The sequence below is a fragment of the Myotis myotis genome, unplaced genomic scaffold (genome assembly GCF_014108235.1).
Source record: "Myotis myotis isolate mMyoMyo1 unplaced genomic scaffold, mMyoMyo1.p scaffold_m19_p_1, whole genome shotgun sequence".
In the NCBI taxonomy this organism is placed as follows: domain Eukaryota; kingdom Metazoa; phylum Chordata; class Mammalia; order Chiroptera; family Vespertilionidae; genus Myotis; species Myotis myotis.
In genome coordinates, this window is record NW_023416313.1 from 204,352,975 (window position 1) to 204,413,922 (window position 60,948).

At 46.7% G+C, this 60,948-nt stretch overlaps 1 protein-coding gene across 2 annotated transcripts; it reads left to right on the forward strand.

Moving 5' to 3' along the window:
* The first annotated feature begins 15,226 nt into the window (after positions 1-15,226).
* BATF (basic leucine zipper ATF-like transcription factor) lies at positions 15,227-37,248 on the forward strand. 2 transcript variants are annotated; one of them, XM_036313552.1, is made up of 3 exons: positions 15,227-15,640; positions 17,704-17,808; positions 36,640-37,248. In XM_036313552.1, the coding sequence occupies exons 1-3, from the start codon at positions 15,578-15,580 to the stop codon at positions 36,901-36,903; spliced, it is 432 nt and encodes a 143-aa protein (XP_036169445.1). In that variant the 5' UTR covers positions 15,227-15,577; the 3' UTR covers positions 36,904-37,248. The 2 variants fall into 2 exon arrangements, with proteins under 2 accessions (XP_036169445.1, XP_036169453.1); XM_036313560.1 differs by having other exon boundaries at positions 15,345-15,640; positions 36,694-37,248.
* Positions 37,249-60,948: the final 23,700 nt, after the last annotated feature.

Below are 60,948 nucleotides of genomic sequence, written 5' to 3' on the forward strand. Positions count from 1 at the left end.
AACAGCCTAAGTGCCCATCAGCAGATGAGTGGATTAAAAAACTGTGGTACATCTATATAATGGAATACTATGCTGCTGTAAAAAAGAAGGAACTCTTACCATTTGCAACGACATGGATGGACCTGGAGAGCATTATGCTAAATGAAATAAGCCAGTTGGAGAAAGAGAAATGTCACATGATCTCACTCATTTGTGGAATATATTGAACAACATAAACCGATGAACTAAAAATAGATCCAGAGACATAGAAGCATCAAACCGACTATCCAACCTTAGAGGGAAGACAGGTAAACTGGTAAATATTATGTGACCAGGACACAGAGTCTTTATCAAAAACATGGTTACAGGCACATCTCAGGCTGACCGTGCTGTCCTGATGGTTGCTGCTGGTGCTGGCGAACTTGAAGCAGGCATCTCCAAGAATGGACAGACCCGTGAGCATGCCCTTCTGGCTTACACCCTGGGTGTGAAACAGCTGATTATTGGTGTTAACAAAATGGATTCCATTGAGTCACCCTACAGCCAGAAAAGATACGAGGAACTTGTTAAAGAAGTCAGCACCTACATTAAGAAAATCGGCTACAACCCTGACACAGTAGCATTTGTGCCAGTTTCCGGTTGGAATGGTGACAACATGCTGGAGCCAAGTGCTAATATGCCTTGGTTCAAGGGCTGGAAAGTTATCCGTAAAGATGGCTCGGTGAATGGAATCCCTCCCTTCCACACTGGCTGGGTTTGGCTGTTCAGTGTCCACTACTGTAAAAAATTATATCAGCTTCGCTCGTGTCCTTTTGATACGATGCTTGTCAGTGGATGGCGTACAGCATAGGAATCTTAAGAAAAACCTGAAGACTCTTCTAGCCACATCCGCTGGTCCTCTCACAAGGCTGCCCAGCTTGAAGGCAGTTTTTGTTGGTTGTCCCCTCTGGGGCTCCACCACAGCTGCTGCTCTTGTGGGTGTCGGGGGAGCCCCCAGGGTCACACTGAGGGCTGGATTTGGGGTGGCAGTGCTTGTTTCTAGGCTGCATCGGGGAGTTGTCCATGCTTCCCCAGTGGCTGGGCGAATGGTCGACCTCCCTCTAGGCTGACTGGGGGAATGGTCATCCCTTCTTGCACTCTGGCTGGGGGAATGGTCACCCCTTCTTGCACTCTGGCTGGGGGAATGGTCATCTTCTTTTGCACCTTAGCTGGGGAATGGCTGTCCTCACTTGCATGCTGCCTGGGGGAGTGGTGGTGCTCCCTTCCAGGCTGCCTGGGGGAGGGGGCATATTGGACTCTAGGCTGGGTGGTGGTGTCCCAGGGTCTCTTCCCTTCTGCCCCAATGTCTGAACCCCCTGGGTAAGGGAAAGACTAATGTTGGCATTATTTCTTAAGTAACTATTAATATCATTTTCCTGTGTGATTCCTATATCTCATGCTGCTCCTCTCCCATTAAGATTTTGCTTCCCAGCACTTATTGACAGTTGGATCAAACTCACAAAAATTCTTCCAATAAAACAAAAACAAAAGAACAAAAAACCCTACCACACACTATACAAAAGTTTAGTCAAAATGGGCCAGAGACCTAACTATCAGATCTAAAACTATAAGACTCCTGGAAGAAAACATAGTTGTAAATCTTTGTGATCATGGGTTAAGCACAAGGAAGCAAAGAAAAAAAGTACACAATTTGAACTTCATTAAAATTAAAACCTTTTGTGCTTAAAGTAATAATATCAATAAATTAAAACACATTATTTCCACACAAAAAAGTAAGTCACCAATCTCAGATTCAGCTTTAATTTCAGCAAGAGCACAGCAGAAGTCATCATTCTAATTGGAAGAAGAATTTAATTCATCTTCCTACAGATTTGTAATTAAAACCAGCCATTTCAAATTATTTCAAAATCTTGTCTCAGCTATTATAAAATGATTATGCCATGTTTAACAACCTACTTCCAAAACCTCAATAAAAATCCAGTCTAGCCTTAGCCGGTTTGGTTCAGTGGATAGAGTGTCAGCCTGTGGACTGCAGGGTCCCAGGTTCAAATCCAGTCAAGGGCACGTACCTCCGTTGCAGGCTCCATCCCTTGCCCTGTGCAGGAGACAACCAATCCATGTGTCTCTTTCACACTGATGTTTCTCTCTCTGCCTCTCCCTTCCCCTTCCACCCTCTCTAAAAATCAATGGAAAAATATCTTCGGGTGAGGATTAACAACAACAACAACAAAAATCCAGTCTAGAATATAGAATATCAATCAGGTGAAATCCTCTACACCCAAAATTTGAAACAGAATATAGCATATATTTCACACAAAAAGTGGAAGACAACCTACAGAAAATATTTGTAAACAATATAAAGATCTAGTATTCAGAATACATAAGGAACTCATACAACTCAACAATAAAAATATTAATTTTTTTAAATAAACAAAAGATTAGATATATAATTGGTCAGTAAGCATATGAAAAGATGCTCAAAGTCATTAGTCATAGGCAAATGCAAATCAGAACTTCAAGGAGACACCACTTCATGCCCAGTAGGATGACTATAATAAAAAAGATGAACAAGAAGTATTGGTGAAGATGTGGAGAAATTAAAAACTTTATAGATGGTTGGGGAATGTGAAATGGGGAAGCTGTTGTCGAAAACAATCTGGTAGTTTCTCAAAAGTTAAACATAGAGTGACATTTGACCCAGCAATACCATTCCTAGGTATATGCCCTAGAAAATTGAAAATGTATGTCCATACAAAAATTTGTACACAGATGTTTGTGACAATGTTATTCAAAATAGCCAAAATGTAGAAACAACCCAAATGTCCATCCGCTGATGAATGGACAAAATGTGGTATTTCTACACAATGGAATATTATTGGACCATAGAAAGGGATGAAATACCAATACACGCTACAACATGGATGAACCTTGAAAACATTATGTTAAGTGAAAAGTGAGTCACAAAAGGTCATATATTGCATAATTCAATTTACATGAAATGTCCATAGATGGCAAATCCACAGAGATCGAAGGTATATTTGCGATTGCCAGGGGCTGGGGGAGAAGGAAATGAAGAGTAACTGCTAACAGTGCAGTTTCCTTTAGGGGTGATAAGATGTTCTGAAATTAGATAGCAGTGATAGCTACAAACTCCACTAAATTTTGTACTTTAAAAGGGTAAATTTAAGTGCCGGCCAGCATGGCTCAGTGATTGAGTGTCAACCTATGAACCAGGAGATTACGGTTTGATTCCTGTTCAGGGCACATGCCTGGGTTGTGGGCTCAATCCCCAGTGTGGGGCATGCAGGAGGCAGCTGATCAATGATTCTCTGTCATCATTGATGTTTCTATCTTTCTCTCACTCTCCTTTCCTCTCTGAAATCAATAAAAAAATATATATACTTTTTAAAAGGGTAAATTTAATAGTATGTGAATTACATCTCAATTGAAAAATATGCTTAAAAGTATGAGCAAGTAGAGTACATCCCAGGAATGCAAGGTTGGTTTAACATTCAAAAATCAATTAATGTAATTCATCATAGTAATGGAAAAAAGGGTAGAAATCATGGAATTATATCAATAGATTCAGAAAAGGCATTTGATAAAATTCAACACACATTCAAGATGCTCTCAACAACTAGAAATGGAAGGGAATTTCCTCAACCTCATAAAAGAGAATCTATTAAAAACGCCTATAACTTATTACACTTAATGATAAAAGACTGAATGCTTACCTCTTAAGATTAAAAACCAGGAAAAAATGTTACTTTCAAACTTGTACAAAAAACAAATGCAATAAAGCAAACAAACAAAAAAAAAAAAAAAAAAAAAAAAGGCAAATGTGTTGGGAAAGAAAAAGAAAAACTGTCTTTATTCACGGATAACACAATCATCTAAGAAAATCTTAAGGAATCTACATAAAAGCTACTAGAACTAATAAATGACTTTAGTGAGATTGCAGGTATTCCATACTAAGTATTTACCCAAAAGAAATAAAAGCATATGTCCCCCCAAAGACTTATACATGAATATGCATATCCACTTTATTCATAAAAGTTAAAATATGAAGACACCTCAATTGTCCAACAGTGGGTCAATAAATAACTTTGGTAGAGGCATCTTTGTTTCAGCCAGGTAGCTACTAAACCTTTGTTCTGTGGAGCCAGGAGAGTATGGAGAAGAAGACAGTGGGATGAAAAATCAGCGATACTCACCTGGTCTGGAGATATTAGTTGAGGAATATTTAGTTGGGAGGTAGAGGCAGTTGTTTAGCAAGATAAGAGTGAAGGTCACAGACAGGGCTGTGAGATTTAGGAAGCAAAAGAGAAAGATCTCAGAAAGAGAAGGGATAGACTGACACAATAGTCTATCTGAGGAAGGCGACTTTTTTGGGGGGGAGGGGAATGTATAAAGGGGATTTTCAGAAAGTTGGTATGTGATGTGATTCCCTCTTCTCGGTGTGTCTTTTGGATGATACACTGTACTGGGAGAGGCCCAGTTCAGTTTGGGCTATAAATATATAACAGCAGAAATAGTTATAGGGACCATATGCTTGCTAGGTACCAGTGCTAAGCAATTTACATACATTCAAGACTACAAATTGTCCACTGTAAATTCAAACCCAAAGCTAAGGAGCAATTTCCCTTTTTCACCTTTTCCCTGACCAAGGTTCTCTCCTCTTCTGAGGATTGGGTGGGTGGGGAGGGGTGCTAAAAAAGTGATTTGGGTTCAGGCCTTACACACTTCCAAATGAGGTCATATGTCCAGCCAGAGATACTCAGCCTGGCCTGAGAGAAGAGGGGATTCACCAGGTTCAAAGTTACTTCCCATTGCCTGACAATACCCTCTTCAGTGAGCCATCCTATATAATAAAAGCTGAATATGGTAAGTGTCCAGTCATCCGTTCACCCAATCAAAGCTTAATATGCTAATGATATGCTAAGGCTGCTCAACCACTTGCTATAATGTGCACTGACCACCAGGGGGCAGACGCTCTGACCAGTAGGTTAGCTTGCTGCTGTGGTCCAGCCGATTTGGACTGACCTACCGTGGAGCCCTCTTGCGGTCCCTCACCGGCCCCAATCATGCACTGGTGGGATCCCTCGGCCTGGCCTGTGCCCTCTCGCAATCTGGGACCCCTGAGGGGATGTCAGAGAGCCAGTTTCATCCCGATCCCGCAGGCCAGGCCAAGAGACCCCACTGGTGCACGAATTCGTGCACTGGGCCTCTAGTCCAATATAATAAAAGAGAAAGATGTAAATTGACCATCCCTTTGCTATGTTCACTAGCCAATCAGGATTGCATATGCAAATTAACCTGACAAAGATCGTGGGTTAATTTGCATACACAGGTGCCGGGCGGAGAGCAGAAGTGGAAGAGCTGTCAGCCTGGGGGGATGTGGCTCCCCCCATCGCTCCCTCGGTGGCTCCCTTGAGGGGATGTGGCTCCCTTGGTCACCAGGCAGAGAGCAGAGCAGGAGAGCCGGAGACTTGGGGGGCCATGGCTCCCTTGGTTGCTCCCAGCATGGGGAGCACCAGGAATTCTGGGAATAGTAGTTCTGATGGCAGCCCAAGGACCGGAAGTGGAAGCCCAGAGCACAGAGAGCACCAGGAATGCTGGGAATTGTAGTTCTGGTGGCAGATGGATCTCCTAGACCAGTGAGGGCGAACCTTTTGAGCTCGGTGTGTCAGCATTTTGAAAAACCCTAATTTAACTCTGGTGCCATGTCACATATAGACATTTTTTGATATTTGCAACCATAGTAAAACAAAGATTTATATTTTTGATATTTATTTTATATATTTAAATGCCATTTAACAAAGAAAAATCAACCAAAAAATGAGTTCTTGTGTCACCTCTGACACGCATGTCATAGGTTCGCCATCACTGTCCTAGACACTAGAGCAGCAGTTTACAACCTGTGGGTCGCGACCCCTTTGGTGGTTGAATGACCCTTTCACAGGGGTCACCTAAGACTATCCTGCATATCAGATATTTACATTATGATTCATAACAGTAGCAACATGACAGTTATGAAGTAGCAACGAAAATAATTTTATGGTTGGGTCACAACATGAGGAACTGTATTTAAAGGGCCAGAAGGTTGAGAACCACTGCTCTAGAGCAAAGTGAGTCTGGAGCAAGTTACTGTTGCAGTGGGGGATGGAGGGAAAGCAAAGGTGAGAGACATAAGTAAAATCAGAGTGTCTAGGAAAAATTAAAGGGAAGATATCCTAAAACTTCCAGGAAATCTCTACCAATGAAGCAAAGAAAAAAAATGCCTCTATTATTCTGTGAGCAACAAACCAAACTGGGTTGGGGGTCTCAGACAATAAGCTCATATGATTGCAAAGACAGACAGAAACTCCCAGATTGGAAAGGGCTCCCCTGAGGGCTCCAAGATTGGAGAGGGCGCAGGTTGAGCTGAGGGACCCCCCCACCCCCGCCATGCACGAATCTTCATGCACTGGGCCCCTAGTTTACACTAATAAAAGAGAAACATGCAAATTGGTGACACTCCACTACAACCACAAGCCATGCTCACCAACCAATCAGGAACGAGTATGCAAATTAACCCAACTAAGATGGCGTGGCCATGGAGCTGGAGCAAGCAGGAGACTTGGGTTGCCCTTGGTGATGGAGGAAGCCAAGCTTCCCTCCCGCCCTAGCCAGCCCTGGCCTCCGCTCAAGGCTACAAAGTTTCAATTATAGAAGATAAATAAATCCCAGGTACCTGCTTTCCTCTGCTCAAGGAGGTGCTGAAAAAAAAAAGAAAAAGGAGGGGCTGGGAGCTAGGGTCGCCGGGGGCTGTAGCCAGCCTGAAAACAGCCCTCAGCCCCTCACCCAGGCTGGCCACACCCTCCCAGCTGGGACCCCCACCCCATGGGGGCATGGCTGGCCTGTAAACCACCACAGGCCCCTTGCCCAGGCAGCCCCATGCCCCAAGGGAACCCCCACCCTGATCCAGGACACCCTTCAGGGCAAACCAGCTGGCCCCCACCCATGCACCAAGCCTCTATCTATACTAATAAAAGGGTAATATTCTAATAAGACTGGGAGACCTTCCAGGAGACCTTCTGGACATTCTTCTGGACAAAGCCATGGAGGCGGGGCCGAGGTAGAGGCAGTTAGAGGCCAAGAGGGGAGGGTAGTTGTGGGTGATCAGGCTGGTGGGGAGCAGGGCTTTTGGGGGTAAGCAGGCCAGCAGGGGGGAAGTTGGGGGCAAGCAGGCCAGTGGGAAGGGGTGATGGGGGCAAGCAGGTCAGCCGGGGGGGGGGGCAGTTGGGGGTGAGCAGGCTGGCAGGGGGGCATTTGGGAGTAAGCAGACCAGTGGCAGGGGGCAGTTGGGGGCGAGCAGGCCAGCAGGCAGAGTGGTTAGGTGCAATCAGGCAGGCAGGCAGGCAGGCAAGTGAGCGGTTAGGATCCAGCAGTCCTGGATTGTGAGAGGGATGTCTGACTGCCGGTTTAGGCCCGATCCCTGTAAACCAGCAGAAGGACATCCTTCAAGGGGTCCCAGATTGGAGAGGGTGCAGGCCGGGCTGAGGAACACCCCTCCCCCATGCACGAATTTCATGCACCAGGCCACTAGTCTATAATAATAAAAGGGTAATATGCTGATTAGATTGGACGTCATTCCGGATAAAGCAGGTGCTGGAGGGAAGCCCCGGTCCAGAGGGAAGCCGGTGTCGGCAGCCAGAGGAAGGAAGGCCTACTCTTGCATGAATTTTGTGCATCAGCCTCTAGTGAATTAATAACTGTGTAAATCCCATAACTACTGATTCTAGCACAAGTCTATTGCTTTTAAAATACACCCTAATTTTTGTTACCTCATGTTGCTATATCTCAATTTTTTAATCTGGTGGGACACTAAAGAATGGAATGGCTTCTCTCTCGGCCTTTGAGAGGCCTCAGTCCCTTCCCACCTGTCTGAAAGGATTAGGTAAGAGGGGAACATGCCAGAAGCCCCCTCTGGGAGCTGCTGGGGTCTCCACTGTCAGCATGGTTCTAGCCACAGGCTGGAGTTGGTCAAAAATCTGGGGTCTCAAAGGCTTCATGGAGCAGATCACATCCATCCAGAGGTGTTCTGAGATGTGAGGGGTTTGTGAGAAAGCCACCTGGTTCTGACTGACCAGGGGAACAGTGGTCTTCGGGTCTTAACCAAGAAATAACTGTTTTGGGTTCTCCCCTGGGGTAATTTGATCCCCACACCAGAGGACAAGTGGTAAGGGCTGGAAACAGTTTTTAATTTTCACAACTGGGGGTTTTACTGCATCTAGTGGATAGAAAGCAGAGATACTCCTAAACATCGTACAAGGTACAGGACAGCTCTTCCCAGCAAAGAATCCTCCGTCCCAAGCAGCAAGAGGGCTGCAGCTGAGAACAGGGTCGGCCACAGCACACCCTCCTAAGAAACTGCCCTGGAGTCCATATCTGGACTGCAAGCTGGAGGGGGCCAGACACAGGCCGTGCTCACTGGCGGAATTTCCCTGTCATCACCTGGCCACCCCCTGTGGCGCCTTAGCTGGAGAGCTCTGTCCTTAGGTAAACGTTTTCCCAACTTGTTTGGGAAACTTCTAGAAAAAACCCCTTTAGCCATCTTGTAAGCCGTGAAGATGTACTATGCTATGCTTTTTCCACCAAAAAAAAAATTTAAGGTGGTTAGGGGATTTTTATTATTTTAGTTCAAATAACTAAAAAGTGGCAGTCAACCATTGAGATCTCAAAGGTGGTGCACCCACCAATCAGCCCCCAAGAAGGCGTGCAGATGGAGCTCTGGGCAAAGAGAGCCCGAGGGGGTTTCGTATCAATGAATTCATGGTCTAGACCAGGGGGAGGGGCGATAGCCTAGGCATTCTGACCTGGGGGGAGGGGCCGGGGGGGGGCAGCAGGGGGAGGGAGGGGGGCAGGCCTCCCCTGTCCTACCCCAGTCACAAGCGGCCTCAGTGTGAGGCCCTTGGGGAACCCAGGGACATTTGCCTGCACTCTCAAGAGAGTCTTTTCTTCTCTCCTTTCTTCTACCTGGTTTCATCTTTACTAACTAGAGAGGGGGCTGTTAGGGAATGGAAGGCAACCTGCTCTAGTGAAATTGCTTCTCAGAGCAAAAGACAGAGGGGTCAGCGAGAGCCCACAAGGAGAGGGGAGGGCTTCCGACCCTAAATCCCTCCCCGGGCCCCATTTTGCTTGGGATGCTTTGCAGATGGCTGGACTCGGGTCAATGCCAACAGGTCAAGTACCAGCTCAAAGCAGGTGGTGAGAATAGATTTGGAGCCAGTTAAGCCCAGGGCACTGGAATTGCGTGGGTGCCTTTGTGTTCCTGGGAAGGTGAGAGAGAATGAACAGAGATGAGAGAGCTGAGTGATGTCTATTCCTTCTGGACCAGCAATGACCTTGACTCTGAGGACACAACCTGTCCCCTCCCGGAAAGTGGGCCCCAACATTTCCCTTACATCCCTGCTTGGGGCGTTTGGGAAAAATACCTCTGCTCAGACCAACTAAATCAGTTTACCTGAGGATGGGCCCCAAGCGAGTGTCTCCTTCCTTCTTTTTGGCTTTGAGAGATCTTGCACTACTTCCAGGGACAGAAGCCTGACTTCTGAAATGATTCTCCTGAAGGAAAAGTACCTAATTCTGCAGTCAGCACCCTCCCTGGCCCCCACCTGGGGAACCACAGACACTCAGGTTTCTCCCAACTTTCAACCCATTTCCTTAATGATTTGGTCAGAGCATCTATGCTCTAGAAGACCGTCTTGGAAATGAGCTGAGTCAGCAGGCATTGCACTGAAGTATATATTTGTCCGGGTACTTGGAAGAGCAAACCAATAGGAGAACTGAAACTGAATAGGTATGAATGTAGCAAGTCTGTGGCTCTGAAAACACCATCTATTTTCAATTGTCTTAAGAAGCCCATTTACCTACAACGTATCCTGCTAATTTTAAACAAGGCTGATCCCGCAGGCACTGGTGTTATGTTACCGGTTATTAAAACGCTGAAATACAGATTGGCAAACAGCTGCGGCCCTAAATTCTTGGGGTTCCCCCTCCTCAACTTCTCCTTTCCCCTCCCTCAAGACCACCCCCTCTCCCACCTCCCACAATCCAGCAACTCCTTACAGCGGGGTCTGTTCCGACTGCTAGGTGCCCGTGCTACACAGGTTGTCAAGTATGTGATCTTCGATCATAAGTCACTTATGAAAGCAGCTTGTCCTAAGGCTCTCTACCATTCCCTTCCACCAAATTAACACCTGGGGAAACAGAGGCCCAGAGAGGGAAAGAGACCTTCCTACGGTGATAAAGACAGTTGGAGACCGAGCTGGGAGCAGAATGCTGCCTCGCGCCTCCCTCCTGATCTCAGACCACACCTCATCCAGCTCTGTGTCCCCTCAGAATCAGTTTGAGAAGTGTGGTGCTTTTAAGAAATGCCCACAAAGTGTTTAATATTCCTCCCGCCAAGAAGTAGGGCCTTATTTGCTTCTCCTTGCATGTGGGCTGGGTGACTTAGAGCTTGGCTTCTAATGAAAAGAATAAAGCAGAAGGGATGGGAGACTAGGTCATAAAAGGCACTGTGAAGGCTCTCTCTCTCTCTCTCTCTCTCTCTCTCTCTCTCTCTCTCTCCCTCTCTCTCTCCCTCTCCCTCTCTGTTTTCCTCTCCCCCTTCCTCTCTCCCAGACTGATTGATCTGGGGGAAGCCAGCTGCCAAGAGTGACCCTAAAAAAAAGTTACTTAATCTCTCTGTGCCTCAGTATCCTACATCCAAAAAGTTGGAGTGGAGAGGAATAGTACTTACCTCCTATTCCTGTTGTGAGAATTAGCGGGTTGATTCATGTATTTGGCACATAGTCAGGGCTATACACCAAGGGTGCTGGAGACTGTTGTGCAAATTGTTCACTGTTCAGGAGCCCCCATCAAATAGGTGCTCACCAGCCAGCCAATGCCCTTTGGCCTGGGATTGCCGACCAAGAGGTGGCACTGTTTTCTAATTTGTGCCAGGGCTATGTGTGAGCCAACAGCTGTCCTGGCACAACGTTCATCGTCAGCATAAGGAAGTGGAGTGTTCTGCAGATGCCACCTTAGCATTCCTCTTAGGCTCTGGGCCGATGTTAGCTGACTGGTGCTGGCTGCATTGCAACAGGTATCCCAAGCTACTAGTCTACTATCCTATAAAATACTAATAGAAGTCAAATGTGAAAATATTGACAATGTGAAAAGTTTGAAGTCATGCATGGCAACACTGTATTGTTTGGGCATTCATATAAATATGGTCCAAGTGCAGGGAAGTGAGTACGAATAAGGATCACATTCTGGAAAATAGTTGCCTGGGGGTGGGGGTGGTGAATGGGATTAGGAAAGGATGGACAGGATCCTTCAGCTCTATTCATAATTTACTTATTAAGTTTAATAGTGGATACACAAGTGTGTATTATTCCTTCATCTTTTTAAAAATATTTTTTATTGATTTCAGAGAGGAAGGGAGAGGGAGAGAGAGACAGAACCATCACCGATGAGAGAGAATCAGTGATCGGCGGCCAGGAGCATCCCCCCTCCTCCCCCCCAACTCACACAGGGAATCAAACCTGCAACCCAGGCATGTGCTCTGACTGGGAATCGAACCATGACCTCCTGGTTCATAGGTTGACGATGCTCAACCACTGGCATTCCTTAATCTTCAATATTTAAAAGTAATTCCAGGAATATCATTGAAAGAGACCATCTTTCTGTGTCAGCCAATATTTTAATTTCTCTCCTCATTAGTCTCTGCTACATATTAAATAAGTGTATTGATGTGAAACCACAAAATCAAGCAATTATTCATTCAACAAGTTCAAGTATGAACTTGAACTTTGCTGGAATGATAGACTAGTCAAAGACAAAGAACTTCATGTAAATATTGTAACACTACAATAACCTAGTTGGCTACTTCCCCTTCTTGCTATGAGGGCAGGATCTCTGTCTTATTCATAATTATGATTTCTGCTACGTAATAGTTGTTAATAAATGTTAAATTAAACTAAATAGAACATAAATATGACCATTTTTATCTTTATAAAGCTTTCAGTATACTATGGGTGAGAAAAGATATGGGACATCATGGGTCATGATAAGCAACATAAGTTATGAGCTAAGTTCCTGGGGAATGCATTTATTTATTCATACATTGATTCATTTGACAACTATTTATTAGGCATTTCCTAGGCACTGGGCGTATATCTGTAGATGAGAGAAACACAGTCTTTGGTTTTTACGTGGCCACTTCTCACCACCTTCATCACCTCCTCAGTGGTCTATGCTGCCAATACCTTTCACTTGGATTATTGCGATAATTCAGTGCTATAATCCTAACTGGCCTCCCTACTTCCACTCTGTTCCCCTCTGGTATAATCTCAACTGCATCCGGAGAGGTCCGGTTAAACCCGAGTTAGGGCTCATCACTCCTCTGCTCTGAAGCCTCCACTGGCTGCTCCTCTGCGGGAGAGCGCAGAAATGGCCACAGCTCTTTACATGCGTCCTCTCCAGAGGTGAAGTCTGCTGCTCAGTCCGCTGAGTCTGGGCTGGCCTTGTCCGAAAGAATGTGCCAGAAGGGACCGCGTGCCGAGTGTGAGAGCCTGGGCCTCAGGAGGCTTTGAAAGCTCCTGCTCTTACTCCTGGAATCCTGGCAGCTGCTGTGTCAACAAGCCCAGGCAGACCTGTTGGGGGAGGGGAGACCACCCGGAGCCGAACCAGCCCAGACAAGACCATTCTAGAGAAGCCGATTATCAGCCAACCTTAGCTGTCTGAGGATACGTGACAGAGTCCAGCTGAGATCCGCCTACCCTAGCCCAACCGCTACCAGAAGAACCTTCCAGATGACCTCCAGACTCACAAGCTAAATAATTGGTTGTTTTGAACCATTGAAGTTTCTTGTGGGTTGTTAGGCAGCAAAAGCTAAACTGATTCATCATCTCATTCTGAGAAAAAGTCAACTACTAACCGTGTTTCCAGTACTTAGAACAGTGCCTGATATCTGGTAAGTGCTCAATAAACGTTTGCCAAATGAAATTTGTAAATGGAGTTAACATTCTAACGGTGGAATCAAAACACGCACACACACAAAGTGAATAAACTAGTAAAATAATCATCAGCTGTGATGGGCGCTATGAAGGAAATAAATAGTGGCTGAGATAGAGCATCGCAGAGCGGAAGTGGGAGGGTGGGACCTCCAGGGATCTTCATTTCTCCCAGAACAAAAGCCAAAATCTTTCCAGTCGCCTCCACAGCCCTGCAAGATACCTTGCTCACTCCATCTCCTGCCTTTCACTGCCTCTCTGCTCTCCCTAGTCTGGCCTCCCTGCTGTTCCTCTCACACATCAAACACACTCCCATTTCAGGGTGTTTTTTGTTTTGTTTTTTAAATAAATTTTTATTGATTCCAGAGAGGAAGGGAGAGACAGAAGCATCAACGATGAGAGAGAATTATTGATCGGCTGCCTCCTGCAAGCCCCACACTGGGGATGGAGCCCGCAAACCAGACATGTGTGTGCCCTGACTGGAATCCAACTGCGACCTCCCTGTTCATAGGTTGATCCTTAACCACTTAGTCACTCCCATTTCAGGTTCTTGATGGAATGTTCTTCCCCTAGACACCCACACCATTCATTCCCTTTCTTCCCTTGAGTTTCTACTCAGATGATTCTTTTCAGTAAGACCTTCAGGATCACCCTGTAGAACTAGCCACCCACTGGCCCCCACATTTCCCAAACCCCTCCCTGCTTTCTGTTTCTCCATAGCAATTGACGCCATCTGATGCATTATGTAGTAATGTCTTTATTTACTGCCTGCCTCCCGGACTCAAATACAACTTCTAGGAGAGAAGAGATTTGTTTTGCTCAATTTACCCTTAGAACAATATTGTCTTAGGGCAGAAATTCAGCCAGTGGAGACAAAATCCTTTAAGGGCCATAACTCCTGTTGATTCTAAAACTAAGCAAGGCAAGCATTTGGATTTGAGCCTTACTAGAACTAAGGCAAGTCCTTCTTAAAAAGCCAAAATGCCCAGGTGAGTGTTGGATTGCTTACTGAGAACTCTACAAATGCACTGATGGCAAGGCTAGTAACATTACAAAGCTAGTAATACTACAAGTAACAGCCATTTGCAGCATCTTTTACAACCTGCTACGGGCATTCTAATCCGAGCTATATTATTTGCTTCTCAAAACAGCCCTGAGGGATGGGTAGGGCAGCTTTTATCTTCCTCTATTTACAGATAGAGATAGTGAGGGCATAGAGCTCAAGTGAGCTACCCAAAACCACAGATGTACTAAGTGGTCACGCCAGATTTCAAATCGTGGCTGGTTTGACTCCAAGCATAAAGCTCATTTTATTTTTATTTTTTGCTGTTTTTTCATTCTGGGCTCTGATCTAGTAAATTTCTTCCTTCCTTCCTTCCTTCCTTCCTTCCTTCCTTCCTTCCTTCCTTCCTTCCTTCCTCCCTCCCTCCCTCCCTCCCTCCCTCCCTCCTTCCTTCCTCTCCTTCCTCCTCCTTCCTTCCTTCCTTCCTTAATACATTTTTATTGGTTTCAGAGAGGGAGGAAGAGAGAAACACCAATCATGAGAGAGAATCATTGATCAGCTGCCTCCCGCATGCCCCCTACTGGGGATCGAGCCCACAACCTGGGCATGTGCCCTTGACCGGAATCGAACCCGGGACCCTTCAGTCCGCAGGCAGACACTCTATCCACTGAGCCAAACCAGCCAGGGCTCTAGTGAATTTCTTGAATCATTAAGTTTGAGCTCTTGAAAGATCCTCAACTGAGAGGCACCTTCTCCCTAAAAGAGAACACCCTGCCAGGAGGCGTAGGCGATGCCTCCCCGGTGGCGGGGGCTTCAGATGGACCCTGGCTTCCTCTGTTTGATAGTCAGGAAAGAACTGTGTCCTGGGGCCTTTTCATCCCCAGCCCAACCCATCCCCTGCCCCCACCCCCCAAGGCTGGCTGAACTGCAAGAGCAGCAAGGACAGGTGTGCAGCTGCTTTCAGGCAAAACCCAGAAAGAAATCCCAGTCTCTCTGTTTTATTTTGGTTTAAAAATCAAGTCCGGTGACAATGGAAACTCCTTCCCTGCTCTCGACTCTCCGTTCTGCCCGTGTTGACAGCAGCCGGACTTGCTAATTCTGGCTGGGGTTTTTCCCTCCCGGGTGTTTTTCTCTTTTATCTTCATCAATTAAAGAGAGCTTCAAACTGTCGGAAGGTATCTGGGGTTTTGTGTATATTTTTTCTATAATTCTGTGGGTCTTTTCCCAGATACATACTTTATCTTAAATTAACTTCTAACTTAAGTTTCCGCCCATGTGACTTCCAGCGTGAGTTACCAGAAACCACAAGAGAGAGAGAGAGAGCGTGAGAGCCCCACAGCGAACGACATGTCCCTGTGGGGAGCAGTGCCTCTGCACCCCAGAGTGAGGAGGACACAGGGGTCAGAGGTGGCTGCAGGGCGGGCAGAGGAGGGACCTGCCGAGGGGGTGGGCTGGCGGCCTGGTGGCCTGGGAACAGTCAGGAAGGGAAGCCAGCTGGTGACAAGAGAGCCCAGCGGCGTCTGGGGCTGCGAGGAGAGCCCAGAAGACTGCAGCCATGCCTCACAGCTCCGACAGCAGCGACTCCAGCTTCAGCCGCTCTCCCCCTCCTGGCAAACAGGTAAAGTCCCCCTTTCCTCCCTTCTCCCATCCGATCCTCCTGGGGGGACACAAAGAGGGACAGGCTTCCTTGTCCTGCCCAGGTTACTAAGGAGCAAGGGACTGGCTGGTGGCAGGAGCAGTCTGTTAGACTGGAGACATGGTATTTGCCATCAAGCGGAGCCTGTTGGCAGAGACCCTACTCCTTCTGCCCATTCTGCCCAAGCCCCCTTTCCTCCTTGTCCTCCGATGGCGCCCATGGCCTCCGCCTCACCTGGATGCCCACCCCGAGAAGCTTTCTAGGAAGCCCAGAGGAGAATGCACATCAAAGAACTCTGGTCTCTCACAGGAAAGGCTCTACGTGCTCCAAGGCAGTAAATCACAAGAGGAGGAGCCTCAGAACGGGCTGCTGGCAGGCACGACCCAAAGGCTAGAGACGTGATGTCCCAGGAGACAGCCATCAGGGCAAGAGAGAAAGGGGTCAGGGAAAGAAAAGGAGGAAAAAAAAAAGTTAGAAGGAAGGGGAACCCGGGCAGCTTGGAAGGCTCTATCTTCTATCTTATCTACTGGGGCACTGCCCCCTGTCACTAGCACAGCCAGCAGAGGGATGCTGGCTGCGGCCAATACCTCCCTCCCCTGTGGCTTCTGGACAGGAGGAAGGAAATAAATCGGGAGGTGACTGGAGACTTGGAGACATATCCTAGCAGCTCAACTCAGCTCCAGGGAAACCAGAGAGATTGAGGTAGAGATTCTGGGGCGTTTGGAGTCTAGAAGATTGTGACTTCTAAGTCCAAAGTTTCCAGCTTGGGGGTTGCCAAAAATGGGGTACCCTGCCTGGTTCTGGGGTGTTCTCTTGACCACATGTCTTGACATCCTTCTCTATAGGAAGGCTTCTTTCTCTTCCAGTACATCATTGGATTAAAATGTCTCCCATTCTTTCCTTAGCACAGATATCCAAGAGGGCTTTCAAAATGCTGCTGCCAAAATAGAAGTAATGTAACATTGGTGATGCATTAACAGGAGAGGAGCGGGTTGGGAGGAGTCCTAGTAGAGACCTCTAGAGGGCAAACAATCCAGCCCTCTGCCCAAGAGGGTGGCTCAGATTGCCTGGAAGTCTGTACTCTTCTTAGGAAGGAAATTACTCATGGCTTCCATGGTAACCTGGTCCCCATCCCCCTTAGAGGAAGAGCACTTCCTTCCTATCTAACCCAATGCCCTTCTACTGCAATGGCTGGAAGTGTTGGGCAAGTTAGTGAGACACATGCTTGGTGAGCACAGAGTCTTGCCCGAGGAACAGCACACCTCTAGACTGGGGGGACTTGCAGAATGGTTTCACTCAGACTCCTGCGGCATCTGGGTGAAAGCTGGAGCTAACCTCTCTGCGCAAGCAGAGGACATGCCCATCTGTGAGATGTACTGAGAGAGCACCCAACGTCCCCTTGTCCTCGTAAGTGTCCACTCACTACCTGCCACGGCCAGGGTAATCTTCACCATTAAAGCCAGTCTTGACCTCTTGAGCTCAGGTTCATGGGGAATGTCAAGGTCACTGTGCATCATGAAAGGAAATGCAGGGAAAGGAGAGACAGATCTGGGATGGGAACCTCAGCCCAGGAGTGCAGCAGAAGGCACATTCTCTCTTCAATGGGGTACAAGCCACTTGTACAGAAGCTGGCACAGAGTAGGTGCTCAGAAAGTTTTGAAAAGAAACAAGAACGTTCTGAGCCAAAAAGTGAGAGAGTAAGGGTGGAGAGGGTGGAGCAGCCCTGAAGAGGGGGAGAGGTGATAAAACACACTTCATCGCCTTAACCATCTTTTCCAAATACAGCTCTATTGAGACCTCAAGGCCTTTGCCCTCTTCCTGTAACTTTTTTCTAAAAAAATTATAGAGACCTAAGGGAGCATAACAGAGGCTGGGGAAGAGTTCCCTTTTGCATTTGGCCTTTTGGTAAATAGGGGGTGGATGGGCAAATGAAACAATGAAGAAATGGAAGGATGGATGGATGGACATCCCACAGCAGGAGGGCCTGCATTTGTTTAGAAGAGAGGAGCAAGATGTGCCTAATTGTCATCATCTCTGCTTCCCAGGACTCATCTGACGATGTGCGGAAAGTTCAGAGGAGGGAGAAAAATCGCATTGCTGCCCAGAAGAGCCGGCAGAGGCAGACACAGAAAGCCGACACCCTGCACTTGGTGAGTGCTCAGACCTTTCTTCATCCTCCTGAGCCTTAGACTTTGCTCCCTTACACCCATGGATGCTTACACCACAGCTCTGAATCCGCCTGCGTGGGGAAGGGGATGTGGGGGGAGTCAGAAGAAGGGTGAGGGCTGTGGGTGAGGTGGGAGAGGAGGCTTTCCTTTTAGTGTATTGGGAAGATTCTGGCAGGGAATGAGCCAGAGGCTGAAAGAGAAAGGAGCCCCTTCTTGATGACCCCCGAGGAGCAATGACGGGTAAATGAGTTGAGCATGGGAAGCACAGAGGCTGAAAGGAAGGCGGAATCACCTAAGGGATGGAGTAGCCAGAGAAAGCTCCATCCCTCATGAGCGTAGAGAGCAGAAGGGAGGACTGTCTCTGGGAGGAACTTAGAGGTTGTGGAGAGCTTTGAGGAAGCCCAACATCCCACAGCGCTAGGGTCTCCTATAGTCCCATCCCCTGGGAGCCCAGTTGGACAGCCACCCTGCACTTGAGGCAAGGAGGCCCATAGGGTACTGCACGTTACTTCTTTTTTTCTGAGCATCAAGGTGTTATTTGGAAACTTCTCTCTTTAATCATATCCCCAGGGGGTCTGTGGAATATGTGGTTTCTAGTGCACTAACTTGGGATGGTCACCATCCTGACTGAGTTGCTTCTAGTCTCAAGTTTTCTAGAGTAGGCCCTGACCCCTGGCTTGAGCAGGGGCCCTGATCAATGCTGAATTGCAATTCCACCGGCAGCCCAAGACCCCAGTTGGTGTTTCTAGATTCTGGCTGTGTGCTTGGTCAGCAATACTCCCTCCTTGTCTGCCATACCTTATCACCTGGCCTCTCTTCATTCTGCCCTTAGTTTGGTCCTTGTCCAACTAACTCTTTCTTCACTGGCTCCTTCCTCTTCCATTTATTCCACTTTCTCTAGCAAGTCTGCCTTTCTGCCCTGCCTCCCCAACCATCCCCAAACCTCCAGCATCTTTGTAACTCATTTCAATGGTAAAAGGGCATTTGGCACCAAAAACGAATATTCTTGTGTTTATTTGAAAGATTAGCAATGGAAATCAGCCAGTTAGAATAGCTGATTCCATTTTATCAAGAAAAAGTAAGATGTTTATATGTGGTGTCAGACGGGTTTTAGACTTGATTGGGGTGATCAATTTGCAAGGTATATAAATGTCTAATCAATATGCTGTACACCTGACATAAATATGTATTGCTTCTCAACCGTAATTGAAAAGTAAATTTATATATTAAAAAAAGCAAGATGCAGTTTTAGAGAAAAGATTGTTAAGCTTTGTGAGGAAGCAGAGAGCAGGCTGCACCAACATCTCTGATGGGATGCTTGTGTTTTATTGGAAATGTAATCAGCATATCTTCCTTTGCATACTAACATAGTTTTAAGTTCATAAATATTTGTTGAATTGAACAACAAAGAAAAAGAATGAATGAACAGCAAGTCTGTTCCTCTCTTTGATAACTGTGATCAGCAGTCTAAATGTTGTTCTTGATCCTGCTACTGATAAGTTCTCCATGATTTCATTATGGCTTAGGCGCAGGGGTGGGCAAACTTTTTGACTCGAGGGCCACAATGGGTTCTTAAACTGGACCGGAGGGCCGGAACAAAAGCATGGATGGAGTGTTTGTGTGAACTAATATAAATTCAAAGTAAACATCATTACATAAAAGGGTACGGTCTTTTTTTTCAATAGTTTTATTCATTTCAAATGGGCCGGATCCGGCCCGTGGGCCGTAGTTTGCCCACAGCTGGCTTAGGGTCTCACAATACTCCAGTTTACTATTTTAAGCTTGAAAATCTATGATGACTCACTTTGTCTCTATCAGAGTCTGATTCTAATTCAATATTCTTTAGAGCAAGCCAACAAAACAAAAGGAAGAAAGAAAGAAAGAAAGAAAGAAAGAAAGAAAGAAAGAAAGAAAGAAAGAAAGAAAGAAAGAAAGGTCAGAAAGGATAAAACCTTCCTTTTTGTGCAAGTAGACAATGTCCTGAGACTGGAAAACTGCTATAAACTTTCGAAGTTTGCAACTTTTTTAAATGTAGAAACTAAGTATAGCTCAGCAGCTCCGCAGTCGAAAGGACAGGGTTTGAATCTCAGCCCCACTGCTTGCAATCTGTGTGAGCAACCTTAGAGACGTTCTTCACCTCCCTCCGATTAAAATGGGAAATGACAGTTACTGCCTAATAGAGATAGTACATACAGAGTTCAACACGGTGCCTGGCATATAACAAATATTCAAACAATTTAAGTATAATAAGAGTAATATTAATAATAGTTATTATAAGAAACAAAATAAGTCATCATACTTATATATTTTATATATTTATATAGTTAGTTATGATGATTTATTTTGCTTCTTATAATAATAAAATATGTTATATCTATAGATCACAGAATTTCACAGAAAGATGTCTTTAAGGCTGGAATGTTCAGACACACTTTTGATGCTTCAGGCTCCTCTACAACGCTCCCCCACCCCGGAAATGGCTCCAAACTCATGCCTGCTCACTTAGCATGAACAAAGGAGTCTTCCAATCTTCAGCTGCTCCATTGTCTCCTTGTACATTCAACCCACTCGGGATATATCAGTGAGAATGCTATGTTTGTCTCTTTGCTGTGGCAACACTGACTCAGCTCTCTCACTCTATAAGAGTTAGAACCAAAAGATCTAGCCCATCTGATTATACTAGTCATGACTAGATTAGGATAATCTCTGGGGCTTGGAGTTAACATTAACACCCCCACCCCAGCCTCAGTCTCTAGAATGTTCCCATCTTCTCCATACCTAGACACAAACTCCTCCCCACTCCTTTCTTTTGAGCACCACAGATTTCACCTTCACTTTTTGCCCAATGAGTAGGTCACATCAGAGTTTACACAGCAAGCTTGGATTGCAGCCAATGCAACTGATGTTTTTTGACTTCAGGTAGAAACTTTTGGCCACAACATATAAATCTGTCACCATCAAACTGAGATTTGGGCTCTGGTCTCAATGTTCATTTCCTCTGAGGTGGTAATTACCCATCTTCTCCATCCATTAGCCTCTTATGTTTGTTATTCAGGTAGAAAATCTTCTGGTTATCACCAACATCCTTAGGGTTGAGTGCCTGGCTTGCCCTGGACTCCTTTTCATGCTTGGCTCCACATGCTGAGGTCCTGGAACTGTTCTCTGGCCCTCTGACATAGTCATAGGGCTCATCTATCAACACTTTGAAGACCAGGGTTTAGGAACTACTGTGAGTGCAGCATCACATAAGGACCATATTTGTATTAGTGTGCTAGACTCATATATACTAGGATAATGCCATCTTCTCAATTTTAACATCACCACAACTATCTATCTTTAAACTACCAAAAGAATTGTCTTGTTTTTCCTGTGAAATAGGGGGATACTTATTACTTAACATTTTCTGTATCTATCTATAGTGGTTAACAAGACGCTGTATATTAATTGCTTTTAAAATAACACAGTAGGGAAAGACCCTCTTTTGGTGATTGTATTTAATCTCATGCAGATGTTACAACATCCAGCATTGACTATCCCTCACATAAACTGGATCAAGTACTTCTCATAATATCAATAAAGTCCACATTCTCTTTTTAAAAAAATTTTTTTATTGATTTCAGAGAGAAAGGGAGAGGGAGAGATAGAAACATCAATGATGAAAGAGAATCATTGATCAGCTGCCTCCCGCACGCCCCCTACTGGGGGTCAAGCCCACAACCTGGGCATGTGCCCTTGACCTGAATCAAACTTGAAGCCCTTCAGTCCACAGGCTGACGCTCTATCCACTGAGCCAACCCAGCGAGGGCCCCACATTCTGTTTTAACTTTCTTCTGGTTGGGTGTCTCACACAGCACCCATCACACTAAGTTCCTCTTCTCCCACAGACACTATAGAGTTCATTAGGTTTAGTACAGACATTGATTAAAAGGAGAAGGGCATATTTTGACCAGTTCATTTTCAAAAGATATCAGTAGCTTATCAGTGGACCCAAAATAATCAACTGAAAAACTTAAAAATGATAAGAGAATCCAGTCAGCTTCCAAAGTTAACACAAAGGTAATAACTTTCCTATATGTAAACCATGACCAATTAGAAAATTTAATTGGAGACAAGATTCCGTTTATAATACCAACAACAGCAAATTGAAGGAAGAAATAAATTTAACAAAAAATATGCAGAACTTAATCTTTAAGATCTATAAAATTATTCTAAGTGACTTAAAAACACTCAAAATAAATGGAAAGGTACACCTTATATAAGGATAGCAATTTTGTTAAATTAATCTAAAATTTAATTTAATGTGATCCTAGTAAAAGCCCAATAGGATTTTCTGGAATTTGGAGGAGAACTAGATTAGCTATTCTAAGTTCCCAGAGAAAAATTCCATGTGAGAATTTCCAGAAAAATTCTAAAGAAGAAGGGCAACTAGAACAGATTACCTGAATAAGCTATTAAAGGGAATTACAAATGTAGAAATAAAAACAATATGAAAAAGACAGAATATTGGATAGAATAGAATACAGAAATAAACCTTAAACAAATTCAAATTTAAGACTCAATCACATATGTCAATTCCTAAGACACAAGTTCAAATGCAAAATGAGTAGGATGGCATTTCAGACCGGTGAGTGAAAGCAATTATTCAATAAATAGAATCGGGACAACTGGCTAGCCATTTTCTTTTTTTTTGACGGGGGTGGGGGAAGCTAGCTTCTTTATTTCTTTTTTTAATTGTCTAAAGTTTGACATATGTCTCCTTTCCCCCTGGTCTTTATTTCTTATACAACTTACACATAGAATAAATGTTTGAAAAATAAAGAAAGAAAACTAAAGAAGTTTGGGGAAATGAGCATTAAAAAATGTATCTTGGAATGGAGTTTTTTTCCACATAAAACACAAAACCTTGAAACCATAAAGGGAAATATTGCTAGACATCACCTTTATACATAAAAGTGAAATTTCTATACAGCTTAAGCTACTATATGCAAGATCAAAGGCAAATGGTAGACTGGGAAAAACAACTGCAACACATATGACCAAAAAAGGGCATATTTAGTTAATATGTGAGAGCGCTTCTGAATTATAAAATGATTGACAACCCAAAGAAAAAAATGAGCGATGATTATGAATAGGCATTTTACAGGAAGAAAGAAATAAATGGCAAATAAATATGGAAAAGATGCTTCTTTCCCAATAGTTAGTGAAATGACAAGTAAAGCAATATGAAAGTCGCCTGCCAGATTGGCAAAAACGAAAATGCTACTAATACACGATGTTGCCAAGGCATTAGAGAAGCAGGTACCACCACACATTACTATAGGGGTATAAGCCGGCACAACCCCAGTAGAGGGCATTTGACCATGCCCATCCAATTTATAAGTGCACACCCTGTTACTTAGCAATTTTACATATCGGAGTCTATTTATAAACAGACCCACCAATTACACAATTATGTACATGTAAAGATCATCATTGCTGCATTGTTAGTCAGAGCAAAGACTGGAAACAAGCCAAATACCCAGCAGTAAGGGACTGATTAAACTATAATTTGCTCATTCAGTGGAATACCATGGGGTTGTTAAAAGAACAGGTTACATCTGTATGTGCTAATCTGAAAAGATTATCAAACTTCTATACTCTTAAGTGAAAAGGGTGTGAACATGGCACATAGTTTGAGCCCATGCATGTTTCTAATAAAAACAAAAATTTATCTCTGCGTATGTATATGTGTAAACTTAACATTTTTCCAACAACTGTTAATGGTATTTACTTCTGAAAAGTAGGATGGAAAGTCTAAAGCAGAAGAGAAATACTTTGCATTTTTTACCTTTTTAAATATACTTTGGATGTTTTTATCATCTGTTTTTATTTTTATAATATAGATATTTAAATCCTCTACGTTGATCATTGCGACATATGCATTAGGATGATTTCTTTTCAAATTTTGACTTTAGACACTGAATAGTCTTCCACTGTGACATTTTATCCTTTGTACATTCACAAATATCTCAGTCCTTTGGGAGAACCATCTGTTAAGATTTATAATGAAGAATCCTAATGTCTACAGGACTAGACAAGCCATATAAGGGGTGGCAAATTGGTTCCATTTGTGTGGCCATCCTGGCTCATTGTAGTGGCTCTCCGGTGCCTTGAAGTAGGAAGGATTCTGAGTCAGTGGGAAAGAGAGTGGAGACCAATTGAGAAGCTTTGCTCACGAAAAGGCTAAAAGTAGAGGAGATGGTGGGCAGACAGGAATAAGAGCTCAGAGCGGTGCTGTGCAAGTCAGATCTGGCCTTGAGGGTGGAATTGGGAGCAAAGTAGAGGAACGGGGCCAAATCTGAAAGCTGAAACTTGAGGTACTCCCTTTGATAGGGGCAGGACAGGTGCTTGCCAGGGGACGTCTCCTGAAGGAGTCTCGCACTGCGTTAATAAAAGAGGAAGGTTTACAGGTTCCAGAGCAGATCTTTAATGCCGTATCTAGCAAACATCGCGAGTGTAAATTGTGCATGAAATCAAGCTGTAAGCTGATGCTATGAGAAATAAGGTATTTATAACTGGAAGAAATCTGAGTAACAGAGGAAAAGAAGCTCAGCAAAGATGTTAACTTCCCAGGCCTCCTCGGAATAACACTATTGTCCTTGGTCTTCTGGAGAGGCCTGAAAGACAAGTCTGCCTATAGTCCCTTTTCACTCACAGAGCTCTTTTGCTCTCTCTTGGAAAGCATTCCATAGCTTCATTGGCATTGAGAAGCTAAAAAATTTCATAGAAACAAAACAACAATAACCAAAACCACAAAGAAGCAATGTTCTGACTAGTTCTACCCTAAAAAATTCAGTGTAAAATCAGTGAACCATCTGTGGAAAAGAGACATTTCTCTTGGCTTCTATTGCTAGGAATTTTTTATCAGAAACATATTAATTGAACACATGACTGTGTACCAGGCACTCTATGTTACGTGCACTACCTGCTGTACCTCATTTAATCTGTACAAAAACTTTACTTTGCAAGCCCTATGTTAGGTTAAGTAACTTGTCCAAGTTCATGGAGCTTGTAACTACATCTGTCTGACTTCAAAATCTGTCTTCTTAATCACTAAGCTCTCCTGCCTCTTTCTTCAGACTCTCATAAAGATGTATTCATCTTCCATAGCCTATATCCTCCTTGAATCTCTTCCTGGATTTAAGCAACATCCTCCAAAATTCCACTTTCCTCTTCCATCATTAGGCCTGGTCAAAAAAGTAAAGATGTCTCTATGAAATATATCAGTATCTCCACTGAAACAATATTTTTTAAAAAGCTGTGTAAGGATGAATAATAACATCTTATCTGTGACTACCCTTTGGAGCAGCAATTTCACTTTACAAGAGCTTGAAGAAAAAATGTTGCACAAAGAAGCTCAATTCACCATTATTTGTGAACAGTAAATATTATATCAATATTATAGAATTGGGCAGATGCCAACAATAGGGGATTATGCATATTATGATACACTCATCCACTATCATTTGTGCTGGCTTTAAAAATGACTGTGCAGATTGTATTTACCAGCACAGAAAGATGACCATGACATAGACCAAGTGAAAGAAAGTAAGTGACAAAGAGGATACGGAGCACAGTCTCGTTCGTGTAAAATGTGTGGGCCGGGGTCCTGTGTGCATACAGAGGTTCTGGGGGGACACTCTCCCAAAGGCTCACAGTGAGTAGCTTCCTTTACTCCTAGTACTTCTCTGTTTTATTTATTTATTATTATGATGATGAATGTATACCATCTTTAATCAGATTAAAAAATTAGGGAAGCTGTCCTCAGCAGCACCCAGCCTTCTTTCTCTTAAAAAGAGTGGGAGAGTCTTGCCAAAGAGCCCAGCCCGAGCAGCTTGGGGGTTTACCTAGTCTTCTTGGTAGGACTCGGTCTGGCCCCCTGCTTCCTAGGAAGCATAGATTGATTCCACAGGACAAAGTCCCCTTCCGATGGTGGGTTATCTGTAGGGAGTCTTGTCAGGGGTCCACATGGTAGCTTACCGAGGGAGTAACAATAATGACTGTCAGATCCCCTTGTTTATTTTTATTTTTTTAAAAAAATATATTTTATTGATTTTTTTACCGAGAGGAAGGGAGAGGGATAGAGAGTTAGAAACATGGATGAGAGAGAAACATGGACCAGCTGCATCCTGCACACTCTCTACTGGGGATGTGCCAGCAACCAAGGTACATGCCCTTGACCGGAATCGAACCTGGGACCCTTGAGTCCGCAGGCTGACGCTCTATCCACTGAGCCAAACCGGTTAGGGCAGATCCCCTTGTTTATAGAATCGCAGAATTAAAAGGAGATGCATTAGGCCAACCTACTGTGTTACCAACGAGGCACTGATGTCTTTCTCTAGGGCAACCAAGATCCCAAACTTCTTGACTTTTCACCATTAGCTTAAAATTTTTAAAAATTATTTATTGATTTGAAAGAGAGAAACACCCACTTGTTATTCCACTTATTTTTGTATTTATTGGTAGCTTCTTACATGTGCCCTGACTGGGGATTGAACCCACAACCTTGGCATATGGGCATAATGCGCTAACCAACTGAGCTACCTGGCCAGGGCCCCACCATAAGCTTTGTTTTGTGCCATATTGCTAAACAGGACTTTGTTATGCAGATGGTGTTGCTCTCACGTGTCCTTTTGCAAAGAGTAAACCAAGAATTAGACAGTATGACTGAATGCCCTAGAGACTCTCCCACAACAGAACCCACGCAGACAGCAAGAGACCAGAAAGGGAGAGTCTAAGATTGACAGGGCCTGGTGTTTAAGTGTTCCTTTATTTTAAAAGGTCTTAAAGTTGTAACCCAAGATTAAAAGGACAATGACATATTGGGGAAAATATTTTCGTCAAATGAAATAAATGCAAATTTAATGTTTATGCTGTAGAAAGAACATCCTTTTTAAGAAAAACATCAAGACTCCAATAGATTAGTGGACAGAAGCTATGAACATAAAAGCTTATGTAACATTTTCCCTACCAAAATGAAAATAACCCTATTTTCTATTCTGATTTTGAAAATGACACACACAAAGGGTTTCTCAACCTTGACACTATTGACAGTTTGAGTCAGATAAGTTTTTGTTGTGTGGGGGTTGGGGGGGAGGTCCTATGCATTGTAACATGTAAATTCTATCCACTAGATGTTAGTAGCACCCCCGCAGCCCCAGTTGTGACGATCAAAAATATTTCCAAATACCCCCAATGTCCCTTAAAGGGCAAAATTGTTGCTGTACCAAACAGACAATAGCAAGTTCTTCCTCTGTAGTAATCAATAACTTGTAACATTATTAAGAAATTTTCAAAAGGCTAGTTGGTCAAATAAAATATTTAAAATTAGGTTGTAAGGAAATTGATGTATGTATTCACTGCTGGTGATGTTGCACATCTTATGTTACCCTTTTTCAGTAATACTTACCAGGAACTGGAAGCCTGGCTGTGCCCTATGCCACAGTAATCTCACTCCTAGGACTTTAGGAAATATTTGAACAAACAAACAAAAACTAGTGTGGCTCAAGATGTCCACTGCAGCATGATTCATGATAGCAACGTTTTGATAGAACCAAATGTCTGACATTAATAGACCATCTTAAGTACATTGTGGATCATCCGTTGGATGATATAGACATTAAAAATAATAATTGATTCTAACAAAATTATGGCAGGAAGGAAAATACCTATTGTATCTGTACTATGATTGAGATTTTATAAAAATAGGTATTTTATGTTTGTTAAAAAGGACAAGATGGCAACATGCACGAATGAAAAAATCTTGTTAGGGGACTAGGATCATGGCCGTGTAGAATTTTTAAAAAATATCTTTAATGTAGTTATGCTGTATATTTTTTATTTAAAACCATAAGAAAATGGTCAAATAGAGACGTGAACTCTGGATTAAATAATAGGTAAGAACAGAGAAGATGTCATTGACCTGGAATTCGGGGGTCAGGTTTTGATAGGTCTTATAATTTACCCTCCAAATGGAAACACGTTTGCCAGGGCAATAAGTACGAACAACTATGCCAGGACAATAAGTACGAACTGGAACTGTCCCAGTAAACATCTGGTCATCCTAGATTTAGAGGAACCAAGAAGGGAGACCTGGAGTTCTCAGGAAAATTCATGAGTAGTCATAAATGTCAAGGCCAAGCAGAGGGGACTAGAGTCCTAGCACTAAAAGGTCATCTCCTGAACCTGAGGACCCTGTAAGTAAATATTTTCTGGGTATGTACCCTGACTGGGGATTGAACTCACAACCTCACAAGAACATGCCTTATTGCTAAGGAGGTAGGGTGGTCCAGGAAATTATACACATTCCCAGTACTAGTGCTAATGTCAGCAGAAATGATTCGTTCTGCTGGACAAGTACATGACGGCCTCCTGTGTGCCAGGAGCATTGAGAATACAGCAGGGACAGACTGAGTCCCTGATTTCATGGACTTTACATTCAACTGGACGTCAGACTGGAAAACAGACAAATGAGCACACGAATCACACGAAGAGGCTTTGAGAAAATCAAAGAGTGTAATTAATGGTGACAGTGAGTGACTCTGAGGGATGGGGATGGGGACAGTGATCAGGGATGGCCTTTCTGAGGCCCTGACATCTGAGATCAAATGTGGGTCAAAGAGGAGCCTGGGAAGATCTGGGGAAAAGGTGCTCTCAGAAGAGCCTTGAGGCCATACTGAGTGGAGCCAGTCAAGGGTCGGGCAGAGGCTTTGTGGGGCTGGGGACCGTGAGGGAGTGAGGAGGAGCTCAGGAGTAAAGGCAACTGTGCTCTGGGAAACAGGAACCAGATTTGGGGGGCAGAGGAGTGGTCAACAAAACTACTTCAAATCCTGGCTGGGGCAGATGCCTGAACGTAAGTCTGACCTACAAAATCGGAAGCAACAGCACCTCACTGGGCTGTTTAAGAGTTAAATGAGAGAACAAACACAAAAACTAAGTAATAATGTTATTTTATGTTTTGCATGTGGGAAAAGTTGTATTTTCTCATTTGCGTAATGCAGAGAGCCTGGCATTGTCTTACAAATCAATCAGATGAAGCTGTCTGTTTCACTTGGCTTTTCATTGCAGCCGGTCAAGTCTCCTTCCTTTGGTATCGATGGGGAAAGTCAAGTCTGAGCTAACGTTCTTAAGGTGGCGCTATTCTGCTACTTGCACCCCATAGCTTTAGTTTGGGGAGCAAACGTGTTGCTAAGCTGGGGTTCAACTTGGACTTTAAAGAAAACAAAAAGAGTCTCTTACACTTATTTGTAACTATCCTGGAGTTGCAAAGTGGGAGCTATTAAGGCACTTCCATGGCTGGTTAAACACTCCTGGGAAGTCTCATGGGCATCACGGATTTCCTTAGTGGACTCTCCATTTGCAGGTCTCAGATCTTGGTAAGCGATTACCGATTCCAAGTTGCCAGGCACTGTCCTGGTCACTGAGGACAAAACAGTGAAGACAGCGATAGCCCCTGCCCTCACGGAGCTCCGTCATTCAGAGCCAGCTGGATAATGTTGTAATTACTGAGATTCTAAGAGATGCCCTACCTCTTGTCTTTCCATCTTAAAGATGAACTACTGTGGGCTATTTGACATTGTTTTCACTAAGTATAATGTAATAGTAATAGGAAGGCACTTTGCCTTAAACAGGCATTGACTTTCAGAAATTTATTTTTTTACTTAGAAACGTTCTTCCACCCTTTTAATGTTCTCTATATTTATACTAGAGGCCCGATGCATGAAATTCGTGCAAGAGTAGGTCTAATTAGCATATTACGCCTTTATTATTATAGATTATTTATATATAGAATGAAATTGATGTAATAAAATTCAACCTTGTATATATTTTTTATATTCTTACATTATTTTTTAAGACAAATCAGCTATTGACACGATTCTCAAACTGCTTGCTCATTTAGCTCACCTGGGAAGTATTTTTAAAGATATTGATGCCAGAGACCCACTTCAGAACAATGAAACTGAAATCTTTTGGGGGTGAAGTTCATGAATGAAGGTTTCTGAAAGCTCTTCAGGTAATGGCAGTGTGCAGCCAAGTTTGAGAATTGGGAGCAGTGACGTGTGAACTTGGTCAGGAGCATGTGGTAGAATGTGAGGAGTGAGTGTGGGGCAACTATACGCGTATAACCCCAGTGCTCAGTCTCAGAACCCTGGCAGCTTAAAGGAACAAACAGCCCTAGCCAGTTTGGCTCAGTGGGTAGAGTGTCAGGCCCGTGGGTTTGATTCCCGTCAAGGGCACGTACCTCCACTGCTTGCGGGAGGCAACCAATCTATGGGTCTCTCTCATATGGATGTTTCTCTCTCTCTCTCTCTCTCTCTCTCTCTCTCTCTCTCCCCCCTCCTCCCTTTCACTCTAAAACCAATGGGAAAATAGCCTCAGGTAAGGATTAAGAAACAAACAAACAAAAAAAACCCCACAAAAGCAAGATAAAGTTCAAACCTATGTACTGCTGGCAATTATTCGTTGTGTTTGTTTTTCAGGACTGGGCTTGCTAGTGATAGCCTTGCTAACTGGAGGTATCAGTCAGGAGTGCAGTCAGTTACAAATAATAGAAAACTGTCAAACAGAGTCACACCTAAGTCGCGGTTTATTCTCTCTCATAATAAGGCATTCAGAAGTGGATAGACTAGGGCTAGTGCGAGGATGTCATCAGAGCACCAAGCTCCCTCTCCCTGTCTGCACAGCCATCCTCAGTGTGTGAGGATGCTCTCGTCCTCAAGGCTGCAGTCTGGCTGCTGGACCTCCAGGCATCAATCTGTGTGGAGGGAGGGCAGCCTTTGTCCTGGTGAGGCTTTGCCTCTTTAGTCGGGAAGGAATGCTCTGCCCCATAGGTACTCCTGCTTACATTTCATTGGTCAGAATCTGTCACATGGTTTAGAGCAGCTGGCTATTTGAGGAGTTCTTTGCCCAGCCTCTCTAAAGAAAAGCAAGGGGAAAGGGTTGGGGATAGATGCTGAGTGGGTCAACCTACAGTGTTTCTCACAGATGAGGTCAATGAACTCATAGTCCTAAAAGCCAAGGAATGGGTGACTGGACTCCAGACAGGGTCCTGAGGGCATGGCTGATGTGGCTAAGCATCAGGTGATGATGCAGGTGCTGATGGTCTTAGCACTTCACCTTTAAGGCATGAAAGTGAAGATTTCTCAGAATCAGACATACACATTATTCAGTGCAAAAACCTGTGGTTTTGTGACTCTTCTCCTTTCCTCCTCAGGTAAGGGACAGGAGTTAGGGCTAATTTCCCCAGGACTAGTAGGAGGCGTAGGCATAGATCCCATGAGGGCTGGGGCAATGTCCCATCTCTCAGTTTGCAGACTTCTCCAGGAGTGGGGGGTTCTGCCCTGCATGTGCATTGGGTGGATGGGGGTTGGCAACTGGTGGAGAGAGAACATATAACTGGGTGTGAGGGATATAAGCTGGCCACGCTATTCTCGTATTTAAGTGTGGTTGAGAGCTGAAATGTCACCCTACCAATAAGTGTATGTTCTGTTCATGAAGAAACACACAGGGACTATTTTCACTTTCTGGAAATTGTGATTAGAATACTCAAGGAGAAGGTCAAGGCACTCAACCAGAGCTGGCAGGAAGGAGCCCGGCCCTGCTCAGAATGCCTGGACAGTCCCTGTCAGAGCTTTGGGCGAGAGCCTGTCCTTAGCCTTGGTCCCAGCTGGCTTCCCTGTGGTGAGGGACCTGCCTGGGGAATCCCCCATCATTCAAGAGCTCTTTGAGTGACCCCCTCCTTGGCCCCTCCAGTAGGGAATTCCCCAGAATGTTCCCACACCCCCATGAAGCCTCTTTCTTAGCCACCCCCAAGCTGCTTGTGGTTCATGATAGGAGTGGCATCAAGTAAGCCCACAGGTGAGGGTGAATGGTGAACATTAGCATTTGGATTTTCATGAGGTAGGAAAAGAGGGAAGATTAAATTGGAAATACAACAGGGCTGAGGCCTCACAGGAGATCATTATCAATAAGATTTAAACAGACTTCAAAGTCAAGAGAGGATGGTGGGCTCCCCGGAAGCCAGACTGCCTCAATTCAAATACTGTTGCGGCAACTTATAAGCTGTGTGACCTTGAACAAGTTACTTAACTTCTCTGTACCTTAGCTTTTCTTCTTCTGCATAATACTGTTATTTACCATATTGGGTTGTTGCAAAGATTGAACATAATGATAACTGGAAGGTACTTAAAAGAGTGATTGGCACATGGTAGCATTCAAAAAATGTTAGTTATTAAGTCACGCTGTATTATTCTTTTAAAACTTTGGTTCCTACTAATCTTTCTAATATAAATTGAGTTTTCATACCTCTGTCCCCAATACACATACACATACACACACACACACACACACACACACACACACACACACACACACCTTCTCAAAAAGTGGGGGTTAGAAGCTCTAGTTTGCTGATACATTCAGGTAGTCAATTTGGGATCTGAAATATTGGAACGTTGAAGAAAGAGGACTTTGACATCTTCTATCCTGTGTGTTTTAACACTCAGTGCACATTAGAATCCCCTGAGGAGCTTCAACAATGCAATGCCCAGGCTGCACCCTGGACCGATTAAATCAGAAGCAAGCATCCGTACTGTTAAAGCTCCCCAGGGGATCCCACTGATCCCAATGTGTGGCCAAGGTTGAGACTCATGGTTTTGGTTCAGTCTTTCTGTTCCAAAGTGAGGCAATGGGCTCAGTAAGGGTCACCCAACCAGGATCAAGATCCAGGACCCCTGACCCCAGTTACCACTGATGGAGCCCTCTGCTGCCTGAGTTAGTTAGCCCTCTAGCAGAAGAGCTGGACGGGAGATTCCCTCCCAACTCAGGGCAGGAGACAGATGCCCTGCTCGGTGGTTGGAAGAGTGTGACCTACTCAGGGATCCTGTCCTGTGCTGATTAAGGATCACCCAAACCCAGACCCAGTTTTCTCTTGGGAGACCACAGGGCAGCCAAGGACTTCTTAGTTCAGTCAATCGAGTCACCAGTCTCTGGGGAGAATGTGTTGGGTGTGCTAGAGAGAGCCCAGGGCTGAGCTGTGGGGAGCCCTGCGCTGCTCCTTTGTGGTTATGGGGCTTTGGATCCATCATTCATTTGAAGCTTATGGACCTCTTAGAAACTACGTGTCTTGAGCTCAATCCTATAGCTAGCTCCTTTTCCCAGCAGCTGCTGCCATAGTCATTTTGGGGGGAGGGAGGAGTAGGTTTGTCCCAGAGCTCAGTTGACCTCTTCTGTGAAGTGGGGGTAATAATCATAGCTGGCCTTCCATATCCACCTTGGAGGGTTATTGTGAGGGGCCTGAAGGGCCTAAATGAATTCGGAAAAGTAGAAAGCAGGTTACATGGAGGACAAATGCAGCCCCACCCCTCCCCCCTGTCGCAGAAGACATGCATATAAGCGGAAATTTTCCTCCCAAATATTCCTCTGCTCTTCCCCATCACTGAGTTCTAAGTTTCCAGCCCCCACTGGGAAGGTAGGGGAGGCGATCATTGTACCTCTGTGTAAACTGCTACTCCCATGACCGTGTTTGCCAGATGCTCCTGTGTGAGCCCTTTCCAGGGCATAACTGCCCCAGCGAGGGGCAGAGTGGACCGGGCAATGGGAGGTGGGGATGTGGAGGGAGGAAGCCCCAGAGCAGCCGCTTCCTCCCGCAAGGGAAGTCAAACTCTTCCTCTTGTACATGTGTAGCTGGCGGCCTGGCCCCTGGGCTGGCAGCGCTGGTTGTGGGGGGGTTGGGGAGGGAGGGAGGGAGCAGGAAGCAGTCTTGCTCCCCAAGGCACAAGCAAGCTTGTTGTCTTAGGAGGTGGTTTTCTGGTTAGAGGCGGCAGTGGTTATGAGCCCCCTCCTAGGGCTCTGGGGTCTGCAGTGGGGCGGGGAGAGGGAGATGAGAAAGCTGGAGGGAGCTCAGCCGAGCTGGTTCAGACAGAGCTCAGAAGAGCCTGCTGTTACTTCCGGAAAGCTGGGCCTGCCTCTAGGCGGGGAGAAGGTCAGAGCGCTGCAGTGGGTCCCTGCGCCGCCTACCCTGCCCCTCCCTGCCGCCTCGGGGTTTGCCCAGGCTCTTTGGAGCACAGAATTTACAGTAAGTGTTGTCACCAGTGGAAACTCTCAGAGGGGGCGAGGAAAAAGGCTAGAGGAAGGGACCAGCACTCCAGGCCCCCAGTTCCCGTCTTACCAACACCCCCAACCCCTCCGGCTCTAAGTAGTGTTTTATCTTCCCTTTCGGTAAAGAGGGGATGCCCTGCCTCTGGGATGTGCCCGGAAACAACTAAAATGGTCATCTAGCCACACCTTGCAGAAGCAGCAGCCAGTGGCTCTGACTCTTGGCATCCCACCCACCCCCACCCCGTTTTAGAGATGGGGGTTTCCTTTGTACTTACCTAGCACATTTTCTAGCTCAGAGCCCCATACCGGAAATGCCAGGCTGAAGCCCTGCATGATTGCGTCTGGCCTTTATGAATGGCAGGTGCTGGGTGCAGTGTGAGGGCAGTTGGCAATCTAACTAGCTCGTCCAGCAGCCTGCAGCTCATGCTCCGAGTGGATTATTTAAGGCAAACTTTCAGTGTCAAGTTATCTTACCTCTCCTCACTGCCCATCATTATTTTGAGTTAACTTCTAGTCCAGCAGTTGATAATCATCAGCCAATCAATCAACAAACATTGGAGTTCATATGTACTATGTACAGGTACTTAATATGTGCTTGAATAATTAAAACAAATTTAATACCATATTTAACTAGTATTTTCAAACTTTGATTGTTAGAATGACCTAGGGCAGCGGTCGGCAAACTCCTTAGTCAACAGAGCCAAATATCAACGGTACAACGATTGAAATTCCTTTTGAGAGCCAAATTTTTTAAACTTAAACTATATAGGTAGGTACATTGTTATTAACTTAATTAGGGTACTCCTAAGCTGGCCTTTGCTAAAAACGTCCTCAGTCTGATTGAGGTGCGTTCGCTGAGGTCGATCCTGCGGCCCGCCTGCGCCGCCCGACCGACTGACACCCCCCACTTCTTCTAACGCCACTTCTTCAAAATAGACTTCATCCAGGCCGAAAACCGACCTCTGCGCATGGGCCACGAAGTTTCAATCGCACTGTATGTGCGCGCCCGCACGTGGTATTTTGTGGAAGAGCCACACTCAAGGGGCCAAAGAGCCGCATGTGGCTCGCGAGCCGCGGTTTGCCCGCCACTGACCTAGGGCACTTGTTAAAAACTCTAGATTCCTAGCTCAGTTGTTTGGAGAGTCTTCCCAATATGCCAGATTTGCAGATTTGATCCCTGGTTAGGGCACACACATGAATCAGTAAATGGTAGTAAAAACAAGTAGAACAACAAATCTATGTCTTTCTCTCTCTCTCTCTCTCTCTCTCTCTCTCTCTCTCGTCCTCTCTCTCAAATCAATAAATTTTTTTAAAAAGAGTGACTTTTTAAAAAATTCAGATTCCCAGAATTCACCTCAAGTCCCAAACCACTGAGTTGAAACCTCTAGATTTCCAGGAAGCACCTGAAATTATCTTTGTAACAAGCCCTCTAATTAATTCTAATGAGATGGTAGGGTTGGAAAATGCTGACCTAAATCACACAAAACCAGCACAACAAGGCCTCACTCCAAATATTAGTTTGCTTTTTGAACTGAAATTACAATTTATTTGCATCTTCGGTGCCATTTCCCCTTCCTCTGTGGGCACCAGTGCTTAGTGGAAAAGGCCTGTTTCACTGAGTCAAGGCTTGTGAACCGTAAAAAAACACATTGGAAATGAAATTCGCCTGAGTTTTCTGAAGGTGGGATTGTTGTGCAGCAAGTGCTAATTCCAGAGTGTCACTGTTGATTAATTAAGAATGTGATCAGTAATCAGCACTCCTTACCCTGAGTTTTCCTGATCAGCTCGTATCTGATGGTTCGTCTGAGCAACAGGGGAAGGGTGTTCCTGGAAAAAAGGAGCCACGGGGGCTTGGGACACACCCAGAATGCTGTGTAACAGGCTCTTGGGTGAGCAGAACTGAGCAAAAACAAACACTGGTGAATATTGACCATTCAATAACCTGGGTGACACAGACAATTCACCAGGGATTCCATTCATAAGACTAAATGCAAATACTGGGAACTCTTGGAAAATATCCTATATAATAAAAGCACAATATGCTAATTAGACCGGACATCCTTCCGGATGACCTTCCGGATGAAGCAGGGGCTGTGAGGGAAGCCCAGGTCCTGGGTGCTAGAGGGAAACCGGTGCCAGCAGCCAGGGGAAGGAGGGCCTACTCTTGCATAAATTTCATGCACCGGGCCTCTAGTATAGTATAACAGAGAATGGAAAAGAGTGAAATCAGTATCAGATGGTCTCATAAACTCTTTTTCATTTTTTCAGGCTCTGGCCTGCCAGCTGGTTTCCTTTGACATACACTTGCCACTCTCAACCCCTATGCACACTCATAGAGACCCATGTACATACAAGCACAAAGGAGGACACTCACACCCAAATGCACATGTGCATCCACACATACACCTCTATTTGTTGGAACCATATGAAATCGCCATTCTTATAGGTTGAAACAGACAATTATCAGCAATTTCATGTGGTTCAACCTAATATCTGTGCACACACATGCACATATATACACCTGCTTATACAGATACACACACACAGCGCTACAAACATATGCACACATGTGCACACGCTCATATGTGCAAATTCCCCGATGCCCTGCTCCATGGATGTGCCTGTCAATCTAATCTGGCTCCTCCTGCTCCCACCCCACCCCACCCCACCCCTCAGATCTTGGGACCTGGCCCGACATTAATCTCCAATGCTGATCCCTCCCCCTCACAGGAGAGTGAAGACCTGGAGAAACAGAACGCGGCTCTGCGCAAGGAGATCAAGCAGCTAACAGAGGAGATGAAGTACTTCACGTCGGTGCTCAGCAGCCACGAGCCCCTGTGCTCGGTGCTGGCGGCCAGCGCGCCCTCGCCCCCCGAGGTGGTGTACAGCGCCCACGCCTTTCACCAGCCTCACGTCAGCTCCCCGCGCTTCCAGCCCTGAGCTTTTCCAGAGATGGGGGAGAGCAGAGCTGACACCCCCGGTCCCCGGCTGCTCCGCAGGCCTCAGGAGGGGCACACAGACTGTGGCCAGGTGGCCCTCGTCCCCCAGAGGCCTCTCTCCACCTGGAGAGGCGGAGACAGGGGCCTTGACAAGGACTGAACACAGGACTGAGTAAGAAGTGGGTGAGGCCTCCCAGCGGGCTGGCAGCCCCTGGGCGTGTGCTGGACCCCATGCGGGTGGGAGGCCCAACCCAGAGTTGTACCAGGTGTACCGCACAAAAGCCACAGCATGAAAGAGAGGACGCAGGGAAAGGTTATTTTTCTAAATAAATGTCTTAGAAAGAAACCCGTCTGGCAAGGCCGTTTCCCTGGAAATCGTAAACTCTATGGGGCTGGGATCTTTTTTTGTTCTTGGCCTTAAGAGCTCTTAAAAGCCTGGAGACCCCACTAATATCTCTCCTTTTCCATTGTTTGTTAATCTACTTGGTGAGCTGGGGTTTTCAAAGACCCTTCAATCCTCCCTCAAGCCATCTTCTTGATTTCCCTCCCCAATCACCTCACCAGGACCTCCCCTTCCATTCCTCATGGCCCCTCACTTCCTAGATTGTCAGTGGGTCATTCTCTAGTCATGGAGAAGGACCAGGACAAGATGCCATTCACCACAACCATCGTTCCGGTTGATGCTCCCACGTCCCACCCACACAACGACACTTCCTCAGCTCCGTCCAGCAACCAGCCCTGCCGGTGCGGCGTGCCAGGATGGTGCCAGTCCCTGGTAACACAAGGGCAACCCCTCACGTAAGGCAGTGCTCTGCTCATGCCCTCATGGGGCAACATGTGGCTTAGGGTCACAGGCACGTTCCTGCCGATGGGTCCGCATGTCCTGCTGAAGACCTCCCCGGGGAGCTGTGAAAGAGCACATGTGGGCCTGTGTCCATGAGGCTCCGCAGGCCCCCGCTTTGAGCACAGTTGGAGGGTAACACAGGGTCGTCTTCAGAACTTCAGATTCACAATATTGGCTGAGCCTGACACCAGTGTGCTCTGGTCCCCTGCTCCGGTGTCCCCCAGCTCCTCAGAGACCCCCCAGGCCGAGTGCCCGCCGGCCTGCATGCTCCACACCCCTGCCCAAGAGCAATGGCAGGGCCCCCACACACAGCCCCTGTGGAGCCAGCTCGGGACAAAACCGACAGCGATGGCCATGGGAGGCGCCTGATTCAGCCCCTTCAGCAACTACCCTCTGTCTCATCCCTTGGTCCTTCAAAGGGACGGCCACTGCCCGCTGCCTCCCTGACGGCAGCTGTCGGGGACGTGGTGACCAGATGGGAAGGAGGGAAGCAGGGCGGGTTCCCTGTGCCAGAACCTCCTCAACCTGTGGGTCAACAGTTCTGGTTGGTTTGAGATAAGGTCTCAACTCTAGACCCTCTCCTACCCAAGTCTCCCTGCCTCGTGGAAGTATGCCTGCATTAAGCTAGTGGAGTGATGTTTAACCTGTGTGCCATGAGAATTTTTAAAACATGCAATACCTGACTATTTTAGTCAGGGGCACGGACCTCTTTTCCCTTAGATCGTCAAATACAAAATGACAACAGCCAATACGACAGTAGCCGTCTGGTGTGAATGCATGAAAACTATACCTGGTGGGTTTGTTTTTTTTGGTCAGATAGGCAAAATATATGTTTTTTGTTGTGCCACAGACTTTTAGTAATTAGTTTATGAGATGAAAGAGATTGAAAATCGCTGGGCTAGTGTGATTATTACTAAACTCTGCAGAGGCCTGGAAAAGTTGACCTGCTTGTGGCCTATGTATGGGGGAGTCCAATTCAAGGACCTTTGAGGGCACATTGCCACTGTTGGGCCCCTCTTCCCCGAAGCTGATGCCCATGGATGCCCAGTGTGGGGGAACTGGGCTCAGAGCCAGTGGGAGGCAGCCCAGAAGACCTTCCCCGAGTATCAGCATTGCTTCCAATGCAGAATCTGGCATTTTAGCCATTGGTCTCCCAACAAAACGTGGTAAACGGGGTCTTCCCCGTTAATGGACTCAGTGTAGACTAGGGTGTGTGATGAGGGGCTGTGACCAGCAGGGTCTCTCCCATCCATTTCCTCCAGGGCCCGGTTTCAGTAGCTAATGCTCTAGGTGGCTCTTTCCCTGTGTTCATATGCAGATCAAAGAAGCCAGTGGTCACTTCAGATGTTGCAAGCACCGAAAAGAATTTGTTTTTGTTTGTTTTTCACAGTCTTTAGGCCCTGCTTTCTCTACAGCCAGCTCTGCCAGGGCCTGGCCTCCCTTGGGAGGCTGGGGCAGGCTTGCTTCCAATCAGAGATTTTTCTCCCCACCCCTGCTCTAGCGCTGTGATTTCCCCCAGAAACCCCCACAGAAGACACATGACCGAAGCTAAGCATCTTCTGAATGACATCCAGGACCAGAACTAGAAAGGCAGGGCTCACGTGTGCTGTTCCCATCTCTCAGCAAGGACTTCCCTTCCCCTTTCATTCCCCACTTTCTAATGACACCAGGCAGTTCTACTTCTCCTTTCTGATCGGCCTGGTAGAGCCAGCAGAAGGCTGAGCCTCGGGTAAGTGCGAATGCTGATTGCATTTCCACACAGGGGAACTGCAGGGGCAGTTGTGAATAGATTTCAACATCCAGAGCTTTGGCCGTGGATGTCCCACCAACCAGGTTCTGTCCCAGCCTCCTACTTATAACAGCAATAGCTCCCTCAGGCCATTGACTTACACTCAAATGTCTCCAGGGCCCGGGCAGGCACAGTAAATACATGAGGCTCTAGTCATAGGACAATTGGGAGTGGTGGGAAGTGTGGCAAACTGAGGAGTGAGCAGTTATCTGTCTAAAGCAGGCAACTGTCCCTCTATGCCATGTGGAATTCAGACCCAGTCCCAGTGTAACCATATCTTTCATTTGTCAAGAAAAGCCCAAATTAGAATTTCTACATGAAATCCTCCAATTTCAAAAACACTCTGCAAACTAAACAAAATATATTTGTAGAGTAGGTTTACCCCTAAAATTTTCAGGAACTGGGGCAAGAATACAAATAAAGGCCAAATACCATATGTCTAAATGTTTACACATTATAAATGAACCTTATAAAATGTATTAAGTATTTTAAACAAAATATACTCTTTTCTGCTACCTTGAAAGATATCTATATATATAAAAGGCTAATATGCAAAGTGTCCCCTCAAGAGTTCGACTGGGAGACCAGGAGTCTGATTGCTCACTATGACATGTGCTGACCACCAGGGCCTGGCGCAGAACAAAGGAAGGCCCTGGCCGGCAACCAGAAGGCCCCGATTAGCCCTGATATCTGGCCAGGCCTAGGGACCCTACCCGTGCACAAATTTCGTGCACTGGGCCTCTAGTATCTTCATAACAACCTGGAAGACAAGGTTTGAATTTAGAATTCTTCCATACTTCAGAATGTTGTATTAGCACAGAGAGAAATAGCCCCGGACTTCAGCCTGTCCTCTTCTTGTCCCTCCCCTGGTTCCTGCTCATGTTTACATTGGTAAACATACCAGCCTGCAAGACAGGGGTTCATGCACACCCCCCACATAGTCAGCCATCCCTGGGCCACCCCTTGGGTCCATGGGTACACATACCAGTGGTCTGGTCTACCTCGAAAAAGGAGAAAGAGGGCTACAGTTCCTGGAAGCCAGCTCAGGGCCACTTGGGCAGGGGTTTCTGGTGTCCTGGGTGTGTGAGGCTTTGGGTGGGCATGTACCCCTGGTTCTAAGGACTCCTTGCCCCATGGGAAGGGGTATAGTAGGAGGAGGACCACTGCCAGCTCCTGTAACATGGGGGTCTAGAACAGGAAATTCTTTTGCCCAATCTGAGGGTGGCACTGCAGAGGTCTGCCAGTCTGCAACCCTGATCTAGGTCAACGCTGTCTCCCTGGAAAGCCCAGGCAGCGTGTGGCAAGAAATGGTACATGACAACGCCATTCTTATCTGTTGCTTTGATGTGAATGCTCCTGGGGAATGTCAGCTTCCTCACCTTCTGTCCTTGGTGTTTATCTCTTGCTCACAGTGTTATATCCTGAGTTAATGTCAAAGCAAATTACGGGAAAGCCAGATTTTTGGTCTTCAGGTTGAGAAGTGTGGGTGGGGAGAGAAAGGGGGGGTGAAGTCAACTTGAAGGTCACGGGGTTGCCATCTACTGGACCCAAACTTACCAGCAGTGTTTATTACTCTCTCCAGCCAGTTGTGACTGTGGCTTTACAGTCAAGGAGGTGAGCCAGCTGGGTGCCCCACTTCTTTCCAGACAGTCTGTGTCTCTCTCTGCAGCCCTGGCCTCTTTCCGCCTTACATGTTTCAGCGGCCAGCGCTGCTCAGGAATTTCAGAGTGGGAGAGGGCTGGAGAATTAAGACAACACTAAGGTGGTAGAGATTTAATCTTTTATCTCTGCCCTAGGGGACTGGCATATTAAGAGGCACCTTGGCAGAATAATGCCTGACCCAAAGCAATTAGGGCCCAATCGTGTGGCATTTTAGGCTTTGTAACAAGTGTGGAGAGGAGATATTTAACGGAACTCTTGCTACGTGGATGACTGGCTACTACACTGGCCTAGTGTGGATTCCAGGGGAATGGGAGATGAGGTTGGGAAGGGAATAGGGACATATGCCTCCTAAAAATCTTGCTTTTCAACTGCTGGATATCTGATTTAGTTTATTTACTGCCAGGGATAAAGTCTAAAAACTTGATCCTGGTTGAAAGACTCAACCACCAGGCAGAAATAAGCCCCTTAGGGGAATTCACTAGGGAAATTTGCACAAACAAATTTTATTGCTGCCGGGGAGATTCGTCCGGCTTCTTCTGGTAAATTACTGGTGAGAGGCTGCTGAGCTTGTCACTGTGCCTAGAAACCAAAGTGAAGAGCAGAGACTGACAATAGACCTCGCAAAGCCCTTCTCCCATTTTTTTCTTGCTTCAGAATCCTCGCTGAGTCTAGGGTGGCAATATGCCCAGATTAACAGATTACATTTCTTAGACTCCTTTGCAGCTAGGAATGGCCCCGTGACCCAGGCCAGTGAGATATAAGCAGAAATTGCTGGGTAGGGCTTATGGGAAAGCTCTGTAAAAGGTGGGCCCATTTCGTCCAGCTGGCATGGCTCAGTGGTTGAGCATCGACCTATGCAGCAGGAGGTCACAGACCAATGATTCTCTCTCATCATTGATGTTTCTGTCTCTCTCTCTCTCTCTCTCTCTCCCTCTCCCTTCCTCTCTGAAATCAATAAAAATATATTTTTTTTAAATAGGTGGGGCCATTTCATTTGGCACATGCCGGTCTCCTTCTTTCTGCCTGGAAGGCAGGTGTGATGTTGGAGGTGGGGCAACTACTTCAGGAGCATGAGGCAACCATGTGGATAAGGAGGAAAAGAGGCTCTGGGTGCCTGGTAATGTTGCAGAAATATGATGGTACCAGCTGTGGAAGGCCTGCCTCTGGGTTTCTATTAAGTGAAAGTGGAAAAGAGTTTATTTGGTTAAGCTACTATGTATTGCACCATGGAGTGCTGCTTACTAACTCTGCCTAATTCAAAAGCCAAGAAAACAAACAGCTGAACAGGGAATTGAAACTATTCCCCCAAGCTCAGTGGTTCTCAGCTGGGAGTGATGTTGTCGCTCAAGGGACACTTGGCAATGTTGGCTGACATTTTTGATTGTTACAACTTGGGAGACAGGTGTTAGTGGCATTTAGTGAATAGTGACAATGGATACTGCTAAACATCTTACAGTGCACAGGACAGACTCCACAACAAGGAACTATCCAGCCCCAAGCATCCGTAGTGCAGAGGGGGAGAGAGCCTACAGCTAGCCCCAGGGTTTCACTAGACCTGGACCCACTAGCCTACCCTAGCACCCTTGTCCATCCCTCTACTCTTGGAAACAAACCCCAGGTACTGGCCAGGCTGAAAAATTCATGTCCTTGACCATATTTCCCACTTTCTTTTCACTAAGTCTTTGCTCATGTGCTGTTTCCTCTGCCTAGGACACTTCTATTATCTTTTCAGTAGTTCTTTAGGTGGGGCCCAGGATCTTCATCCTATAGAATAAAAGCGTAATATGCAAATCGACCAACCGGCAGACCAACCGGTCGCTATGACACGCACTGACCACCAGAGGGCAGACACTCAACGCAGGAGCTGCCCCCTGGTGGTCAGTGCTCTCCCACAGAGGGAGTGCCACTCAGCCAGAAGCCAGGCTCACGCCTGGCGAGCGCAGGGGCAGTGGCGGGAGCCTCTCTCGCCTATGCTGCAGGCGGGCAGTAAGGAGCAAGGGGTCCTGGACTCCTAGAGCCCCCGACTGTGAGAGGGATGTCTGACTGCCGGCCCCCAGGGGATCGGGCCTAAGCCGGCAGTCAGACATCCCCTAAGGAGTCCTGGACTGTGAGAGGGAGCAGGCCAGGCTAAGGGACTCCCCTCCACCCCCCCTGCACTGGGCCGTTAGTTTTTAGTAAGATTCCCTGGCTATCTGACATAAGTAGCATAAGGTGTTTGCAATCTAAGTGGCAGGAGATGCATGACTTTATTATGCCACATTAGTTTTTTGAAATTTTACCCATTTTTCAAAATGCAGCTCAATTACCACAGCCCTGGCTGGTGTTGCTCAGTGGATAGAGCATCGACCTGTGCACCAAAAGGTTGTGGGTTCAATTCCCAGTCAAGGGCAGGTACCTGGGTTGCAGGTTTGATCCCTGACCCAGGCTGGGGCGTGTGCGGCAAGCAACCAATCGATGTGTCTCTCTCACATCAATGTTTCTCTCTTTCTCCCTTCCCCCTTCCTTCCTTCCACTCTCTCAATGGACAAAATATCCTTGGCTGAGGATTAACAAATAAACAAACAAAAAATCCAATTCAGTTGCCACAGATGCAGGATGACTTTAGGTGATACTTGCATAATAGTTATTTAATTTAGTTGGTATATATTTACTCCAATAAGCATGGGGGGGAGGGTTCCACTTAGTACAATGTGTAAACAATAATATAAACAAAAACACTTTAAAATGGAACCAGACCTGCCATGCCAGAGAAACAGCCTGGTACATCTTATGCCTCATGGGATATTAAAACAGGGCAGAATAACCTTTGGACAGAGCCTAAGCAACCTTGTGTCCCCAAAAAACTGTTTGCAAAGATAACAAGAAAGCATATGTTATGGCCGCTGGACAGATGACTACTGGACTGAAAATTAAAAACATTGTTTGCAATGAGCATTACTATGTTATGTTATCTGCACCAATAGAAATGCCTTTTTCCTATTGGTTAATTGCTCCCCTTCCCTTTCTCATAAATACCCATCACCTTTGTTTCCTAATCAGAACATTATTTGGGCTTCTGCCTGAATCAATGATTCCAGAATAGCAATTCTGTTTGTTTGTTTGTTTGTTTGTTTTTTGTTAATCCTCACCTGAGGATATTTTCTCCATTGCTTTTCAGAGAGAGAGTGGAAGGGAGGGAGGGAGAGAGGGAGGTAGGGAGGGAGGGAGAGAGGGAGAGAGAAATACCTATGTGAGAGAGACACATCAGCTGGTTGCCTCCCACACTCTCCCCAACTGGGGTCTGGGCGCGAACCCAAAATCTAGGTACGTGCTCTTGGTTGGGAATTGAACCCGAGACCCTTTGGTGCACAGTCCGATGCTCTAACCAGTGAGAAACACTGGCCAGGGCTGAATAGCTATTCTTATTGATCTCAAACCCTTTTTTTGTCTCTCACATTTTGAAAGCCTTGTTTGTTTTTTTGGCCAGGGCAATGTAAACATTTTTGTTTTGTTAACCATCACTCAAGGATATTTTTCCATTGCTTTTTAGGGAAAGTGGAAGAGAGAGGAAAGACAGAGAGAAACACTGATGTAAGAGAAACACATTGATTGGTTGCCTCCTGCACATGCCCGGACCAGAGCCCGGCCGGGGTGGAGCCTGCAATGGAGGTATGTGCCCTTGACCAGAATTGAGCCTGGGACCCTTTGGTCTGCAGGCCAATGCTCTATCCACTGAGCCAAACTGGCTAGGTCAAGGCCTTTTTATTTTTAGATTAACAAATGCTATTCATGTTCCTTTACAAATAAATACACTTTCATAAAAAAGTGAATTGATTTAAAGAAACATATGCTAAAAGCTACAGTCCCTTAGGAAACACCACTTCTGTTAACTTATCCAGTATGTAAACATTGGCTCTGATTTTTACGTTGTTGCTTTTTAACGTTCTCAAAAGACTAGGAAGAAGAGGGTAATAAAGAGATGAATAAAATCTGTGTTGGCCCAAACCAAGAGTAGTTATATGATTCTTTTGTTTAAGAATGCGTATATGTATATTTTAAAGCCTAGCAAATATAAAGTGTAAATACTAAAGTTTGAAAGCCCAGGAGCATCCGTGAAATTTCCCCTTTTTGCTTTTCTGGAGAACATTCCTGCATGAAAAGTGAAAATATCATATTTCATTTCCCTATCTTGTGGCATTTTAAAATACTGACACTAAACTTTCCAAACCATTTTGCAAGTCCCCATTCCTGGAGATCAGCTCTTCATAGCTGTGCTGTTGGAGCAGTGACATTGGAGAGTCATATCAGTGCCCAGTCCTGCCCCATCTCCATTAGCACATCTTCTCAAGGGAAGCCAACATTATTTACATCAAATGCTTATCAACTGTCTACAGGCACATGGCCCATGGACATGGAAGGGATTGAGGAATGAAGGAAGGAAGGAAGGAAGGAAGGAAGGAAGGAAGGAAGGAAGGAAGGAAGGAAGGAAGGAGGAAGGCGGGAGGGAGGGAGGGAGGAAGGAAGAAAAGGAGGGAGGGAGGGAGGGAGGGAGGGAGGAAGGAAAGGAGGGAGGGAGGGAGGGAGGGAGGAAGGAAAGGAGGGAGGGAGGAAGGAAGGTGGAAGGAAGGAAGGAAGGAAGGAAGGAAGGACTTCTTAGAGTAGACTGTCTACTTTAGGTTAAAGTTACCTATGGCTCCCTCAGATGTTTGTGTCCCACTGTTTTTCCCCAGGTGGTAGGAGCCCCAAATCCTGAGGAACCAGGGCTGACTGAATACATCTGGTGGCTTCTAGGAAGTTTATAGTACTTTTGGGATGGAGATCTAGTTCTGTCTGGCTCTAACCCCTGGGGGCTAAAGTCAAGGTTCACTGAACTGTGACCTAGAACTGGGATGCTGGTGATTAGAGGGGTCATTTCTCACCACCCAGAATCCACTTCTTCTTTTGACAAAGCACCCTAATTTCCTTTTCAAGAATTGCCTCTTATGTGTAGAGCTGTCAGTCAGGTGCCTTGTCTTATGTGGTACAAGGTACAATCATGTGACCCAGGCTGAGCCAATCAGACGCTTTCCTGGGAATTTGACTCTTGAGTATGAGATAGGGTATGTGGTGAAGCAACTACAGAAACATCAAGAAGATAGTAAGACCCCCCTCCTCATCAGAGCGCCTCTGAGAAATGTCCACTCCTTTCCTGAAAAGATCCTGAGTATTCTTCCCCCTTATTGAATACCCTACCCCCCCCCCCCCCACAGCCCAAGTAAATGAACTTCGATAAAGGAAGCAAATTCTCCTAGAGGGGGGCTGCTCTGTCTGTGGAGTAGCCCATTCCCTGTCTCACTTTTGCTAATAAACTCACTTTCACTTTAAACTCTATGCTGGTTCAGTTTGAATTTTGTCCTGTGCGAAGCCAAGACCCACAGTGGGTCGCAGACTGGACCATCGAGTCCCCAGGCCTTCGAATGGCCTGCAGCAAGTAGAGCAAAGGGAAGAGCCACACATGGTAGGGGCGCCACTCCCACTGGGAGCCCTGGGCAGGGAACTCCTGTGGGGGAGAACCGCCCTGGCTCCTGCCTGATTCTGAGCCTCTTCCCCAACCTTCCTTCGGATTCTGTGAGGACACAATATCCTTCCAACAAAGTCACTTCCCCTTAAGTCAGTCAGAGTAAGTCCCATTAAGAAACCTAAAACTCGGGAATGATGAGTCACACTGGGTTTTCCAGGACTTGGGCGTTGGGAGGCTCCTGGACCCTAATTCTCAAGGGCCAACGGCGTAGACTGCTTTCTGAGAAGGTTCTGGATGCCCTGTGTCCCGTCAGAAACTCGGCATTCCGGCAGCACTGCACCAGCCTCGGTTGTGCCTGGCCTGAGGAGGACCCACTACTGCTTCTGGCTCCATCTAATCTGAAAACCATCCCTGGGAGTGTGAACTCAGCCTCCAGGCTGCCCTCTCTATCCCCTCTCGTCCATTCTGTGTGGAGCCCAGCCAACCTGCTGGGGCGGGGGGTGGAGGGATTGAGGGAGTAATATTGAAATTCAGGGCAGGCACTGGCCCATCAGAATGGGTGTTGGAGCTGGAGCAGGGTCCAGGCATGCCCTGCATGGAAGCATGGAGGGGCATTGGGGAGGGGCCTAGTGACCAGCCAAATGTAAATACTTAAATTTTTTAACAACCAGTTCAATTGCACTGGGTGCACCCCGCCAGGATGGTGAGAGCTCTGAGGGAGGGATTCTCTCCAGTGTGTGTCTTTTTGCTCTCCTCTCCCTTTGTTTCCCATCTCTCCTGCCTGGCCAAGGGCTTTGCCCCGACAGGTGGCTAACAGACATTTGTAAATAAAAATGACCATCCCAGGGCAGAAGAAAGAAAATGAAGAGGAAGACAGGGGTAGAAGGGGGGAAGGAAGGGGGAAAGTTGGGTCTGTTCTAAAAAATCATACTTTGGGCCCTAACTGGTTTGGCTCAGTGGATAAAGCATTGGCCTGCGGACTGAAGGGTCCCAGGTTCGATTCCGGTCAAGGGCATGTACCTTGGTTGCGGGCACATCCCCAGTGGGGAGTGTGCAGGAGGCAGCTGATCGATGTTTCTAACTCTCTATCCCTCTCCCTTCCTCTCTGTAAAAAAATCAATAAAATATATTTTTAAAAAAATAAATAAAAAATCATACTTTGGACTTTCCCTCCCACTCGCCCACCCCGAAATTTTTATCTAGTGCTCACTATTTTTTTAATTCTCACCCAGGATATGTTTTTTGTGTTTTTTAAATTGATTTCAGAGAGAGAGGAAAGGGAGGTGGGGAGGGAGAGGGAGAGAAACATTGATGTGAGAAAGTAACAGTGTGTTGCCTTCGAGAGTAAGGGGACTACGCCGTATCATCTTGCTGGGGGCAGGGATGATAGCGTCATTTATCAGACATGTACATCATTGTCTGTTCACTATTACTTTAGGAACTATTATTACCCTCATTTTACATATAGAGAGGTTGAAAGGGCCCAGCCTGTGTGGTTCAATCGTTGAACATCGACTCATGAATCAGGAGGCCCTGGCTGGATACCTCGTCAGGGCACATGCCCGGGTTGTGGGCTTGATCCCCAGTAGAAGGCGTGCAGGAGGCAGCCGATAGATGATTCTCTCTCACGTTGATATTTTTCTCTATTTCTCCCTCTCCCTTCCACTCTCTCTAAAAATCAATGGGAAAATATCCTTCGGTGAGGGTTAACAACAACAAAAAGAAAGAAATACAAACATATTACATTAAAAATAGAGGTTGGAGGGTTTGCCTGAGGCCACACCTCAGAGATGGGACGCAGACTTGCCTTCGCTGCCTCCTAAGCTGGAGCAATACACCAAGCTTGAGCACAGGACTGCCCGGATGGTGGACACAGCAGCTCCAGTGGGTGCTGCCACCTAGTGACAAGGCAGAGAAGCGTGGAGACAAACCTTTCTTTACCTTCTGCCTCCTCCAGGCTCCACCTCACTTCCCAGTTTCAGAGACCAAGACAGTGGAGTTCAACTTCTGACATCCAATCAATGCGTGTTTTGGCAGAAGACGCTTGGATACAGAGAACTGACCGCTAGATGTCATCTGGCACCTACCCCAGAGCACAGCTCTGAAGAAATACTTGTGGAATAAAGGAATGGCCAGGATGCACATCTCCACAGGTGCAGGGGTCGACAGACCACCTCTGAAGACACTTTACCGAGAAGATCAGGGTTGACCACACCCCAGTCTAGGGCCAAGGCTTCTGCCTCAGGGTGGCTCCTGCACGATCGCTTTCATCGAGCGCCTCCTATGTCCCTGGTGCCGTGTTAAGCAGCTTGTCTTGCATTATATAACTTCATCTGAGACCCAAATAAATCAACACCGCATGCCCAAGTTCCTCAGACTCGAAGTGCAGTGTTCTTCCTGCTCCACCACTCTGCCCTGCCGCCCAGCTCCCCCCCACCCAGCTCAGCTCACGCCATGAAACCTTGTTTTTATCAGCCTAGTCATCCAGATGTGATGACTCAAGAGTCGATGTGGGGCAGACTGGCAGGGGAAGATGGGCCTGTGTCAGCACAGCGCCTTTCCTGACCTTTAAGGCAGCGAGGAGTTACCTCAATCTGAAACGTGTGGCTGCTGAGTGATTTCAGACTCAGCCATAACAGGACATAACAATAGCTGGGCAGACAGGCAGGAGCGATCCCACTCCCTGCGCTTCCCACGGCTCAGTCTGGGTCTTCTCCCAAAGCCAAGGCCACCTGAAGCCCAGTTTTCACAAGTGTGGGCAGTCTGTCAGGCAGGGTCTGTCTGCTAGTCCAGGACAAAGTCCTAATGCTTTTCACACTAGGTGCTTGTGAGTCCCTTGGTTTCTAAGCTGACACAAGCCCTACTCCTATTTTCCCCTTTAAGAATCAGTTTCCTTCCCTTGCTGCAGCTTTGGTACCTGCTCTACTGCCCAAATGTTCCTTGTAGGTCCAGCTCTTGGAACTTTGTTGCAAATAGAGAGAAAACAGAGGGTCACCTTCTAGAAGGCAAACACATGCTTCACTCTGCCCAAAGTTAATCCAGTAACTTCTCTCTTTAGTCCTCAAAGGCTGCCTCCTAAGTGTATCATCTGTGTCAAGAAATCCACTTTAGATTATGCACTACATAAACCAGTTGCCCATCTGCCCCTAACACGTGTATAGTGAGAGCACTCAGTAGGTGGCATGGCCTAAAGTAGGCTTCTCGCTACCTGGAATGCCTGGATTGCCCATTTAACCAGTGATTTCTCACATGTGGTGGTCATCTGACTGCTTTAAAGATCTGATGAAAACAATGGGTCCCTCCTTCCCCTTACAAAATGTATCCGTCACATTTGGATTATGTGGTTTCAGGGGTTCACAGACTTCCATGAAACCCATTTGTAGACCCCAAAGTAAAAACCCTTCACCAGTTAGCACAGTAAGCACCCAAGACTCAAGCAACACACCTGCTGGTAGACGGTGTAGTGCAGGCTTGCAGCCCTGAATTGGGAGTCAGCAGCTGTCATCACTGGTCACAATTTAGCGAACCAGGAGGTCCTCATACTTGCAGGAAATGCACCTCCTTGACATGAAGCAGAATGTTTGACTCAGGGGCCATTGTAATTGTGTAACTGCTACTATGTGTCATCAATGGTGAGAAGGAAGGACTGGGGGTGAGGATGGCATGAGATTCAAAAATAGAAGGAAGATGTGTGTTAAGTACGTTACTTGATTTCTTTATAATAGTTAGAAGTTTAATGGTTTTTAAAAATAATATATAATAACTAGAGGCCCGATGCACGAAATTCGTGTAAGAGCAGGCCTTCCTTCCCCCAGCTACTGGCACCGGCTTCCCTCTGGCACCCGGGACCCGGCACCCAGACTTCCCTCACAGACCCGGCTTTGTCCGGAAGGTCGTCCCGTAGGACGTCCAGTCTAATTAGCATATTATGCTTTCATCATTATAGCTGTCTCTCTGACGAAATGCTCTTGTGCTAACACAGCCATGTCGAGTGCCTTCCAAGTGCAGTGAATATAATCACAAGGGCATAGGAACCCCTAACTTTGTTTCTGTGGCTTAAGGTATTTATTACAACCAAAGGGCAAATGCTCCGAGTAAGAGTAATACCAGGAGCTTTGAAAATCTTTATCTTATCAACCATTAACACTCTAGACAGAATTTTTGCTCCTTCTCTGAAGGTCTTCTTTTGATTAACAGGAGGGTGGGTAGGGCATAAGAATGCTAGAAAAGTGGAAGAAGGCATATGGGAGAGCACTTGGAGGATGGGAGCTTGAGGCATTGAAACCAAATTGAGTGTCATGATTTTTTTTTGTTGTTATTGGTTTCGGAGAGGAAGGAAGAGGGAGGGAGGGAGGGAGAGAAGAGATAGAAACATCAGTGATGAGAGAGAATCACTGATCGGCTGCTCCTGCATACCACACCAGGAGCCTGAAACCCGGGCATGTGCCCGGACAGGGAATTGACCGGGAATCGAATCATGACCTCCTGGTTCATAGGTCGATGCTCAACCACTGAGCCCACGCCAGTCATGATTTCTATCAAGATTGATCCTGGTTTCCACTGAGGCTCAAAGGATTGAGTTGATTAAAGTATTTGCCCCAAGAACAAATTCTGGACATCAACACATTAGTCCCTGTTCCTGCTCCAACTTCAGTAAGTGTCCTGAGTAGAGGTTTTCTGTTATCAGCCCATCTTTATGCTTCAGATTGGGAGGTACTGCTGACACCTCCATGTGCACACATGCATGTGTTTGTTCATGTGTGGGCATGACTGGCGGGCTGGGTCTGTACGCAAATCCAAGACTAAGTCCTCATGCTTTCCACACTAGGTGCTGTGAGTCCTTTGGTTTCTCAGCTGACACAGGCCCTGTTCCTATTTGCATCTCTTCTTTAAGAATCAACTCTCCTCCCCTGCTGAATCTCTGGTACCTGCTCTTCCATTTGCTTATTGATTCATTCATTCTACAAAAATGTATTGAGCTCTCACCTGTGTCAGGCACACTGCTAGGGACAAGGGGTGGAGGGATGCATAAAGAAGACCCATCCCTGCCCTCATGGAGCCTACAGTCTGGTAGGGAAACAGACATCAAAGAACTACTGTAATTACTACATGAATGAGTGAATGACAACTGTGATACGTACCACGGAAGAGAAGCAGAGAGGACTAGGAGAACATCCACCCCGAGAACCGAATATACTGTGGGGAGGAGGGGTCATCTGGAAAGGTTTGTCTAAGAAAGTGATGTTTCAATCAAGCACTGAAGGGTGAGTAATGTCAAGCAGTTGAAGGAGAGGCCCACCCTAGATCGAGAGAACAGCACATACCCAGTGTGGCCTGAAATGACGTGGAGATGCTCTCTCCTGGCTTGAGGTGCCCCAGGAACTGGAGAGATGGCTCTACCTCTCTCTAACTTGACTGCCTCTGGAGGTGCTGATGAGTTACATTTCTGCAGAGGGACTCCCCATGTTAGAGTTGGCGACACCAGCTGACCAGCCACCCGAGAGCAGACATCTCCCAACTGCTCCCCTGTCCTCGCTCCACAGGCAGCCAGGGTGATCCACGTACAACGCAGGTGGACCACATCTCTCCCCTGCTTAAAACCCTCTGGGAGCTCCTTGCTTCCACCAAAGCCCGAGTCCTCACCAGAGCCCACGAGATCCCATGCAATCTGGCCCCCACCCACCTATCTGAGCAGGTACCAGAGATTCAGCAGGGGAGGAGAGTTGATTCTTAAAGAAGAGATGACCCACTCTCCCTTTCAATCTCTCTTCTCCAGCAACGTCGACCTCCTTGCTGTGCCTTGAACAGACCAACCATGTCCCCACCTCAGGACTTGGCTCTTGCCATTCCTGTGCATAGGGCACATTAGTTCCAGATAGCCACGTAGCTTATTTCCTCACTTCTGCTCAAATGTCACCCCCTCAGTCTCAACGTGCTGTTATGTCCATTGTTTCTTCCTTGACTGTCTTCTCCATGGGATTGTAAACTTCCAGAGGTTCAGTTCCTTGCCAGTGTGTTCACCATTATGACCCCTGTGCTTAGAGCAGTGATGGATTCATAGTCAGGGCTCCACAATATTTGTTGAATGAATGAATGAATGGGTATCATCACCCTGACCCCACCCCCATCCCCGCCTCCTCGCCACTTCTCACTAACTTTAGGGAAGGGGAGGAGGGGAATGCTCAGTGTCAAGACCCCACAGGTTCCTTCTGATGTTCCAACCTCTCCCAACACACTAGCCAGGAGCAGGCTTTTGATAGCCATGGAGATGGGGGGATGTATCAGCTTCCAAATGAGTGGGTGTCTGGGATAAAGAGGGAAACAGGCTCCTGGACGGCACTTGGGTCCAGGCACAGAGGGAAACAGAGTCCTGGCCCATGTGCCTCGGAGCCCAAGGCGTATGGAAACAGGTTGTGTCCGTAGTTTTGTCCTGTGGTGACCTGATTTCCAGATGGAGCAGGACCACACCAACCAATGAAATTATGTGACACACAGCCAGCTGTTGTCATTGTGGAAATCTGGTGGCTGTTTTCCATCTGTTTATGCCCATTCCTCTAACTTGGTATTTCCCAAACTCTAGTCACCTGCATACCACTACCACCATTCCTGCTGCATCCCTAAATGATGTGCAGTATTATTGACTTCATCTTTTTTTCTTTATTGATTAAGGTATTACATATATGTCCTTATCCTCCCATTGCCCTTCCCACCCCCCACTCATGCCCTCACCCCCCTGGTGTCTGTGTCCATTGGTTAGGCTTATAGGCATGCATACAAGTCCTTTGGTTGATCTCTCCCCCTTACCCCTACCCTCCCCTACCTTCCCTCTGAGGTTTGATGGTCTGATTGATGCTTCTCTGTCTCTGGATCTGTTTTTGTTCATCAGTTTATGTTGTTCATTATATTCCATAAATGAATGAGATCATGTGGTATTTATCTTTCTCTGGCTGGCTTATTTCACTTAGCATAATGCTCTCCAGGTTCATCCATGTTGTTGCAAATGGTAAGAGTTCCTTCTTTTTTATAGCAGCGTAGTATTCCATTGTGTAGATGTACCACAGTTTTCAATCCACTCATCTGCTGATGGGCACTTAGGCTGTTTCCAAATCTTAGCTATGTAAATTGTGCTATGAACATAGGGGTGCATATATCCTTTCTGATTGGTGTTTCTAGTTTCTTGGGATATATTCATAGAAGTGGGATCCCTGGGTCAAATGAGAGTTCCATTTTTAGTTTTTTGAGGAAACTCCATACTGTTCTGCACAGTGGCTGCACCAGTCTGCATTCCCACCAGCAGTGCATGAGGGCTCCTTTTTCTCCCCATCCTTGCCAGCACTTTTCATTTGTTGATTTGTTGATGATAGCCATTCTGACAGGTGTGAGATGGCACCTCATTGTTGTTTTGATTTGCATCTCTTGGATGATTACTTTGAGCATGTTTTCATATGTCTCTTGGCTTTCCTTCTGTTCTCTTTCGAAAAGTATCTATTTAGGTCCGCTGCCCATTTTTTGATTGGGCTGTTTATCTTCCTTTTGTTAAGTTGTATGAGTTCCCTATAAACGTTGGAGATTAAACACTTGTTGGTGATAACATTGGCAAATATGTTCTCCCATGCAGTGGGCTTTCTTGTTGTTTTGTTGATGGTTTCTTTTGCTGTACAGAAGCTTTTTATTTTGATGTAATCCCATTTGTTTATTTTCTCTTTAGTTTCCATTGCCCTAGGAGCTGTATCGGTTAAGCTACTGCTTTGGCATATGTCTGATATTTTGCTGCCTGTAGATTCCTCTAATATTTTTATGGTTTCCCACCTTATGTTTAAGTCCTTTATCCATTTTGAGTTTATTTTTGTGTATGGTGTAAGTTGGTGGCCTAGTTTCATTTTTTTGCATGTATCTGTCCAATTTTCCCAGCACCATTTAATGAAGAGACTGTCTTGACTCCATTGTATGTTCTTGCCTCCTTTTTGACTTCTTTTAAATCAACTCACTTTTATGCCTTGGACACATCCTATCTAATAAAAGAGAAACATGGTAATTGGCGTACGACCGCTACCCTTCCCATTGGCTAATCAGGGCAATATGCAAATTAATGGTCAGCCAAGATGGCGGCCGGCAGCCAGGCAGCTTGAAACTAACATGAGGCTTGCTTGCTTCAGTGATGGAGGACTCCAACGTTCCCCGCCTGCCGCTGCAGGCCTCTGAGCTGCAAGCAACTATGTAACAAACATAGAAGCTAAACAAAACCCCAGAAACCTGCCGGGCTTCAGCCAGCAGGATCACAACATTGTAAGCAAAGGCCAGAAACCACCTACTTTCAGCAGCGGAGGCCTAAGAGCTGGAGCCAAGCCTCAAAGCTAAAGCTGGCCCAGAATAAAAAAAGAAAAAAAGGAGCGGTTGGGAGCTTCAGTCACCCCCAGCCTGAAAACAGCTCTCAGCTCCTCACCCAGACTGGCCAGGCACCCCAGTGGGGACCCCCACCCTGAAGGGTGTGTGACCAGCTGCAAACAGCCATCATCCCCTCACCCAGGCTGGCCAGGCACCCCAGTGGGGACCCCCACCCTGATCCAGGACACCCTTCAGGGCAAACCAGCTGGCACCCACCCATGCACCAGGCCTCTACCCTATATAGTAAAAGGGTAATATGCCTCCCAGCACCGGGATCAGTGGAGCCGCGAGGCCTCCCGGCACCAGGATCAGCGTGACAGGGGGCAGTGCCCAAACCCCCTGATCGGCCCTGCTCTGTGTGTGACAGGGTGCGGCGCCCCAGCCCCCCCCCCCCACGGGCCCTGCTCTGTGTGTGATGGGGTAGAGCCATAACCTCCCCATTGGCCCTGCCCTGAGTGTGAGAGTGGCGGCACCCCAACCCCCTGATCGGCCCTGCTCTGTGGGTGATAGAGGGCGGCGCCCCAACCCCCTGATTGGCCCTGCTCTGTGCGTGACAGGGTACAGAGCCCCAACCCCCCTGATGGGCCCTGCTCTGTGAGTGACAGGGGGAAATGCCCCAACCCCCTGATTGGCCCTGCTCTGTGCATGACAGGGGGTGGCGCCGCAACCTCCCCATCGACCCTGCCTTGAGTGTGACAGGGGATGGTGCCCCAACCCCCCAATCGGCCCTACCCTGAGCGTGCCTGAGGGTGGAATCACAACCTCCCGATCGCCCTGCTCTGTGTATGACAGGGGGCGGCGCCCCAACTCCCCAATCGGCCCTGCTCTGAGCCCGACCAGGGGCTGCACCTAGGGATTGGGCCTGCCCTCTGCCACCCGGGAGCAGGCCTAAGCCAGCAGGTCATTATCTCCCGAGGGGTCCCAGACTGCGAGAGGGCACAGGCCGGGCTGAGGGACCCCCCTCCCCCCCCGAGTGCACAAATTTTTGTGCACCGGGCCTCTAGTCCTATATAATAAAAGCCTAATATGAAAATTGACCCAATGGCAGAATGACCGGTCGCTATGATGTGCACTGACCACCAGGGGGCAGATGCTCAATGCAGGAGCTGCCCCAGCCCACAGGCTCCAGGCCAGCCAAGGTGGGTACCAGCAGGAGCCCCCAGTCGCCCTGCTGGTCACCCCGCAGATTGGCCCTGATTGTCAGCCAGGCCTAGGGACCCTACCCATGCACGAATTTCATGCATGGGGCCTCTAGTGTATTATAAAAGGAAACTAACAGAGAAGGGAGACCAAAAAGAAAGGTGTGATCAGCAGGACAAACCCTGCAGGCAGAGGTGTGAGCCAGAGGCGGGCAATGGCAGTGAAGGCAGAGAGAGGGGCTGGGTGTGAGAGTTAGGTCCCAAGGGGCTGCACAGAAGGAAGGAGAAAGTATAAGTGGGAGAAGCCTCAGGACTCTGTGAATATCGGGGACAGGGGAGTAAAATGGTAGCTGTGCCCAGCTGGCATGGTGCAGTGGTTGAGCATCAACCTATGAACTAGGAGTTCATGGTTCAATTCCTGGTCAGGGCATATGCCCAGGTTGCGGGCTCAATCACCAGTAGGGGGCATCCAGGAGGCAGCTGCTCAATGATTTTCTCTCATTATTGATGTTTCTATCTACCTCCCCCTCTCCCTTTCTCTCTGAAATCAATACAAATATATTTTTTTTAAAAGGAAGCTGCAACCTGGGATGGAGAGCTGGCCCTGTGGTGTTGTGATAAAGGAAGTTGTGGTGGGGACTGACTCTGAGGTGCTGAAGGTGTGGGGGTTCCGGTGAAGTGAGGGATGGACCAGGACAGAGTGCTGAGACTGGGTGTGTAGCAGAGGACACATGGGAAGGGGACCTGGAGCAGGCATAGGTTGAGACAAAAGCAGGGTGTGGCTTAGGGAAGGGGGTGCTGAGGAGTTAAGCACAATGAGGGTGGGCCCTAAAAAGCTAAGGGGAGGAAGACTGGGGGATGCAGAGGAGATTTGGAAGGGATCACAGTGGAGTGACCTAAGAATGGACTTTGAGGGAGGGTCGTGCTGGGGTGTCCCCCTCCCCAGATGGGCTGGGTTGCCCTCCTGGGCCTGGACAGTGAATGTGTTGTCCTCAGTTGTGCAGTGACCCTTGTGTTGCTCACGTAGCATCTGAAATCATCTCAGTTATCACTGGTTGTACGGAGCAGCTATAGGGTTAAGCCTCGGACTGCCCTGTTGGCAAAGCCACAAACAAGTCCCAGCTTAGAGGGCACAGCCTTCTTAGCATCATTAGGCTTGACTTTATGAAGCTCCCTAGATCTTATCTGGATAGCTAATGGGCTGAGGGAAATGCAGCAAGCTCTGCCAAAACAAGTGAAACTCACAAGAACATTGTAACTATGGTGACCACTACCTTGTTTACCTCTGGCTAAAAAATAAAGGCTCAGCTTGCCCTCTCATTCTCTCTCTGTGGCCTCAGCCAGGCACTGGAAGATCCACCTAGACCCAGCTTATTCTCTATGTCTGTTTTTTCTACATCCTTCGCCGCCCCCGCCCCCACCCTACTCCCCTCAGCCTCACTGAACTCTTGGCTGTGCTGGAACGGCACAGCTGGTCCATGGATCCCAGCTCTAAAACAGGGAGTGTCATTCGGGACTTGGTGGGTCAGAAAGCAGAACAGTGGTCTCCTGTTGGGCAGATGAAAGAGTTCCTGGGCTCTGGCTGGGTGGCTCAGTGATTGGAGTGTCATCCCATACACCAAAAGGTTGCAGGATCAACCTCCAGGTGGGGCGCACATGGGAGGCAACCAATGTTTCTCTCTTGCATCAATATTTCTCTCTCTCCCTTCCTCTCTTTAAAATCAATAAAAACATATCCTCAGTGAGAGTTTAGAAAAAGAAATGTTTAAGAGTTCTTAGATGCATTAGGGAGTAAGAAGCACACCTTGCTGATCAGTCACGAGATAACTCACGTTTCCGTGTCCCAATGTTCGGACGTCAGCAAGGTGTCAAGGAATGAGAACTAAGGTGGAGAAGAAAGGTCAGCTGTCGCACAGAGATCTTGAAAGGGCGAGGACTACGCCCTCCATCTTACCCTGGGTCCTCCATTTTTGGGCAGAGCCATGTTCTCGGCAAGGCTTCTTCCCGGAAGCCCAAGCCTCTGCTAGCCACACCCATGATTTCTCTGGACTAGCCAATGATAATCAAGGGAAGTGCACGCCATCAATATGACCACATCCTGTGTACCGACTTGCGCCCGGCCAATCAGCAGGACCCACAGTCACCTCTCCACCCCTTACTCCACCCCCCTATAAAACTCCTCGTTCCATTGGGCTAGGCCTCTCTCTGCCACCTGCTGCTGTGTCAGTAAGGAGGGTGGGGGAGCCAGACCTAGGTTTGAAATAAAGGACTCGTTGCTTTTGCATCGGACTCGCTGGCTCCCTGGTGGCATCCAGTCACCTGCAGAATCACACAAATTATTGCGAAATGAGAAATTGAATGAGCACAGGCAGCCTTGGTCCTCACAGGTGCTCCTGGTCATTACTCTGGCAAATGTGCTGGTCCTTATCAAGAAAATGGGGGTGCCTCCAATAACTAAGAGGGTAGGGGACTAGGTACCTCATTTCTAGAGGTACTTGACTCTCAGCACATGGAAGGCACTGACGGTTTGAGCTTAAGCTGGTTTGAGTTGGGCACCTGTCATTTGCACTCAATTCAAAGTGAAAAGCAAAGGTTGTTGAAACTTGGGGTGCCGTCAGCATTCTTGGTTTCCCCATTTGAGACCGCGGGGAGCACTTTCCAGACTAGTCAGAGCTCAGGACAGCTGGTGGCATCAACAGCCGGGACTCACCTACTGACTGGGGCAAACCTAAAGGGAACCCACACGTACTTGGGTTTCAATTGAGACTTGTTTGTTTCCTTCTAGTTATTCTATTTACCCCCAGAATGAAGGTGAACCCGAGCCAAACAACCCACTCTGCTGCCTTGAGGGAGCGGGATGCCAAAGAGTGCAAGACCAGAGGATGAATTCAGGACTCGCTACTTTCCTATTGGGTTTCCATGGGAATTCACACTGAATTTAAGTTGATCTCGCAGCGGCTGAGGTAGCTGTAGGAAGAAGGAGGGAAGAACAGGAGGCAGGGGCCACACGGGGCACTTGTCCTTTACAACTTCACTTCTCTCCCTGCAAGACTGACAGGTGGAAGCTGTTCCTCTCCCTGCAGAGGGCACCATCCTGACTCATCCCTCGCCTCTCCCCTTCCCCCATCCAATTCAGTCCACGGCCTACCCCCCACCTGCCCGCTCCTCCCCCCCTGTTCCTGCCACTGCCCGTGTTCACTTCGAAAATGTCATCCTGTGGTCACTCGGGTGACCACACAGGCTCCTCAGAACCTGTTCTCATGCTTGTCCTCCACCTCGACCTGGTTCTCCACAAAGCAGTCAGCGTAACCTCTCCAAGTGACAAGTCTGCTTACTGTCCCTTTGCTTGTAAACGGCTTCCCTTTGCTCTTAGGAAAAAGTAAAAAAAATCTTTAATTATGCCTGCACCGTCTAGCTGCTGCCTCTCTTCCCGGCCTCACCTTCTCCCTCACTCTGCTCCAGCCACACCGACTTTGTTCACCTGGAAGGACCATGCTCCCTCCTAGCTCAGGGCCTTTGCAGGCACTTTTCCTTCTGCCTGGAATGCCCTTCTCACTCTGTCTTAAGATCTGGTTTATGATCTAGCTCAGTGATTATTAACCTTTTTCATCTCATGGCAACAAATACTAATTACTAAAACTCTGTGGCACACAAAAAGTAGGTATACTTTTGATTGATTTACAATAATAATAATAATAATAATAATAATAATAATAGTAATTACCTACCCTTTTAGATCCAAAGTGACTTTTTAAAAAATCAGGTGCCATCCGGCCAGCGTGGGTCCGTGGTTGATCGTCAACCTATGAACCAGGAGGTCATGGTTTGATTTCCTGTCAGGGCACATGCCTAGGGTTGCAGGCTCGATCCCCAGTCCTGGGTGTGCAGGAGGGAGCAGATCAATGATTCTCTCTCATCATTAATGTTTCTCTCTCTCCCTCTCTTTTACTCTCTGAAATAAAAATATATTTTTAAAAATCTGGTGCCTATTCTTGTATGTAATTTCTGGTGCCAAGAATTAACCAATCAGACATAGCCTAATTATGCAATGTCACCAATAAGATGCAACTCTATTAAATGACCTGGTTCAAGACAGGATATTCACCCCAGATGGCTATTGTTGTGTTGGCTGTTGTCATTGTTTTACTTGACAATCTAAGGCAGCGGTTCTCAACCTGTGGGTCGCGACCCCTTTGGGGGTTGAACGACCCTTTCATAGGGGTCACCTAAGACCATCGGAAAGCATATATATAATTACATATTGTTTTTGTGATTAATCACTATGCTTTAATTATGTTCAATTTGTAACAATGAAATTGGGGGTCACCACAACATGAGGAACTGTATTAAAGGGTCGCGGCATTAGAAAGGTTGAGAACCACTGCTCTAAGGGAAGAGAGGTCAGTGCCCCTGACTAAATAGTCAGGTATTGCAAGTTTTAAAAATTCTTGCAGCACACCGCTTGAAAATTGCTGATCTAGCTCATCTGTCCTTCTTTACAAATTCTTACAACTCGTCCTCACAGTACTTTTGTGTGAGCATTTGATGGATGTTGTCCTCCCAACTAGATGGTAAGCTCCGGGAGGGCAGGGAGGCACCATGTCAGTTTTGCTCGCCCCTGTGTCCCCAGCACCAGCCACAGGTCCTGGCCGCGTCTTACCAACCCACCCCCCTCCCAAGATCCTGCTCAAACATCTCTCTCGAGCTCTCTCCGGCTTCCTGCTTTGTCAATCCATGAATCTGCGTGG

Coding starts and splice junctions, on each gene's coding strand:
- BATF (XM_036313552.1), top strand. CDS start 15,578: ATGCCTCACAGCTCCGACAGCAGCGACTCCAGCTTCAGCCGCTCTCCC. Junction 15,641..17,703: donor CTCCCCCTCCTGGCAAACAG/GTAAAGTCCCCC, acceptor TCTGCTTCCCAG/GACTCATCTGACGATGTGCG. Junction 17,809..36,639: donor AAGCCGACACCCTGCACTTG/GTGAGTGCTCAG, acceptor CCCACCCCTCAG/ATCTTGGGACCTGGCCCGAC.